General features: G+C 45.6%; 2 pseudogenes; both read right to left on the bottom strand.

The window, feature by feature from the left end:
• Positions 1 to 9,375: 9,375 nt before the first annotated feature.
• LOC123143445 (uncharacterized) lies at positions 9,376 to 32,098 on the bottom strand (annotated as a pseudogene).
• An 11,790-nt stretch (positions 32,099 to 43,888) lies between these two features.
• LOC123143577 (uncharacterized) lies at positions 43,889 to 66,435 on the bottom strand (annotated as a pseudogene).
• Between the last annotated feature and the right edge of the window lie 5,654 nt (positions 66,436 to 72,089).

The raw sequence follows: 72,089 nt of genomic DNA, 5'->3' as shown, positions 1-72,089 counted from the left end.
GTGCCGCAGTCGTCCTCGCCAGGACAGACGGCATCTCCGGTGGTGGATTGGGACCGGTTGTGGGGATTGGGAGCAAGGGTGGAGGACGGGGATGGTCCGGACGTGGTTAAGGTTGGAGGGCGGCAGGAGGAGGAGGAAGGGTTTGGTGAATTTGGTGCAATTTGCGGTGGGGTCGGGCTGTCGGGTTTGACGTGGCGGGCGTGCTCGGGAGCCCCCATATCCGCCCCATTTTTGGGCTGGATATCAGGTGTGTCGATAAGCTCGAGCGTTTGAGGCCCGTTTAAGGAGCCCGTCTGGGTCAAAAAATCGTGACCGAACAGTGACCAGGCGACCCGCTCGGGAGAATGCTGTAGATGCTCTTAGGTCATGTACAATGGTTCTAACTTAAGAGTGCCACATTGGATAAATGCTGAGGTGGAGGAGATAGAAATCATAAGAAAAGAGTTCACTTCTCTTATTTAAAAGATGACCTCTTAGCCCAATATGTCTCAACATGTTTTTAGACATTGCTAATTATTAAAGACAAGGCTAAGAGATAACCTATTAGAGCAACTCCAACGGGCCGACCCAAACGGACGGCGATTTCGTCCGCTTTTTGTCTGTTTGGGTCGGCCGCCCACCCGGCGTCCGCCCTGTTTTTGACATGGGTCGGCAGCGCGCCCAACGCGCCGACCCATATGTGCCGGCATGGCCGGCTGGCCGCCCAATTTTACATTGATTTGCATTCAACATATTGTCAAATGAAAATGTTTAACAAGACAAATAGTCTGGCCGCCCAAATAAATAGTATAGTTTTACAAGCCAAATACAAATAAAAATGTTTCACATAGTTTTGCAAACAAATAAAAGAAGATACATCTATTGGTTGCCAACATGAGCCCACATATGCTCAATCAAATCATTTTGCAGTTGCACGTGAGTTTCCCAATCACGCATGTCTTCATGAAACTGAGTGAACTGCTCAAATGTTGCCGCTACTCCATGCTCAGGCACAACATTCTCACCCTGAAACTGAAAGCCTTGATCGTACAGACATTCCGGGCGCTTGTCTTTTACGATCATTTTGTGCATGATCACACAAGCAGTCATCACCTCCCACAGTTTCTGCGTGCTTCAAGTATTAGCAGGATACCGAACGATGCTCCATCGAGATTGCAAAGCACCAAAGGCACGCTCGACATCCTTCCTAGCACTTTCTTGCTCTTGGGCAAATCTTTTCCTTTTCTCTCCGACAGGGTTGGGTATTGTCTTGACAATAGTGGTCGACTGAGGATAGATACCGTCACCCAGATAGTACCCTTTGTCGTAGTTGTGGCCGTTGACAGTAAAGTTCACCAGTGGGCTGTTGCCTTCGGCAAGCCTAGCAAACACCGGCGAGCGCTGAAGCACGTTGATATCATTGTGTGATCCAGCCATGCCCAAGAAAGAGTGCCAGATCCAGAGATCTTGAGACGCCACGACCTCTAGTATGACAGTGCAAGCCATGACATGTCCCTTATACCGCCCTTGCCAAGCAGAAGGGCAGTTCTTCCACTCCCAGTGCATGTAGTCTATGCTGCCAAGCATCCCGGGAAGCCCCTCCTGGCATTCGTCGCCAACAAACGGGCTATATCTTCAGCCGTCGGCTCTGTTAAGTACTCATGACCAAACACAACAATAACAGCCTTGCAGAACTTATACAGACACTCTAGGCATGTAGACTCACTCATACGGACGTACTAGTCAATGAGATCACCGGGCACTCTGTATGCAAGCATTCGGATGGCTGCAGTGCATTTCTGATAAGAGGAGAAACCGATCTTGCCGACGGCATCCTCTTTGCACTCGAAATAGTCATCAGAGCCGACCACCCCCTCTCTAATACGGTTGAAAAGATGCCTACTCATATGGAAACGGCGGCGGAATTTTTTATGTTTGAACAACGGGTTTGTTGTATCAAAGTAGTCCTTCCAAAGAAGGAAATGCCCGCTCTCTCGGTTGCGATTCAACGCCGGAAGGTGGCCCGGAATGGAGCCACGGAACAACGGCCGCTGGCTGTTGAGGTGGTGATGGACCAACACGGCAGCCAATATCTCTTCCTCATCGTCGGACGACGAATCATCGGAGTCGCAAAGGAAATTGTGGAAAAAGAACTCGTCGGCGGAGTCCATTTTCGTACCTCGGCAAACTGTCGAATAGCTTGCGGGCGTCGAAGAAGGAGACGGCCGGCTAGGGGAGACGCGGCGCCCACAGACCAGCTAGCTGCCCTGCCGGCGTCCGACGAGTGTGACGGCGTCCGACGAGCGTGTTGGTCGGATGTGGCAGGGGCGGCGAGGCGTCTTCTTGGTCGCGGGCGGCTGTGCGGTGGGGGAAGCGGCAGTGGGAAGCAGTTTGCTCCCCGGCTGCTAAACGGCGGCGGCGGGCGGCGTGGGGGAGGGGCGGCGTTGCTGGGCGGATGTGGAGGCGGCGGCAGCTGGAAGAGTCGCCGGCAAAAATGGGCGGCGGCGTCGTCGGGCGGCGTGGGGGAGGGGCGGCGTTGCTGGGCGGATGTGGAGGCGGCGGCAGCTGGAAGAGTCGCCGGCAAAAATGAGCGGCGGCGTCGGCGACGGAGGAGGCGGACGAGGGTTGCTTGTTGGCCGGGGGGTGAGAGGGGAGGCCAATGTGCCACAGACCAGCGGGCCCGGCGACAGGAGTAGGCGAGCGCGCGCGTCCGTCGCGTGTCCGCGTTGACGCAAATCCGGCTCAAAAATGGGCCGGGAATGGGTCGCCCACGGACGAAAAACAGACGCGCATCCTTTGGGTCGGCGCGTTGGGCCGCCTTTTGTGTCCGCGCCAATCCAAACGGACGGCCGCGGACGAAATGAGTCGCCCCATTGGAGTTGCTCTTACTCCATAGACATTCTTTTATTGTCATCTCTAAATTAGATGCTAGACTTATAATAACACTACAGGCCCTTAGAATTACTAGAGCCGTTTCTGTGGGCCGGTGTACCATTATTACCGCCGCACCTCGTGCCAACCTGAGTTCCGGTGGATCAGTACTTGGCATCTTTGCTCACCGTAAAAAGAAAGACGGTACTTTTCGAAAGGAACAAATAGACAGAAGCAAGTGTGGTTGTCTTTCGTGAGTTTTCACAGCGTAGCGAACGTCGCCAGTGACTGTCTCTGCAGTCAACTTGTCAACGGGATCTTTTCCTTGTTTCTTTTTCAACGAGGGCAGTGGTCACTGGTCAGCAGATACTGCCTCGATAAACCCTGCACGAGCACATGCAAAGATGCATGTAGGCCGAGGGCATGAACACGGGCGGCAAAGTAGTACCCTCATGCACAGATACGGCCAAAGCAAGCACTGGACAAGTTGGAAACTTCAAAACATATGTGGTACGTACCAAATTTGCTATGTTCTAACTTATTATTAATCATGACAGACGTAATATACTCCCCCGTTTCTTAATATAAGTTTTTCTAGAGATTTTAATATAAACTACATACGAATGTATATAGACGTATTTTATAATATAGATTCACTTCTTTTACTCCATATATACTCCCTCCGTTTGAAAATATAGCGCGCCCATGTTTTTCGAGGTTCAACTTTGACCATAAATTTAACCAACGAGACCGACTGCGACGGGAGCATAAATTATACCACTGAATTCGTATTCAAAAGAAGTTTTCAATTATATATTTTTTGCTCCCGCCGCAGTCGGTCTTGTTGGTTAAATTTATGGTCACAGTTGAAGCACGGAAACCGATGACGCACTATATTTTGAAACGGAGGGAGTGGTTCATATTAGAATCTTTATGTAAGCAAGGTGCACGAACGCATGCATGTACCCTGGATCCACTATGTTGAAACTAACGACCATGCGGGAACGAGTGCATGTTCACCCAGTAAGAGTTGAGTAGTTGAAACGATGGAGACACGAGTTTTCAGTTAAGACATGGTCAGATTGAGACGATGGACACGCATGCATGCAGTTGTCACGATGCATTATTATCAGCTAGTACATTTTTATCAATGTCGATGTCAACTAGAAGATCACTATCACGTTCACTCAACTCTCACGGAACAACGTCCCCACTGGAATTTCGGAAGAAAAATGGTGGTGACAAGAGTACCCTCCTCCTCCGTGCAGGCACGGCCCGAGGAGCCACCGGACAAGTTGAAAGCGTCACACCTTACACGTATTCCCTTCATTTCTTTTTAGTCTGTATATAAAATTTAGTCAAAATCAAACTTTACAATACTAAAGTTATATGTTGTGAAAATTAATTTGATCATGCATCTAATAATAATAATCTCATAGTGCGAATGTTGATATATCTTTTTCTACAAAGCTAGTCAAATTTTACAAAGTTTGACTTTGATCAAATCTTATATGCAAACTAAAAAGAAACGGAGAGTATACGAACCTTGTTGTTTTCTCATTGATTGCATGCATCACAACAGACGTGACATAACAAAGGTGCAACGCACGGACGCACGCACGTATCATCCGGTGCATCTAGCGGGCCGGCCTAGGCAATCCGCAATCCGATCCGACCGGCACAGGACATGAGGCCGAGCCAAAGCCAATCATCCGGATTCAGATTCGAAATTGCTCCATGGACGACACGATCTGCACGATCTACGGATGACACCTTCCTTCCCAACAGCGCTAGGCAGCAGCTTTATAAAAAACGATTGCCTGAAGCGTGCATGCTCGCTGTGGGTGCTGCCACGTTGGATCGTGCAGGCGTCGGGCACAAATGTGTCGTGTGTATAGCAACGCTGATTCAGATTCTCCCTCCACTCGCAAAAGTTTTCGTCCCGTCTATCAATTCTAGCTGCCTACAGTACCTTTTCACGCTTTGGCTGCTGTGCCTGCTCTCTTCAGACGTCCGCGCACCACCATGATCCATGATCCATCCAAGCCTGCGTCGATCGCCACCCCTCGCACGACCGCCCAAATGATCGCCGCAGGCCGGTGCCCAGGATCACTGCCGTTCTTGCCGGCGCATTATTATTACCGCACACACCTCGTGCCAACCTGACACCAACGCTAATTTCTACAAGACTACTCGCTGTAGAAAAGACATACGATGACACTGGTCGCCAAATACTGGCTTGACAAACCCAGCACAGGCAGGAGCACGTGCAAAGATGCATGCTGGCCGAGGGCAATGCCGCACACGGGCGGTACTGTTCCCTCGTGCACCATGCACGGCCAGAGAAGCCACTGGACAAGTTGGTTGGAGACATCACTTGCACGCACCTTGCATGAACTGAACACCAACTTCATTTTCTTAACCAATGTGCACGTACGTACCCTGGATCCAGTACACCACCTATTCTATGCACAACGGTGATCACTGCACTGCATCCTACGATCGATGTCGATCCCTCCTCCCCTCATTAAACCGGCCTGAGGCTTGCCCTGGCCGTGCACACATGGGCATAAATACGCGCAGGGCAAATAAATGGCGCTGCCCTACTTTGCCCTCGGCCATGGACATGCATGCACCTTGGTCGACGGTCGTCCTTGCCTTGCCTGCATCGGTTGGACGTCCCGTCCCCGGAACCGGGACCGGCACGGCACAGCCTGCCCGCGGACGTGGTCACCACGAGCTGCGCGCCGCCCAGCCTTTCCTTCCACTACGCAGAGCAACACAGCCTGCGATACAATGCAGTGCAGCTCATGGTCACCTACTAATTAATCACGCAGGTTTAGGCCAACTCCACCACACGACCCAAAACGGACGTGCGGTTTGGCCGGATTTTGTCCCTTTGGGGCGGCAATGGGTTCGCCCATGTCCGCGTTTGTCCGATGGGTCGTGGGTGCGCCTAACGCGCGGCCGCACCTCAAAACCTGTCCAGGGTGGACGTGAATAAAAAAATATAAAATTTAAATGAAATGACTAAAAAAGTAAATAAACGCAGTAAAAAAAAACATATATAGGGGTTACGGCCACAAAACGGCCCAGTTTCTCAGTCCACTTAAACGGCCCAGTTTGATAATTAACTTAAAAAAAACGCCTCCCGCGTGCTCCTGCCGCGCCCGTCGGTGCCGTGGCCGTGGCCGTCTTCACTGGCCGCCGGTGTCGTCGTCGTCGCTGACGAGGTCGACGCAGGCCAGCAGCGTCCAGAGGTGGGCCGGCGGTGCGTGGTAGACGGGGGCGGGCTGGACGGCGGGAGGTGCCTGCACCACCTCCTCCCGTGGCGACGCCTCCCGCTCCGGTGACCGCGGCGGCGTCGGGCGCCAGTTCACGCCCACGGCGTCGGCCATCTCGTCTGCCGTGCACGACCAGCCCCACCCCTGGCCCACCAGGGCCGGGTGGAACGCGGCCACCGGCGGCTCCTCCATCACCTCCTCCTTCGCCACCATCTCCAGCTCGGGGATGGCGACCTCGGCGGCGGCGGAGCGGGCCATCATCTCCTCGAGGCCCTCCCACTGGCGCTCATCGTGCGTGAGCATGGAGTCGTCCATGACGCGCGCAACGAGACGGGCCTCCTCCTCCTCCGTCATGCGAGGAGGTGGTGGTGGCGATGGAGATGGCGAAGGCGACGGCGTGGGCGTGACGCCGCGCACCCGCCTATGCCCGCGCTCCTGGGGAGCAGGCGCGGCGCGCTCCCGACGTGGCCGCCGCGGCCCCGTCGACGTGCCGGCGAAGAACGACGCGCGCCTGGTGTCGTGCTCGTCATGAAACCAGGTGTCCTAGAGCCCGGAGTCGGGGGCGTACCTGGGGCCGTAGAAGAGGTCGTCGGGGAGGAGGCGGCGGCGGCGCTCGATCTCCTCGTCGCGCGCACGGCCGCTCGTCGGGACCGGCGGAATCGGGACCCGGTCGGCAGAGAGATGCCAGTTATTGGGGAGATGGGCGTCGCTCCAGGGGAGCGGCGTCCTCGTATCCCAATAACGGCGGCACACCGACGCGCGGATGTAATGCCGGTCGCGCTCGCCAGCGGACGTGGGCGCGATGGAGAACGCGGGCGGTGCGGGGGCCCGGCATGGTGGCGATGGCGACGCGGGCTCCTCCTTCTTCACCGAGCCGCGGCGGCGTCCCGACGAGGAGCCAGCCTCGCAGTCGTGCTTGCCTTTGCGACCGTAGTTCCATAGCCCCATGGCTGCGGGCGGCCGGCCGGCGAGTTCTTGGCTAGGGTTTGGGACTGGCGCTGTCGGGTTTCGAGGAGGCCGCGGGGTGGCGTGGGCCAGTGTGGACGACGACCGGTCCACGTTTCCCACTTAAAGAAGGACGGCGACCTTTCGATGTGCGGATGACAGGTGGGGCCGCCCGCTCGTGCGTATTGATGTGGGTGGGTGGGAGGTAGGTGGCCGCCTGCCACGCGGCCCCGACGCGGACGAGGCGCGCGTCCGTTTGGTGTCCGTCACGACCCAAACCTGACGCAAGTTTGCGCTTGAAATGGGTCGGCCCGGACACAAAATGGACAAGATGGGTCCGGGCCGTCGCGCGCTGGGCCGCTTTGTTTGTCCTTTTTACCCCAAACAGACGGGGCCGAACAGAATGGGGTCGCGCGGTGGAGTTGGCCTTAGACACCATCCAGAAAGAACGTGCCGCTGCTGCATGCAGGAGTTTTTATGCCTGTAGCACATGCAGCGCACAACGGCGATTCAATGAGATGCAGCACATGATGATTAACCAGGCGGGTTCAATTCCTGGGGGAGATACTCCAAGAACTCGGTCGGCATTCAGAAAGAACATGGAGTTTTTGTGGTCTTTGAATGCTCGTGTCTCCTTCTCCTTTAGAAGAAGGAGAAAGGAGATGGATGTTCATGTTTAATACTGGCCATATTAATCACAGACAGCGCAAATGTGCAATGTACAGCAGTAGAGAGTGCAGCACATCGTCAACATTGATGGAGAATGGTTCAGAAGAGAACGTGCTGTTGCTGTTGCTGCTGCATGCAGGAGTTTTTAAGGTCTTTGAGTGTTCATGTTTTTTCCTTTGAGAAGAAGACGAAGGGGAAATGAATGGTGTTGTTTTTTACTGCATGGATTTCACCTGTTTGTTTCATCATCTGAATAACATGAGGTATAGAAGAAGATGCAGGGCCGGGTCAGGGATTCAGGGTGCACACATGGGGCGAGCAGTGCACAGTACAGACAAGACAAGGTGTACGCGTGCAGTGATCCGAGCCGAGATGCCCATGAACACTGCACAGGGATTTGATGTCTGGTGGATCCAAGTGAAGGTGCTTGCTCATCAACATGGCCAGATTGTTAGTATTAACTCAAGGGGGGCAGCACAAGTGTATATATTGATGAATCGCTGTTGAATTAACTCCTGGACATGTTCAACACCTCATCATCAATCCTAGGTACTGGTGTGCATGCGATATTTATGGTCTTGCAAAAGAATTGTTCCTTTGCAGATTTTGGCCAACGCTGCTCAGCAGGGGCCTTGCCCACTACTGAAATTGCCGTGAGCAGATGAGGTTCAGAAGAGTTTCTGAGTTTCAGACTTCTTGTGATTTAGACCTCTGGGACTCTGGGAGGGATCTTGTCAAATTTTAAGATTCTAGATGCATGGTACTATGGACTTTTTGCTCTCGCGATTCAGACCTCTGCGGATATGAAAGAAAAAAGACTGGCGTTGCCAGAAAGCTTGAAGATGAATTAGAAACGGTATCTACAAATAATCGCGTTAGCTACATGTCAGGCGACTGAGTTTTTTTATTTCTGGTCAGTCAAATTTGTGGCCGTTGATTTAAGGTGCTTTGTGAGACGAGGTCGACTGACACTGTTCCTTCGTCAGTCGATTTTTTTGCCTTCTCTGAGTGCACGATGCAGCTTGCATGTCTCCAGTTCATGGGTCTTGCACGCACATGCATATATGAAATGCATCCCAATGTTAGTGTGTATGCATGCTTTTGCTCCTTCTCTCTTCCTCCCCTGCTGTTCTTCTTCACCAAACCGAGCCCTGTTGTTGTTCTCTGTGTGTGTGCGTGTGTAATTCATAAAAATTATTGTTGTGTGATGATGATATTTGTTCAGTCCGAAGACATGCGTCGTTCTTGCTTATTTTGTTGATCAGTGAGAGTTTGTACCCACTAGCGATTACAAGTGTGATCAGATGATGTTAGCTCTGGAGAATGTTTAGAGAATCTAGTGCTACCATATTTTCATTCTATTTCATGTTGTGTTGAGTGCACTGCACTTTCAATCTACTAACCTGTCATGTCTCTTTAATCATGCAAACTTGCTATGCTTTGGTTGCAGCGTGTATCAAGTACCTGGAAATAATTTTAACTTTGCAAATAAAAAATCAGTAATACCATAACCTTGCAAATCCAAATTTAGCACCATCACAACCTTGCAAATCAATATTTAGTAGTAATGAACATTTTAGAAAAAACTGTGCATGGCTCCACTATGGAAGACAAACCAAAATGTACATCAAAGTTCTGTCATGTTATTTATCTTCAAGACCTCAACATGGGATATTGCCGCGGCTGCAAGGGGAAGGTACCCGGTAGTGCCTGAGGGCTAAGGCCACTTGACTCTACAAATCAAAATTCAGTACTAACATAAACTTGCAAATCAGAATCCAGTAATTAACCTTTTTGACAAATAATAAGTCTGCAACTCCGTGGCTCCATTGCAAAGTCAGTGTACATCAGGTTCCCGGATACAACAGCAGTCACCTACTTGTACGAATGAAAGAGCAACATTACAATGACTACCCTGATGACCCAAACAGAGCAAAACAGAATCCATGTTCATATCTAGCTTCACTATCTAATCCATGTAGAGGCCATTGTAATCAGGAGTGGTTCGTCGTTTTCGTGCAGTCGGCGAGCCACTGACAGCTCTCTTCCATGTAGCGGCCATTTGAAAGGGATATGTAGCACCATTGAATTGCTCACGAAATAGAAGTGGAGACATGTCCATCACCTAACTGCGAAGAATGATATAACGATCCGTAAACCATATCGCAGACAATTAATACCATGGCTGACTAAAATATCAACAAGCTTCAGTGAAAACCTTTGAATTAAAAGGAGCAAATACATTTTGCATAAGATAAGGGAACAAAGAAGAGATGATTTTAAGATCACAAAATTGTTATAACTCTGATAAGACACCATTTGAATAATATGGTGATGTGCCTACTTCTTGAAGAGAACATAAAAATTGTTTTGCTATCATTTGGTGGAACAAGCAAGCTGTACGATTTACACATACCAGACTTGAGAACAATATTTTCCTTTGTTCTTGATTATGCAAAAAAACTGAAAAGCCCTTTCATTCACGAGCAACTAAACTCACATCTCAATGAATTGCATGGACATGATAAGGTGTACCTGGCTCAGCCACATCTTTCTCCTCCATGAATGATTGCTAATTTAGTTTTGAGATGGGAAATTGCAGTTCTTGTAGCACTCCCAAACAGACTCCAACCTGCAAATCAAATAATACTTAGCAGTTAATATAACTAAACAGAAAAGACAAATAAAATGCAGTTGTGGGCAGTACAAAGACATACATATCTTTCATCGCTGATTGCTCTAACAAAGCAGTCAAAGCAGCCACCACAAATTTCTCAAGGTAGTAAGCACCGCCAACCTCAAGTTCATCAAGAGTTTGCACCATTTGTTTGCGGGAGCCATCCTTGAAGGAAATATGCCCTAGAGGCAATAATAAAGTTATTATTTATTTCCTTATATCATGATAAATGTTTATTATTCATGCTAGAATTGTATTAACCGGAAACATGATACATGTGTGAATACATAGACAAACAGAGTATCACTAGTATGCCTCTACTTGACTAGCTCGTTAATCAAAGATGGTTATGTTTCCTAGCCATAGACAAAGAGTTGTCATTTGATTAACGGGATCACATCATTAGGAGAATGATGTGATTGACTTGACCCATTCCGTTAGCTTAGCACTTGATCGTTTAGTATGTTGCTATTGCTTTCTTCATGACTTATACATGTTCCTACGACCATGAGATTATGCAACTCCCGTTTACCGGAGGAACACTTTGTGTGCTACCAAACGTCACAACGTAACTGGGTGATTATAAAGGTGCTCTACAGGTGTCTCCGAAGGTACTTGTTGGGTTGGCGTATTTCGAGATTAAGATTTGTCACTCCGATTGTCGGAGAGGTATCTTTGGGCCCACTCGGTAATGCACATCACTTAAGCCTTGCAAGCATTGAAACTAATGAGTTAGTTGCGGGATGATGTATTACGGAACGAGTAAAGAGACTTGCCGGTAACGAGATTGAACTAGGTATTGAGATACCGACGATCGAATCTCGGGCAAGTGACATACCGATGACAAAGGGAACAACGTATGTTGTTATGCGGTTTCACCGATAAAGATCTTCGTAGAATATGTGGGAGCCAATATGAGCATCCATGTTCCGCTATTGTTTATTGACCGGAGACGTGTCTCGGTCATGTCCACATAGTTCTCGAACCCGTAGGGTCCGCACGCTTAAAGTTCGATGACGGTTATATTATGAGTTTATGTGTTTTGATGTACCGAAGGTAGTTCGGATTCCCGGATGTGATCACTGACATGACGAGGAGTCTCGAAATGGTCGAGACATGAAGATATATATATTGGACGACTATATTCGGACACCGGAATGGTTCCGGGGGTTATCGGATATATACTAGAGTACCGGGGAGTTACCGGAACCCCCCAGAGGTTATTGGGCCTCATGGTCCCAAGTGGTGGAAGAGTAGAGGCGGCCAAGGGGCAGCCGCGCGCCCCTCCCCCCAAGTCCGAATTGGACAAGGAGGGGGGGGGCCCTTTCCTTTCCCCCTCTCTCTCCTTCCCTCTCCTCTCCTACTCCAACATGGAAGTGGGGAGTCCTACTCCCGGTGGGAGTAGGATTCCTCATGGGGCGCGGCAAGGGTGGCCGGCCCCTCCCCCTGCTCCACTCCTTTATATACGGGGAGGGAGGCACCCCTAGAAACACAACAATTGATCCCTTGGATCTCTTAGCCGTGTGCGGTGCCCCCTCCACCATAATCCACCTCGGTCATATCGTAGCGGTGCTTATGCGAAGCCCTGCGTCGGTAGAACATCATTATCGTCACCACGCCGTCGTGCTGACGGAACTCTCCCTCAAAGCTCGGCTGGATCGGAGTTTGAGGGACGTCATCGAGTTGAACGTGTGCTGAACTCGGAGGTGCCGTGTGTTCGGTACTTGATCGGTCGGATCGTGAAGACGTACGACTACATCAACCGCGTTGTGCTAATGCTTCCGCTTTCGGTCTACGAGGGTACGTGGACACACTCTCCCCTCTCGTTGCTATGCATCACCATGATCTTGCGTGTGCGTAGGAAAATTTTGAAATTACTACGTTCCACAACAGTGGCATTCGAGCCAGGTTTTATGCGTTGATGTTATATGCACGAGTAGAACACAAGTGAGTTGTGGGCGATGCAAGTCATACTGCTTACCAGCCTGTCATACTTTGGTTCGGCGGTATTGTTGGATGAAGCGGCCCGGACCGACATTACCCGTACGCTTACGCGAGACTGGTTCTACCGACGTGCTTTGCACACAGGTGGCTGACGGGTGTCAGTTTCTCCAACTTTAGTTGAACCGAGTGTGGCTACGCCCGGTCCTTGAGAAGGTTAAAACAACACTAACTTGACGAACTATCGTTGTGGTTTTGATGCGTAGGTAAGAACGGTTCTTGCTCAGCCCGTAGCAGCCACGTAAAACTTGCAACAACAAAGTAGAGGACGTCTAACTTGTTTTTGCAGGGCATGTTGTGATGTGATATGGTCAAGGCATGATGCTATATTTTATTGTATGAGATGATCATGTTTTGTAACCGAGTTATCGGCAACTGGCAGGAGCCATATGGTTGTCGCTTTATTGTATGCAATGCAATCGCCCTGTAATTGCTTTACTTTATCACTAAGCGGTAGCGATAGTCGTAGAAGCAATAGTTGGCGAGACGACAACGATGCTACGATGGAGATCGAGGTGTCGCGCCGGTGACGATGGTGATCATGATGGTGCTTCGGAGATGGAGATCACAAGCACAAGATGATGATGGCCATATCATATCACTTATATTGATTGCATGTGACGTTTATCTTTTATGCATCTTATCTTGCTTTGATTGACGGTAGCATTATAAGATGATCTCTCACTAAATTTCAAGATAAAAGTGTTCTCCTTGAGTATGCACCGTTGCCAAAGTTCGTCGTGCCCAGACACCACGTGATGATCGGGTGTGATAAGCTCTACGTCCATCTACAACGGGTGCAAGCCAGTTTTGCACACGCAGAATACTCAGGTTAAACTTGACGAGCCTAGCATATGCAGATATGGCCTCGGAACACTGAGACCGAAAGGTCGAGCGTGAATCATATAGTAGATATGATCAACATAGTGATGTTCACCATTGAAAACTACTCCATTTCACGTGATGATCGGTTATGGTTTAGTTGATTTGGATCACGTAATCACTTAGATGATTAGAGGGATGTCTATCTAAGTGGGAGTTCTTAAGTAATATGATTAATTGAACTTAACTTTATCATGAACTTAGTACCTGATAGTATTTTGCATGTCTATGTTTGTTGTAGATAGATGCCTCGTGCTGTTGTTCCATTGAATTTTTAATGCGTTCCTTGAGAAAGCAAAGTTGAAAGATGATGGCAGCAATTACACGGACAGGGTCCGTAACTTGAGGATTATCCTCATTGCTGCACAAAAGAATTACGTCCTGGAAGCACCGCTAGGTGCCAAACCTGCTGCAGGAGCAACACCAGATGTTATGAACGTTTGGCAGAGCAAAGCTGATGACTACTCGATAGTTCAGGGTGCCATGCTTTACGGCTTAGAACCGGGACTTCAACGACGTTTTGAACGTCATGGAGCATATGAGATGTTCCAGGAAATATTTCAAGCAAATGCCCGGATTGAGAGATATGAAGTCTCCAATAAGTTCTACAGCTGCAAGATGGAGGAGAATAGTTCTATCAGTGAGCATATACTCAGAATGTCTGGGTATAACAATCACTTGATTCAACTGGGAGTTAAACTTCCGGATGATAGCGTCATGGACAGAATTCTTCAATCACTGCCACCAAGCTACAAGAGCTTCGTGATGAACTATAACATGCAAGGGATGGATAAGACGATTCCCGAGCTCTTCGCAATGCTAAAGGCTGCGGAGGTAGAAATCAAGAAAGAGCATCAAGTGTTGATGGTCAATAAGACCACCAGTTTCAAGAAAAAGGGCAAAGGGAAGAAGAAGGGGAACTTCAAGAAGAATAGCAAACAAGTTGCTGCTCAGGAGAAGAAACCCAAGTCTGGACCTAAGCCTGAGACTGTGTGCTTCTACTGCAAGCAGACTGGTCACTGGAAGCGGAACTGCCCCAAGTATTTGGCGGATAAGAAAGATGGCAAGGTGAACAAAGGTATATGTGATATACATGTTATTGATGTGTACCTTACCAGAGCTCGCAGTAGCACCTGGGTATTTGATACTGGTTCTGTTGCTAATATTTGCAACTCGAAACAGGGACTACGGATTAAGCGAACACTGGCTAAGGACGAGGTGACGATGCGCGTAGGAAATGGTTCCAAAGTCGATGTGATCGCCGTCGGCACGCTACCTCTACATCTACCTTCGGGATTAGTATTAGACCTAAATAATTGTTATTTGGTACCAGCGTTGAGCATGAACATTATATCTGGATCTTGTTTGATGCGAGACGGTTATTCATTTAAATCAGAGAATAATTGTTGTTCTATTTATATGAGTAATATCTTTTATGGTCATGCACCCTTGAAGAGTGGTCTATTTTTGATGAATCTCGATAATAGTGATACACATATTCATAATGTTGAAGCCAAAAGATGTAGAGTTGATAATGATAGTGCAACTTATTTGTGGCACCGCCGTTTGGGTCATATTGGTGTAAAGCGCATGAAGAAACTCCATACTGATGGACTTTTGGAATCACTTGATTATGAATCACTTGGTACTTGCGAACCATGCCTCATGGGCAAGATGACTAAAACGCCATTCTCCGGAACTATGGAGCGAGCAACTGATTTATTGGAGATCATACATACTGATGTATGTGGTCCAATGAATGTTGAGGCTTGCGGTGGGTATTGTTATTTTCTCACCTTCACAGATGATTTAAGCAGATATGGGTATATCTAGTTAATGAAACATAAGTCTGAAACATTTGAAAAGTTCATAGAATTTCAGAGTGAAGTTGAAAATCATCGTAACAAGAAAATAAAGTTTCTACGGTCTGATCGTGGAGGAGAATATTTGAGTTACGAGTCTGGTCTACATTTGAAACAATGCGGAATAGTTTCGCAACTCACGCCACCCGGAACACCACAGCGTAATGGTGTGTCCGAACGTCGTAATCGTACTTTACTAGATATGGTGCGATCTATGATGTCTCTTACTGATTTACCGCTATCATTTTGGGGTTATGCTTTAGAGACGGCCGCATTCACGTTAAATAGGGCACCATCAAAATCCGTTGAGACAACGCCTTATGAACTGTGGTTTGGCAAGAAACCAAAGTTGTCGTTTCTTAAAGTTTGCGGCTGCGATGCTTATGTGAAAAAGCTTCAACCTGGTAAGCTTGAACCCAAGTCAGAGAAATGTGTCTTCATATGATACCCAAAGGAAACTGTTGGGTACACCTTCTATCACAGATCCGAAGGCAAGACATTCGTTGCCAAGAATGGATCCTTTCTGGAGAAGGAGTTTCTCTCGAAAGAAGTGAGTGGGAGGAAAATAGAACTTGATGAGGTAATTGTACTTGCTCCCTTATTGGAAAGTAGTTCATCATAGAAACCGGTTCCTCTGATGTCTATACCAATTAATGAGGAAGTTAATGATGATGATCATGAAACTTCAGATCAAGTTGTTACTGAACCTCGTAGGTCAACCAGAGTAAGATCCGCACCAGAGTGGTATGGTAATCCTGTTCTAGAGGTTATGTTACTGGACCATGACGAACCTACGAACTATGAAGAAGCGATGGTGAGCCCAGATTCCGAAAAATGGCTTGAGGCCATGAAATTTGAGAACAAAGTGTGGACTTTGGTTGACTTGCCCGATGATCGGCAGGCCATCGAGAATAAATGGATCTTCAAGAAGAAGACTGACGCTGACGGTAATGTTACTGCCTATAAAGCTCGACTTGTTGCAAAAGGTTTTCGACAGGTTCAAGGGGTTGACTACGATGAGACTTTCTCACCCGTAGCGATGCCTAAGTCTATCTGAATCATGTTAGCAATTGCCGCATTTTATGATTATGAAATTTGGCAAATGGATGTCAAAACTGCATTCCTGAACGGATTTCTGGATGAAGAGTTGTATATGATGCAACCGGAAGGTTTTGTCGATCCAAAGGGAGCTAACAAAGTGTGCAAACTCCAGCGATCCATTTATGGACTGGTGCAAGCCTCTCGGAATTGGAATAAACATTTTGATAGTGTGATCAAAGTATATGGTTTTATACAGACTTTTGGAGAAGCCTGTATTTACAAGAAAGTGAGTGGGAGCTCTGTAGCATTTCTGATATTATATGTGGATGACATATTATTGATCGGAAATGATATATAATTTCTGGATAGCATAAAGGGATATTTGAATAAGAGTTTTCCAATGAAGGACCTCGGTGAAGCTGCTTATATATTGGGCATCAAGATCTATAGAGATAGATCAAGAAGCTTAATAGGACTTTCACAAAGCACATACCTTGACAAAGTTTTGAAGAAGTTCAAAATGGATCAAGCAAAGAAAGGGTTCTCGCCTATGTTACAAGGTGTGAAGTTGAGTAAGACTCAATGCCCGACCACTGCAGAAGATAGAGAGAAAATGAAAGATGTTCCCTATGCTTCAGCCATAGGCTCTATCATGTATGCAATGCTGTGTACCAGACCTGATGTGTGCCTTGCTATTAGTTTAGCAGGGAGGTACCAAAGTAATCCAGGAGTGGATCACTGGACAGCGGTCAAGAACATCCTGAAATACTTGAGAAGGACTAAGGATATGTTTCTCGTTTATGGAGGTGACAAAGAGCTTGTCGTAAATGGTTACGTCGATGCAAGCTTTGACACTGATCCGGACGATTCTAAATCGCAAACCAGATACGTGTTTATATTAAACGGTGGAGCTGTCAGTTGGTGCAGTTCTAAACAAAGCGTTGTAGCGGGATCTACATGTGAAGCGGAGTACATAGCTGCTTCGGAAGCAGCAAATGAAGGAGTCTGGATGAAGGAGTTCATATCCGATCTAGGTGTCATACCTAGTGCATCGGGTCCAATGAAAATCTTTTGTGACAATACTGGTGCAATTGCTTTGGCAAAGGAATCCAGATTTCACAAGAGAACCAATCACATCAAGAGACGCTTCAACTCCATCCGGGATCAAGTCCAGGTGGGAGACATAGAGATTTGCAAGATACATACGAATCTGAATGTTGCAGACCCGTTGACTAAGCCTCTTCCACGAGCAAAACATGATCAGCACCAAGACTCCATGGGTGTTAGAATCATTACTATTTAATCTAGATTATTGACTCTAGTGCAAGTGGGAGACTGAAGGAAATATGCCCTAGAGGCAATAATAAACGATCATGCTATAACTGTATTAACCGGAAACATGATACATGTGTGAATACATAGACAAACAGAGTATCACTAGTATGCCTCTACTTGACTAGCTCGTTAATCAAAGATGGTTATGTTTCCTAGCCATAGACAAAGAGTTGTCATTTGATTAATGGGATCACATCATTAGGAGAATGATGTGATTGACTTGACCCATTCCGTTAGCTTAGCACTTGATCGTTTAGTATGTTGCTATTGCTTTCTTCATGACTTATACATGTTCCTATGACTATGAGATTATGCAACTCCCGTTTACCGGAGGAACACTTTGTGTGCTACCAAACGTCACAACGTAACTGGGTGATTATAAAGGTGCTCTACAGGTGTCTCCGAAGGTACTTGTTGGGTTGGCGTATTTTGAGATTAGGATTTGTCTCTCCGATTGTCGGAGAGGTATCTTTGGGCCCACTCGGTAATGCACATCACTTAAGCCTTGCAAGCATTGAAACTAATGAGTTAGTTGCGGGATGATGTATTACAGAACGAGTAAAGAGACTTGCCGGTAACGAGATTGAACTAGGTATTGAGATACCGACGATCGAATCTCGGGGAAGTAACATACCGATGACAAAGGGAACAACGTATGTTGTTATGCGGTCAGACCGCATAACAACATATGTTGTTCCCTTTGTCATCGTTATGTTACTTGCCCGAGATTCGATCGTCGTTATCTCAATACCTAGTTCAATCTCGTTACCGGCAAGTCTCTTTACTCGTTCCGTAATACATCATCCCGCAACTAACTCATTAGTTTCAATGCTTGCAAGGCTTATAGTGATGTGCATTACCGAGAGGGCCCAGAGATACCTCTCCGACAATCGGAGTGACAAATCCTAATCTCAAAATACGCCAACCCAACAAATACCTTCGGAGACACCTGTAGAGCACCTTTATAATCACCCAGTTACGTTGTGATGTTTGGTAGCACACAAAGTGTTCCTCCGGTAAACGGGAGTTGCATAATCTCATAGTCATAGGAACATGTATAAGTCATGAAGAAAGCAGTAGCAACATACTAAATGATCGAGTGCTAAGCTAACGGAATGGGTCAAGTCTATCACATCATTCTCCTAATGATGTGATCCCGTTAGTCAAATGACAACTCATGTCTACGGCTAGGAAACATAACCATCTTTGATCAACGAGCTAGTCAAGTAGAGGCATACTAGTGACACTCTGTTTGTCTATGTATTCACGCAAGTATTATGTTTCCGGTTAATACAATTATAGCATGAATAATAAACATTTATCATGATATAAGGAAATAAATAATAACTTTATTATTGCCTCTAGGGCATATTTCCTTCAGTCTCCCACTTGCACTAGAGTCAATAATCTAGATCACATCGCCATGTGATTTAACATCAATAGTTCACATCACCATGTGACTAACACCCATAGTTCACATCGTCATGTGACCAACACCCAAAGGGTTTACTAGAGTCAATAATCTAGTTCACATCGCTATGTGATTAACACCCAAAGAGTACTAAGGTGTGATCATGTTTTGCTTGTGAGATAATTTTAGTCAACGGGTCTGTCACATTCAGATCCGTAAGTATTTTGCAAATTTCTATGTCTACAATGCTCTGCACGGAGCTACTCTAGCTAATTGCTCCCACTTTCAATATGTATCCAGATTGAGACTTAGAGTCATCTGGATCAGTGTCAAAATTTGCATCGACGTAACCCTTTACGACGAACTCTTTTTGTCACCTCCATAATCGAGAAACATATCCTTATTCCACTAAGGATAATTTGCACCGATGTCCAGTGATCTACTCCTAGATCACTATTGTACTCTCTTGCCAAAATCAGTGTAGGGTATACAATAGATCTGGTACACAGCATGGCATACTTTATAGAACCTATGGCCAAGGCATAGGGAATGACTTTCATTCTCTTTCTATCTTCTGCCGTGGTCGGGCTTTGAGTCTTATTCAATTTCACACCTTGTAACACAGGCAAGAACTCTTTCTTTGACTGTTTCATTTTGAACTACTTCAAAATCTTGTCAAGGTATGTACTCATTGAAAAACTTATCAAGCGTCTTGATCTGTCTCTATAGATCTTGATGCTCAATATGTAAGCAGCTTCACCGAGGTCTTTCTTTAAAAAACTCCTTTCAAACACTCCTTTATGCTTTGCAGAATAATGCTACATTATTTTCGATCAACAATATGTCATTCACATATACTTATCAGAAATGCTGTAGTGCTCCCACTCACTTTCTTGTAAATACAGGCTTCACCGCAAGTCTGTATAAAACTATATCCTTTGATCAACTTATCAAAGCGTATATTCCAACTCCGAGATGCTTGCACCAGTCCATAGATGGATCGCTGGAGCTTGCATATTTTGTTAGCACCTTTAGGATTGACAAAAACCTTCTGGTTGCATCATATACAACTATTCTTTAATAAATCCATTAAGGAATGCAGTTTTGTTTATCCATTTGCCAGATGTCATAAAATGCGGAAATTGCTAACATGATTCGGACAGATTTAAGCATCGCTGCGAGTGAGAAAATCTCATCGTAGTCAACACCTTGAACTTTGTCAAAAACCTTTTTTCGACAAGTCTAGCTTTGTAGATAGTAACACTACTATCAGCGTCCGTCTTCCTCTTAAAGATCCATTTATTTTCTATGGCTTGCCGATCATCGGGCAAGTCAACCAAAGTCCACACTTTGTTCTCATACATGGATCCCATCTCAGATTTCATGGCCTCAAGCCATTTTGCGGAATCTGGGCTCACCATCGCTTCCTCATAGTTCATAGGTTCGTCATGGTCAAGTAACATGACCTCCAGAACAGGATTACCATACCACTCTGGTGCGGATCTCACTCTGGTTGACCTACGAGGTTCGGTAGTAACTTGATCTGAAGCTTCATGATCATCATCATTAACTTCCTCACTAATTGGTGTAAGCATCACTGGAACTGATTTCAGTGATGAAATACTTTCCAATTCGGGAGAAGGTACAGTTACCTCATCAGGTTCTACTTTCCTCCCACTCACTTCTTTTGAGAGAAACTCCTTCTCTAGAAAGGATCCATTCTTAGCAACGAATATCTTGCCTTCGGATCTGTGATAGAAGGTGTACCCAACAGTAACTTTTGGGTATCCTATGAAGACGCACTTTTCCGATTTGGGTTTGAGCTTATCAGGATGAAACTTTTCACATAAGCATCGCAACCCCAAACTTTAAGAAACGACAACTTTGGTTTCTTGCCAAACCACAGTTCATACGGTGTCGTCTCAAACGGATTTAGATGGTGCCCCCTTTTTTTACGTGAATGCAGCTGTCTCTAATGCATAACCCCAAAACTGTAGTGGTAAATCGGTAAGAAACATCATATATTGCACTATATCCAATAAAGTACGGTTATGACGTTCGGACACACCATTAAGCTGTGGTGTTCCAGGTGGCACGAATTTGTGAAACTATTCCACATTGTTTTAATTGAAGACCAAACTCGTAACTCAAATATTTGTCTCCGCGATCAGATCGTAGAAACCTTATTTTCTTGTCACGATGATTTTCCACTTCACTCTGAAATTCTTTGAACTTTTCAAATGTTTCAGACTTATGTTTCATCAAGTAGATATACCCATATCTGCTCAAATCATCTGTGAAGGTCAGAAAATAACGATACCCGCCGCGAGCCTCAACACTCATCGGATCGCATACATCAGTATGTATTATTTCCGAATAAGTCAGTTGCTCGCTCCATTGTTCCGGAGAACGGAGTCTTAGTCATCTTGCCCATAAGGCATGGTTCGCAAGCATCAAGTGATTCCAAAAGCCCAACAGCATGGAGTTTCTTCATGCGCTTTACACCAATATGACCTAAACGGCAGTGCCACAAATAAGTTGCACTATCATTATTAACTTTGCATCTTTTGGCTTCAATATTATGAATATGTGTATCACTATGATCGAGATCCAACGAACCATTTTCATTGGGTGTGTAACCATATAAGGTTTTATTCATGTAAACAGAACAACAATTATTCTCTAACTTAAATGAATAACTGTATTGCAATAAACATGATCAAATCATATTCATGCTCAATGCAAACACAAAATAACACTTATTTAGGTTCAACACTAATCCCGAAAGTATAGGGAGTGTGTGGTGATGATCATATCAATATTGGAACCACTTCCAATACACATCGTCACTTCATCCTTAACTAGTTTCTGTTCATTATAAAACTCCCGTTTCGAGTTACTATTCTTTAGCAACTGAACCAGTATCAAATACCGAGGGGTTGCTACGAACAGTAGTAAAATACACATCAATAATCTGTATATCAAATATACCTTTGTTCACTTTTGCCATCCTTCTTATCCACCAAATATTTGGGGCAGTTCCGCTTCCAGTGACCAGTCTCTTTGCAGTAGAAGCACTTAGTCTCAGGCTTAGGTCCAGACTTGGGCTTCTTCACTTGAGCAGCAACTTGCTTGCCGTTCTTCTTGAAGTTCCCCTTCTATCCCTTTGCCCTTTTCTTGAAACTAGTGGTCTTGTTAACCATCAACACATGATGCTCTTTCTTGATTTCTACCTTCGTCGATTTCAGCATCGCGAAGAGCTTGGGAATTACTTTCGTCATCCCTTGCATACTATAGTTCATCACGAAGTTCTACTAACTTGGTGATGGTGACTAGAGAATTCTGTCAATCACTATTTTATCTGGAAGATTAACTCCCACTTGATTCAAGCGATTGTAGTACCCAGACAATCTGAGCACATGCTCACTGCTTGAGCTATTCTCCTCCATCTTTTAGCTATAGAACTTGTTGGAGACTTCATATCTCTCAACTCGGGTATTTGCTTGAAATATTAACTTCAACTCCTGGAACATCTCATATGGTCCATGACGTTCAAAACGTCTTTGAAGTCCCGATTCTAAGCCGTTAAGCATGGTGCACTAAACTATCAAGTAGTCATCATATTGAGCTAGCCAAACGTTCATAACGTCTGCATCTGCTCCTGCAATAGGTCTGTCACCTAGCGGTGCATCAAGGACATAATTCTTCTCTGCAGCAATGAGGATAATCCTCAGATCACGGATCCAATCCGCATCTTTGCTACTAACATCTTTCAACATAATTTTTCTCTAGGAACATATCAAAAATAAACACAGGGAAGCAACAACGTGAGCTATTGATCTACAACATAATTTGCAAAATACTATCAGGACTAAGTTCATGATAAATTTAAGTTCAATTAATCATATTATTTAAGAACTCCCACTTAGATAGACATCCCTCTAATCCTCTAAGTGATCACGTGATCCATATCAACTAAACCATGTCCGATCATCACGTGAGATGGAGTAGTTTCAACGGTGAACATCACTATGTTGATCATATCCACTATATGATTCACGCTCGACCTTTCGGTCTCTGTGTTCCGAGGGCATATCTATTATATGCTAGGCTCGTCAAGCTTAACCTGAGTATTCCGCGTGTGCAACTGTTTTGCACCCGTTGTATTTGAACATAGAGCCTATCACACCCGATCATCACGTGGTGTCTCAGCACGAAGAACTTTCGCAACGGTGCATACTCAGGGAGAACACTTACACTTTGATAATTTAGTGAGGGATCATCTTATAATGCTACCGTCAATCAAAGCAAGATAAGATGCATAAAAGATAAACATCACATGCAATCAATATAAGTGATATGATATGGCCATCATCATCTTGTGCTTGTGATCTCCATCTCCGAAGCACCGTCATGATCACCATCGTCACCTGCGCGACACCTTGATCTCCATCGTAGCATCGTTGTCGTCTCGCCAATCTTATGCTTCTACGACTATCGCTACCGCTTAGTGATAAAGTAAAGCATTACAGGGCAATTGCATTGCATACAATAAAGCGACAACCATATGGCTCCTGCCAGTTGCCGATAACTCGGTTACAAAACATGATCATCTCATACAATAAAATTGAGCATCATGTCTTGACCATATCACATCACAACATGCCCTGCAAAAACAAGTTAGACGTCCTCTACTTTGTTGTTGCAAGTTTTACGTAGCTGCTACGGGCTTAGCAAGAACCGTTCTCACCTACGCATCAAAACCACAACGATAGTTTGTCAAGTTGGTGCTGTTTTAACCTTCGCAAGGACCGGGCGTAGCCACACTCGGTTCAACTAAAGTTGGAGAAACTGACACACCGCCAGCCACCTTTGTGCATAGCACGTCGGAAGAACCAGTCTCGCGTAAGCGTACGCGTAATGTCGGTCCGGGCCGCTTCATCCAACAATACCGCCGAACCAAAGTATGACATGCTGGTAAGCAGTATGACTTATATCGCCCCAACTCACTTGTGTTCTACTCGTGCATATAACATCAACGCATAAAACCAGGCTCGGATGCCACTGTTGGGGAACGTAGTAATTTCAAAAAATTTCCTACGTACACGCAAGATCATGGTGATGCATAGCAACGAGAGGGGAGAGTGTTGTCCAGGTACCCTCGTAGACCGAAAGCGGAAGCATTAGCACAACGCGGTTGATGTAGTCGTACGTCTTCACGATCCGACCGATCAAGTACCGAACGCACAACACCTCCGAGTTCAGCACACGTTCAGCCCGATGACGTCCCTCGAACTCCGATCCAGCCGAGTGTTGAGGGAGAGTTTCGTCAGCACGACGGCGTGGTGACGATGATGATGTTCTACCGATGCAGGGCTGCGCCTAAGCACCGCTACAGTATTATCGAGGTGGACTATGGTGAAGGGGGGCACCGCACACGGCTAAAAGATCAAACGATCAGTTGTTGTCTCTCTGGGGTGCCCCCTGCCCTCGTATATAAAGGAGCAAGGGGGAGGCGGCCGGCCAAGGAGGACGGCGCGCCAAGGGGGGAGTCCTACTCCCACCGGGAGTAGGACTCCTCCTTTCCTTGTTGGAGTAGGAGAGAAGGAAAGAGGGGGAGAGGGAGAAGGAAAAGGGGGCTGCACCCCTTGTCCAATTCGGACCAGAGGGGGGGGGGGGTGCGCGCCTCCTTCCTTTTGGCCTCTCTCCTCTATTCCCGTATGGCCCAATAAGGCCCAAGACTTCTCCCGGCGAATTCCCGTAACTCTCCGGTACTCCGATAAATACCCGAATCACTCGGAACCTTTCCGAAGTCCGAATATAGTCGTCCAATATATCGATCTTTACGTCTCGGCCATTTCGAGACTCCTCGTCATGTCCCCGATCTCATCCGGGACTCCGAACTACCTTCGGTACATCAAAACACATAAACTAATAATATAACCGTCATCGAACTTTAAGCGTGCGGACCCTACGGGTTCGAGAACTATGTAGACATGACCGAGACACGTGTCCGGTCAATAACCAATAGCGGAACCTGGATGCTCATATTGGCTCCCACATATTCTACAAAGATCTTTATCGGTCAGACCGCATAACAACATATGTTGTTCCCTTTGTCATCGGTATGTTACTTGCCCGAGATTCGATCCTCGGTATCTCAATACCTAGTTCAATCTCGTTACCGGCAAGTCCCTTTACTCGTTCCGTAATACATCATCCCGCAACTAACTCATTAGTTACAATGCTTGCAAGGCTTATAGTGATGTGCATTACCGAGAGGGCCCAGAGATACCTCTCCGACAATCGGAGTGACAAATCCTAATCTCGAAATACGCCAACCCAACAAGTACCTTCGGAGACACCTGTAGAGCACCTTTATAATCACCCAGTTACGTTGTGACGTTTGGTAGCACACAAAGTGTTCCTCCGGTAAACGGGAGTTGCATAATCTCATAGTCATAGGAACATGTATAAGTCATGAAGAAAGCAGTAGCAACATACTAAACGATCGAGTGCTAAGCTAACGGAATGGGTCAAGTCAATCACATCATTCTCCTAATGATGTGATCCCGTTAATCAAATGAAACTCATGTCTATGGCTAGGAAACATAACCATCTTTGATCAACGAGCTAGTCAAGTAGAGGCATACTAGTGACACTCTGTTTGTCTATGTATTCACGCAAGTATTATGTTTCCGGTTAATACAATTCTAGCATGAATAATAAACATTTATCATGATATAAGGAAATAAATAATAACTTTATTATTGCCTCTAGGGCATATTTCCTTCAGTCTCCCACTTGCACTAGAGTCAATAATCTAGATCACATCGCCATGTGATTTAACATCAATAGTTCACATCACCATGTGATTAACACCCATAGTTCACATCGTCATGTGACCAACACCCAAAGGGTTTACTAGAGTCAATAATCTAGTTCACATCGCTATGTGATTAACACCCAAAGAGTACTAAGGTGTGATCATGTTTTGCTTGTGAGATAATTTTAGTCAACGGGTCTGTCACATTCAGATCCGTAAGTATTTTGCAAATTTCTATGTCTACAATGCTCTGCACGGAGCTACTCTAGCTAATTGCTCCCACTTTCAATATGTATCCAGATTGAGACTTAGAGTCATCTGGATCAGTGTCAAAATTTGCATCGACGTAACCCTTTACGACGAACTCTTTTTGTCACCTCCATAATCGAGAAACATATCCTTATTCCACTAAGGATAATTTTGACCGATGTCCAGTGATCTACTCCTAGATCACTATTGTACTCCCTTGCCAAAATCAGTGTAGGGTATACAATAGATCTGGTACACAGATGGCATACTTTATAGAACCTATGGCCAAGGCATAGGGAATGACTTTCATTCTCTTTCTATCTTCTGCCGTGGTCGGGCTTTGAGTCTTACTCAATTTCACACCTTGTAACACAGGCAAGAACTCTTTCTTTGACCGTTCTATTTTGAACTACTTCAAAATCTTGTCAAGGTATGTACTCATTGAAAAACTTATCAAGCGTCTTGATCTGTCTCTATAGATCTTGATGCTCAATATGTAAGCAGCTTCACCGAGGTCTTTCTTTGAAAAAACTCCTTTCAAACACTCCTTTATGCTTTGCAGAATAATGCTACATTATTTCCGATCAACAATATGTCATTCACATATACTTATCAGAAATGATGTAGTGCTCCCACTCACTTTCTTGTAAATACAGGCTTCACCGCAAGTCTGTATAAAACTATATCCTTTGATCAACTTATCAAAGCGTATATTCCAACTCTGAGATGCTTGCACCAGTCCATAGATGGATGCGCGCCCCTCCCCCCCAAGTCCGAATTGGACAAGGAGGGGGGGGGGGCGGCGTCCCCCCTTTCCTTTCCCCCTCTCTCTCCTTCCCTTTCCTCTCCTACTCCAACATGGAAGGGGGGAGTCCTACTCCCGGTGGGAGTAGGATTCCTCATGGGGCGCGCCAAGGGTGGCCGAACCCCTCCCCCTCCTCCACTCCTTTATATACGGGGAGGGAGGCACCCCCTAGAGACACAAGAATTGATCCCTTGGATCTCATAGCCGTGTGCGGTGGCCCCCTCCATCATAATCCACCTCGGTCATATCGTAGCGGTGCTTAGGCGAAGCCCTGCGTCGGTAGAACATCATCATCGTCACCACGCCGTCGTGCTGACAGAACTCTCCCTCAAAGCTCGGCTGGATCGGAGTTCGAGGGACGTCATCGAGTTGAACGTGTGCTGAACTCGGAGGTACCGTGCGTTCGGTACTTGATCGGTCGGATCGTGAAGACGTACGACTACATCAACCGCGTTGTGCTAACGCTTCCGCTTTCGGTCTACGAGGGTACGTGGACACACTCTCCCCTCTCGTTGCTATGCATCACCTTGATCTTGCGTGTGCGTAGGAAATTTTTGAAATTACTACGTTCCCCAACAATCCTCACACTGATAATCGAAGGACTTCGTAGTACCATCTACTGCAAGATGCCTTAACAACTCAATCAAGAAATGCAATTCTGCTTCATAATAGTTAGCATCCTTGTCTCTGTAACGAAAGACATCAAGGATGATCTGATTAAGAACCAACTCCATGTCCTCTAACCATGCCAATCCATGTGTCTTCTTCAAGATTTTCTTAAATAAGGGACTCATATCTTTTTCATCGAACGATCTCCATGCATCAAAGATGCCTACCAGCAAGTTCAACCTAGCCCTTGAAGGCTTGAAAAAAGGATAGTGCAGTATTAGTTCCCGCAGATCCTTCGTCATGACTGGGTCTGACCACCATTTAGCATATTGTCCCATTCCACTCAAGAATATATGAAAAGGTGTTAGGTAAGGCACGTAAATTTGACGATAGATGAATTTCTTCAGCACTTTTGTTGCAATGCTATCAAAATCTTTCTCCATTGCCGTGTCCATCTCAGGCGATATTCGAGGTAGTATCTCAAATAATTTGGGACTCTTTGTGATGACTACCTTGCCGTCATAGACATCCATATCTTCTATGCCAAAATCACCTTCCCATGAGTACCCAGCTATGTGCTTGCTAATCACATATTCAGTAAGTCCCTGGATCAAGGCGCATTTATCACGCAAAGGTATCATAATTTGCTCCCCAACATGACCATAGACATCCATATTTCTAAGCAAATCAGCGCCAAGAGACTCCTTCAACTCTTCATACCTGAAAACATATATACAATGGTATCTAATTAAACACTAGGATAAAAAAACTGATTTGTATACAACAACAACAACAACAACAAAGCCTTTAGACCCTGCAAAAAAACAACAAAGCCTTTAGTCTCAAAAAAGTTGGTGTAGGCTAGAGGCGAAACCCATAATATTTCGTGACCAACTCATGATTTAGGCACATGGATAACAAGCTTCCATGCACCCCTTGAATAAATAGTAAAACAAAAGAGAAGGGGTTGAGGCCATTACTTGTTGGGCATTTCAAGAAATCTTAGGTCAAGTTGCTGCATTAAATTCCTTGTGGATTCTGTCACCACCATGTTCAAACTCGTTACAAGTTTCAGCATATAATTCCTGGCAATTTCTGTTAACTTCACCCTCGGCCTGTTTTACAATGTTCAGTACAACGGTATTAAAATCTTGCACACAACTATTGCTTTACTTAATTGCATACAAGATAATTTTGTCAAAATTATACCTTTCATCACCATTGCAGACTCCCATTGCAAGGTCCTTTGATTGACTCAAGAGATGCGAGTAGAGGATGTACATCTCCCTTGATCCACAACCTCTCACAAGCATGCCCCACAATTGAAAACGGTAATATGGCGCCTTTTCTCCAGATAGTGTGAACCTATCAAAATAATATTATCTCGATTAGAACCCGTTGAGTAACATGAGGGAAAAAACATAGAAAGGCGAGATAAACATACTGATCAAGAAACTCCCAAAACATAGGTAGTAGCGTGGCATTTTTCTTGTCCGCTTGCTGCTCTCTCCTTTTATCCCCGTTGTGGTTCCTCTGCTCATCCCATTGGACCAATTCATCTATGGGTGGAGGAATCAAATCCCCGACAAGATTGGGCATCATTGGCAGAAGGTTCATACCGCCAAGTCTAGGTTCCTCACTCGTGACATTGGCAGAAGAAGATTGGGCTTCATGAGTTGAACACTGCAAACAGAACATTGATGTTTATTGAAACAAAACAAACATGGCAACAAGCACAGAATAACTAATAAAGTCTTAGTCTCCCACCCTCTCATATAAAAGAATGTAGGCCTCGCAACCAAGAACTTCCTGCAAACTTGCTTCTCTGATTATCTTATCGCTTGCATAAAACCAAGACTTGTCATTGCTTAGATGTTCCTGACCATTCATCTTGCTAGCCCTTACATACACAATATAATGACCTCCTTTCCGATCTCCAATGTGTTGAGCAACACCAACTAGACGGTAGGTGTTATTGTCATTCTCGTCAAATCTGAAAATTACAGGAAATAGTGATGACCAAAGCAGTCGTAGAGCTGTACAGAACTATCGCCCGCTCATACATCACAAATACTGGGATGCCAAATTCGAAAATATCCACACCCAGTTCAGCCTAAATAATTGTCTGGAACTACATAAGGATGATTAGTAGCTAGGTAGTGGTTGAAGATCTTCTTTGGTTAGGGAGGGAGCTGGGAACGTATAGAGTTAGTTAATTAATGGTTCATTTTCAAAACTAGGAAGAGAAAGTATGCATGCCTTTGTTTGTCGCCGACGAGGGACAAAAGAATACTAAGTCAAAAATTATAGTTCATTTTCATGTCATGGATCCTAGCTAATCTATCTGCTCCCGCTTTTTCATGCGTATGGACCTAATTAAACTAAGCTAACTTCAATTATACCAGTTTCTATTTTTTAATTTGGACAAACGATTGGTTTTTATTGATTATAGTTTTAACTTTGAGTTATATTTATTAATTAGTTAATGATTCATGCTTGCAAATAGCTGGAGTAGTTCCTAACACTGCGCTATGACTGTGGTTGATGCATGGATCTATATTCAGTCAGTCAAGGAATGTTTTTTTCCTACAATAGTCGGTCAAACAATTTTTCAGATTCAGGTAAAATGATTTCTTATCCATCCGAACAAGACTATTAAAAATGGGTAGTGCCTTAATTACTGATGCAATCACATGCATGTGTTAATCTTGCATCTGAAAGGGGATCAAAACTGAAGGGGTTGATGGATGAATGAGTGGGCGCGGCAAATCAATGGGAGACCAAACCACTTCTATAACATAGAATTCAAAAGGCATTAGAAAACAATACCTTTTGTCCATGTATGGCTGCATATCAAGAATCTCCTTGAAGCGCACATGTCCTTCCAATTTAACATACCCAACAATATTAGGAGCACTTTGTTGCCTCATCAAACTAACCACCATTACATCTGGAGCTCTGGTTATAAGCAGTCTTTTCCTTGCAGCTCTGGAAACTTTTGTTGTTTCCTGTTTCTGGTTATTTTGGTTATCGTCACCACCTGACTCCACGACAGGTTTTGTTTCAGATGTGTTTGTATTAGCTGTATCAGTGCAAGACCGACAGAACCAATCAGGTATCAACTCTTTCTCAGTGTACAAAGAGAAGCAATGCTCAATTGATACAGGATCATCACCACCATGCACCTCAGCATCAGCTTTATTGCTGCTTCTGGAAGCTACAGCATGGTGCTTCCTATGTGGAATTGGCAGTCGGAATAGAAGGGTCCTTTCACGTTTATCGGAACCGTGTACATATTCTGTGCTGCATATAGCACTAGACTCCTCGCCTGCAAAGATAGAATTAACAATTGTGACCTTCTTTGAAGCATCCATTGAAGGTTGACGTGCTTCATCTTCGTGCTTCATCTTCCTCTTCATCTAAACCATGAAGAAAATGTTGGATGAGTTCTTCGGCATCCTCCATTCTGCCGGTATTGAATTGGGGCCACCTTGAGCAGACATATGTAAACAATTTTCTTTGGTCAAGGAAGTCTTTTGCATTGCTTGAAGCACTTGTGTCGACAAAGAGCTCCGTGAAAAGTGCAGCAATTGGCCCTGTGCAAACGTTTCTTCCCATCATTATGCTGCGCAGTGGGTCAAGGGCCAATAAGCACTGCAGCATGGCATTGAAAAAACAGGTGTTGCCGGCATTCGGCAGCCCCCTGATGACATTACATTTGGCGACGTCCTCCTTGGCTATCTCCTCGGACTGGCATATGGAAACAGGCTCCTTGGTTATGTCCTCCGAGTGAGGAGATGATGGACTGCTGGATCCCTTGTCCTCCGCCTCCACCAGTTTCATCTGCGGTGTCACCACTTCCTTCTTGTCCAAACCATCATCATCCTCCGAGTGAGGAGATGACGAACTGCTGGATCCCTTGCCCTCCACCTCCACCGGTTCTATCTGCTGCGGTGTCACACCTCCTTCTTGTCCAAACCATCATCATCCTTCGGATCAAGTGTGTTGGTGTTTGGCCCTAACTCAGTTGAAGCTTCTGCTGATTTCGCTGGGCCTTTGTTTTGTGATGGACGATACTTAAAAACCTTGAGAGGAACCTCCTGGTTACACTCACAACAGTAGAGTACATCCGTATTATCGGAGTTGGCAAACCACCGATGCTCAGGTTTCTCCTTGTGATGTGCTCTAACATGGCCCTCTGGCTCGAATCCCGCACCACCAGAAAAAAAGCTACCGCACTCCAAGCAAACCCAGGAAGCGCTGCTGTTTGGTTTTGCAGGCTCCTTGGCAGCAGCGCGTCTTACTGACATGTTCTTCTTCCTCTCCGTCTTCTCCTGACCACCATAGCGGGCAGACACACCCCTGACCGCATCCATAAGCACACACGTCAAACAAAGATCACAATATTTGGTCCGCAGCCGGTTTTGATTCAACTCAAACATATGCTCACGATCGTAGTGCTGAGTGCACTTAAGCTCCTGCATTGGGTCACTAGGAAGGAACATAGAGGATACACGGTGAGCTTGACCTGGATCGATCGGTCACTAATGGCGCCGCATTGCATCCAGGTTAATTAGGGGGAAAAGCTACCTCGGTCTGGCCAGCGATTTCTGCCGAGACGACCGGGCCTTGGACTTGGACTTGGGCCCCATGGCGCCGCCGAAGCCGGACGAGTGGGTTCGGCGACGCCGGAGGGGCAGGGCGGGTACGGCGGCACGCGGATGCAGCTTCCTGTGAACGCGAAACGAAGGGGAGGGAGGGCTTATCAGGGGCAGCGGCAAATCAGGGGCACAGGGGTCGTGCAATAGAGCTACGCTACGCCCGGTCCATGCGTCGGTGCGCAGCGGAGCGCTCGATGCAATGGCACGTTTCGCGCCGGCGCGCAGTGGGCCGGGTGCATACGTTCAACAGGGTGCATCGCGCATAGGGGTAGAAGCGTACTTGTCATTTGGACTCGTCAAGCCGCCAATGCCCATGGCCTTGTAGTACTCCTTTAATTACTACTAGGAGTCTATTTTTTTTTCTTTTCTTGAATGTAATGTAATGTGCTACCTCCGTACTGGTTTATTGGTTGTCTTTATAATTTGTGTCAAAGTTTGTCGAAAAATCTACCACTAATAAAATGTTGATGCATGTCAACAAAAAGTATACCGCTGGATTCGTATTTGAGCATAGTTTTCAATTATATAATTTTTTGTGACATGCATGAATATTTTGTTATTTAAATCTATGATCAAAATTTGGCACGGAATACAACGGAGACTAATAAACCAAGACGGAGATAGTAATGTTGAAGATATTCCTGGGAGTATATGACAAGTGATTTGGACTTGTGCCCATACAGCAACAACAACAACGTGCCCATACGTCCCGAGCTAGGGTTAGCACTAGTAGTAGTAGTAGTAGTAGTAGTAGTAGTAGTAGGATTTGTGCATGAGTAGGATCATGCGCTACCAAGCCGTGCTATTTATTGCCGGGAGGGGGGAGAAGGGACGCGGGCGCCCTCCTTAATGACGAGGTTGCCGCCGCGGGTGCACCGACGGAGCGACGTCTCCTGCGGCTCGGGTTTGATCGGGAGGAGCGGGCACCCGAGGACGACGAGGACGGCGTGTCCATGCGCCTCAGCGTCCAGGAGCTTCCGCGGAAGCGAGAGAAGGTGGGCGCCAGGTACACTAGCGGCGGCTCATTGACGCCCTCGATAGGCGCGAGCACGGCGGACAGAGTCCGCCCCGGCGCGCTCTACCATTGTCGGCGACCCTCCGCGTTCTACCCCCCCGGCGCTGGGGCGCCGTAGGTGGACGCCAGCTGCTCGGCGCGGCACCGCTGGAAGTAGGCGGTCCAGAGCGTGTCGTTGTCTACCACGTACCGTGGCTGCTGGCGCGCTTGCTCCGGCATGTTCGCCCGGATCGTCGTGATCTCTGCAGCGCGTTCCGTGCCGAAGGGCACTGGAGGCACGGGGATGCCGCCGGCGCTCAGCCGCCATGTGCCGGGCACACGCACCAGGTAGTTGGCCCCTGCAGCAGGTGCGCCTCCCAGTCATGCAGCCAGCGGTGGCTGAAGCCGTTGGCCGCCGCTCCGTCGCCTGGGAACCACTCTGCCATGGCGAGTGCTTGAGGACGGCGAAGGAGAGAGAGGGATGGTCGGCGCTGGAGGCAGGCGAGAGAGAGAGAGATGGATGTGGCGAGTGTGCGACGAGTGGCGATGAAGACAGACTTTTATAGCGGCGAGGGGGCGGCAGCAGTGTGGACGCGCCGCCCGTGTTCAATGAAAGGCTGACCGGCGGCAGCCTTGACATTGATTCGCGCGGGAGCAGAGGCGAGGCGATGAGGACGACGAAGCCTAGTCGCTGACTTGGTGGGTCCACAAGGGTCGGGCGTGGGAAGTTTTGGCACCATTTTCATTTCCCTCGGCGGCCCCAGTCGACCCCCAGCGTGTTGGGTTCGGTTTGGGTCCGCCGCCGCCAAATTCGGCCTAAACCGGTGAATTTTGGACTCCTGGAAATGCGACTGGACTTTTTTTTGGCACCGACGATAAAAAAAAGTGCCATGCGGGGCTGGGGTGGGGGGTGGTGGCAGTGGAGATGTTGTTACGAATCTTGAGCACCACTCCGCCGGGGCTATCCGATGAGCTACCACAAGGGTACTTGCAAGCTAGTTTTTTTTGCGGGGTACTTGCAAGCTAGCTTTTTTTTTGCGGGGTACTTGCAAGCTAGCTAGTAGTACCTTGCTTATGGTTTAGAACGACTTTAGCAATGTCATCATATTGGCCCAATCGACCTAATTAAGAACTGCTAATATGGTGATTTTGGACCTAAGAACATCATAGAAAGACGCAGGAATTAACTAATTATATTCCCTTAAACATCCTATTTTGCATATTTATCAATTGAAATTACCAATGATCTGGTAAGGAAAAGAAAGGTCCCACTTATATGTAGTTTGCCATTGTGGAAAAAACAGAAATGAGCCGTTCAGGGATTTTTCGACCGGGTCCTTGTACCGAGAGATCTTTCGTCTGCGCCTCCTTGCAGCTTAAGTGGGCTATGGAAGGCTAGAATCCCATCAAAAAGAAAAATAAAATCTTTCTTTGGCAAGTGGCGAGGAATAGGATCTCAAGTGAGAAAACGCAACGTGCTGGGTGATGACAAGGGCGTATGGTGTGGCGATGATGAGACATGCGATCATATCATTTTGCGATGCGTCGTCGCTAGATTCGCGTGGAGTGTGCTTCGGGCGACTACGGGTTGTACGTGGAATCCGGAATCTTTCTTGGATGTGTTCCGTTTGATCAAAGCCTCGAGTGACCAGGATCATAGGCTTTGCTTGCGTGGGGTTTGCGGCCCTTGCGTGGTCTCTTTGAAGAACCCGTAACAAAGCAATTATCAAGGGTATATTTTTTCGACATCCGGCTGATGTGATGTACAAATTGGTGATCCTTTTACAGCTATGGAAGCTTCTGGCAAGCAAGTGTGGAGCAACTCGTAGCCAGCCTTCGCACAAGGTGCTCTGAGCTACGACACGCGGGAAGGAGGGACACCACCGGTTGGGGAACCGCCCGCCTTGCCGCCCACGTCTAGGAGGATGGCTTTGCGCATTGTGTCGTGTCAACTGGTCCTGATGGACCTTGCATCGCTCTTTGTTTCGTTATGTTCTGCTTTCGTTTATCTTTAGCACTTTGTGGACTTGTCTGTTAGGGCTTCAGTTTAAGTCCGGGCATGTACCTCGGCTCTAAAAAAACTCATATATATAGTTCCATATAGTAGCATGTTTTTTTTTTCCTTTTTAGTGGAAGCAGTACGTAAGATGTTAGTAGCAGTATTATTTGATTTATTTATTTTGATAATCAAGTAGTTATAATAGATTGAAATAGGCCAAGGGTCGCATTTCTTTTGTACCACACCGAGAGGCTGGTCTTTTCTTTTTCCTAAGACTAGCACATATGCCCGTGCGTTGCAACGGGAGAAATGTTTTTTCGAGAAACAACGAGATAAATAAATTATGTGTTCACCAAAAACAGTATCAACGATATCCACAATGGTGGGGCGACAGAGCGAGGAGCTGTGGTCTTTTCGCGAGTCATGTTTGTCCCGCGAGATCTTGATAGTGGTGACATTAGTCGGCATGGCGGCGACGAGCCAACTTGTGTTTTTTTCCTTCAGGTTCACCTCCGTGTTAGGGCAGTAGTTGTCTCCTCATTTGGTAGCTGCGCGGCGACCCTCAGGGCACAGTAGCTTCGATCAGTCTCTCCAACGATAACGTAACCGGATGGATTATGCATAAATCTCGCTTTATTAGCATAATCCATGCATAACCAGACAATACCTTCTTTATCAGGGTTTATTTTTTTTTTCAACGCTCACGTGCCCACAGTTCTTCAAAATTAGAGCCAAACCAACATATTCTCTTTCATTGACACGTACCCACAATATATTTCAATTATAGCAAACAAACATATTCTTTTTTATCGTCAAATAGCGTGTGGGACGCCTAACAGTTCACATCTGGGCCGGCCCTTTGAGACACACCAAAACGACCTATGTTTGTAAGGTCTAATATAAATTTAAAAAATGACGAGTTGGAGGATCAAACTCGCGACCTCAAAAAGTCATCCAGGGGCAGATAACCCACCAATAAATATTTAAAAATATGTTGCAGCGTCAGATTAAAAAAAAAATTATGTTCTTTTTTCTGATATTTTCCGAAAATAAATTAATATTATGAATGCCAAATATTTTTGAAAACATGAACAATTTTAAAAAATGCGAACCATGTTTAAAAATGTCGTTCATTTTTTTGAAAAATATGAACATCATTTGAAACAGGTAGACTTTTCTTTAAAATTCTTAAACATTTTTTGACAACATGAACCTTTTGAACATTTGTTGAATGTGTGAACATGTTTTGAACATTTGTTGAATGTGTGAACATGTTTTGAACATTCAGATTAAGTTCAGAAAATGTGTTTTTTTAACCACGAACGTTATTTTGAATTTGCAAATATTTCACGAAAACAATTTATAAAATCTGTAATATTTTTATATGCAACTTATTTTGAAAATCTTAATTTGTAATACACAAACATTTTATCAAAAAGTGGAAACATTTTTTAAATTTGGAACACATTTTGGAACTGGATTTTTTTTTAAATTTTGAACACATTTTTTAAACAAGAATGTTCTATAAATCTGCAATATTTTTTAAAATGCAACTTATTTTGAAAATTTTGATTTTTTTATTGTGATTCACAAACATTTTTCAAAAACGGGAACATTTTAATTTTGAAAACATTTTGGAATGGGAACAAAACTAATTAAAGTTTTGAACATTTTACAAGATAGGAAAAAAATTATATTCTGAATTTTTGTCTAAATATGGCAAAATTGAAATTTTGGACGATTTTTTTTCAGATTTTAATTTCCGAGAAAAGGGAAAATAATGTAAAATTGGTAGGGAAAAAGAATCATGAAAGAAAAAGAGAAAGGAATAGGCAAAAACAGAAACAGAACACATAGAAAAAGAAAATGGGCCGGCCCAGGCTTCGGCGTCCTGTGCGAAGCTCCAACTATTTGACGCTTCGTGCGGCAAATAGGCTTTCGCAGCTGTCTGGGCACATAAATATTTGGGCTGGCTTCGCCGGGCCACAACGCATGCGGCCCATGTACGAAAATTATTTTATCTTTTCTAGCAGACGGATGCACAAAAATTTAGTACCACCTCGGATAGAAAAAAAACTTTACGTTGGTGAACGGATGAAAAAATTAGAGAAACGCACTTTGCTTTATTAGTAGGTATAGATAAGATGAAGAGGTGGTCTTTGGTTGCAGGCCTGAAGCGATCGGAAATCTTTTGCTTCCTGCTAGTACTCGATTGATAGTACTTTCCACAGAGGTTCTTCGACAAAGGTGGATATTATTGACTTAAAATGAAAAGCATCAAGTGGATAAAAACACAATGAGCACACACCCGACCTCCGCATATAGCTAGAATGCACACAGCCACTACGAACACATGCACACACACAAAACGCCGGCAAATAGCAAAGTCATATATCACCGAAGCTAGCTATGCCTAAGCGAGAAAAAAAGAAAAAAATCCAATGCGATCAAACCTGCGGTTGACAAACTACAACTATGACCGTATCCGGACCAACCATCTCATGACACCACAAAGACAATAGACAATAAGGTTCCTCAACAGCAACGCCTTCAAGAAGGGAGCATCGCTCAAACGATGTCGTCACTGGATCCAACCACCAAAGGCCAGATTCTAGGTTTTCACCCTGAAAAACCATTCCGAGCATATCCGAGCAATGCCTCCAACAAGGTAGCAAACAAAAAATACCGCCATTGCCAGGTTAACCAACTCGGGCCAGACCTAGGTTTTCACCCCGGTGCTCATCAATGTTGTGTTGTCGCCGCCATTTTTCCACAATCTCAGTAGGTACATGCATTTGGCTGCCGCTGCTGCACCACCATATCCTCTGCCTCTGCATCAAGCCGTCGTTCGTAGATTGCATCTCACCACTGAAGGAAGCCACCGGATCTGCAGAAAGAAATCCTCACAAGATCTTTCGATGGCCACCAAAATCCGCCACAAAGCCGTCACCGCATGCCGGGAGAGGTCACCGTACGGATTAACAATGACGTTGATCCCTCACCAGGCAGACGCTCGCACGCCTCAAGGCGCCACCAGCAGCGCGGGCAACCATGTGCAAGCCGAGCAGATGCCAAACGAAGCCGGACCCTAGTCCCCGTGGCTGGCTGGATCAAGATCCAGTCCAAGGCCGAGACAACATGGCCACCCATCCCCTCACCGAGGACGGCTGATGCCCCAGCAAGATCAGCGATGGGAAGGATCGTATGTGGCTGCCTTCCATCAGATCTACAGAGGGACACCTTGGCTGAAGCCGGAAAGATCACAGGCAAATGACAATGTGGAACAAAACAACTGGTGTGCAAGATGTCGCAGGAGATGCAGGCCAGGAGATCCCGCCCAAGGAGCACCGGGCGCTGCGCCGAGGAGCCACGCCGCCGCCGTCAGCCGGGCAGGCTTCGCGCGCCGGCATCCTCTGGCGGCGGCGTGAGTGGTGGTTGGGATAGAGGAACGCGGCCCTCGGTTTTGCGGGTCGCCCCCGAGTCGCCTGGGCGTGGCGACCGAGCGACAACGGGCAGATGGCCGGGCAAGCAGAGGGCAACCGCCGGGTGTCGCTGCAGCTGCACGCGAGGGCAAACGCCGGGCTACTCGTCGAGGTAGCGTGACAGCTGCAAGTTCCCCCGGAACTCGTCGAGAATGTATGTACACATGACTAGGCGTTGGGGTTGCCTTACAGGCTACTCGCCGAGAATACAGGACTAGCCTTGGGTAGGGCTAGCTAGGCTGGGTCATAGCACCATCACCAGCAACGTGACCGTAGCATCTGATGTATCGTGCATGTACCGGCTCCCAACAAAACTGCATTGGATTTCAACTGCTATAAGGCGACGTGTGTAATATTGCATGCACGAAAATAAAGAGCGCGTAGCGTACCTTCGGTTTGGCAAAAGACAACACCCGTTGACTCATGAAACAGTTTGAATTCAATCCTTGAATTTCGTCTAGTCTCCCTTGTACCTATACGTGCATGCAGTGATCGATTCAAATTTCATGCTGTAGAAGGCAGAATCTGCCATCGTTACAATTCAATGGCTCTCCTTTCTCTCCCTGAAACAAACATCCCTCTCCCTCAAAAAAGAAAAAGAAAAAGAAACAAACACACCTCCACGCCTGTAGAATTGGCGCCAAACTCCTCATGTCTGTCTTCCTCGTTTTTCCTGATATATACATGACCATTCATTTACGGAATCAGAGATTCTAACATGATCCATAGCAAGTACTACTTCTTTTGTTCTTGACAAGATAAGCACAATGCATGGAACAACCACTTATCCGAAAGTCACCAATGGCATGGCTGCCAAGTTCCTCCTAATTCTGAAACTTTTCGAATAGAAATTATACTCCATGGACAAAGACCGACAAAATAAGTGACCACTAAGACGACCATGACTGAAATTAAACTCAACCCACATGCATGTACCACAACTGGCTATTGACGAACCATATTGCCAAGAAGAATTAACAGATCATCAAACAACCATACATTGTAGCTTCTGTGATAGGAGAATGAAGAAAGGAGAAAGAAGTTCTAAGTAATAGCTGGCAGGACGTTTCTTGGTTTGGATCCATGAGCTGCAACTTGTGGACTTTGGCCGGGCAGGCGGGCAGGGAGGTCCACCTGTCGTGCTGACTCCGTCCTCCCGCAACCAAAAGATCATGGGGGCACCGGTTGTGTGTCAGAGGAGACTGCGGCGACTTCGGCAGTCCGGAGTGCTCTTCCCCTCATCCAGCGGCCACCCTCCTCTTTGTTGAGGCCGCCCGAAGGAGCCTCCATCTTGTCGTCGTCATGCTCTTGGAGTATGCCATCGCCCTCCTGCTAGAGGAGCTCGCTGTTGACGTATAATGTGCTGCCTAGTCTCTTCCATCAGATCGGTCTTTTGGTTGCATTGGCTAGAGCATGCACTTCTACATGGTATCAGAGCCAAGAGGTCTTGAGTTCAAGACACGGCTGGCGCAATTATATTGCAGCCCACTTTCGGTCCACGTTTAGGCCTGAGAGAGCCACACATGAGAGGGAGTGTTGACATATAATGTGCTGCCTAGTCTCTTCGATCAGATCGGTCTTTTGGTTGCATTGGCTAGAGCATGCACTTCTACACTCGCCGTCCTTCTCCCCGGATCTGGCCGCGAGCCTCTGTCCTTGACCAGCGGGAGAGGCAGCGACACGCGAGCATGGCCTTGGACGGCAGTCTATATTTTTTTTTCGGTGAGCCTTTTTTTTTGAAGAATGGAAGTATAATTAAGGGGAAGAAAGGAGAGCAGTTGGATTGCAATGGACGGCCGATCGTACATGCTACAGTAACCACTTAACTGCAGAGGAGCCAACTCTTCTGTGTTTCAAATTCTAGATTTGTCCCAAGTATGATTCTAATGGTGAATCTAATGGTGAATCTAATGGTGAATCTAAAAATATAAATCTTATAATCTTGAACTATAGAGTGAATTTCAATTTTTATCCATAGTCTAACATTTGTTGTTGCCACTTTCTCTCTCACGCCGGACGAAGGTGGAAGAAGGAGCACATTTTTTTCCCGGCGAAGAACGCCCCGGCGCCCAAACGCCTCCTTTATATTCAGCACACAGGCTACATCACGGCTGGGAGCTACACCCAGGACGAAGTGATTACATGGCTTTTTATACCCACGGCGCCTAGCAACTGCTTCCTGCGGCACTCACGGCCACCACGCACGCACTCAACGGCCAGCCACACCAGCCACGAACCATGCACAGACGCACGACCCGGCCACTACTCCATCGTAGTGCTTATCCTCTAATACCGAGCCCAACTAGGTAACAAACTTGGACTCACCAAGCCAACTAATTCCGTGATCCACGCTCCTGCATGCAGCTAACAGTTTATGCATGTCAAGATTACTACTAACATGCAGTCCTCCTCACAGTTGCTGGTACCAGAAGTAGAACCAATGCTTGAAAGTTTTATCTTTTTTTTTGCAGCAATCCAACCTTCAGATATCGGGGAGCTTCCGGTGTCTGAGCCCGGTCTGACGTTATTGTGCATCTCAAAATACTTGATGTAACCTTGGAGAAAACCGATGGTCCGAACATACAACGGATAAGCCCTGAGTGGATCGGGCGACAGTGGCGAAGGTAGTGGGATGTAGCAAAGACTTTGGTTGCTGTCAACGAGGAGAAGGTCACAGATGAGAATGCCCCGCCTGAGGTCGACCCAACCCACTGAACCAAGCTCCCCTCCAATGGTGATCCCCTTGTTCGGAGAGTGGAACTCAAAATCCTTGGGAGAATCAAGATGCATCAACTTGATGCTCCATGCCTTTGTCTTGGAGTTGTTGAGGTGGAGATTAAAGTGCCCATCGGTGTACTCCCGATCAATGAAGGCCCTGCGGAGCACGGCGATGAAGAACATCTCTTGGTCGTGGCAGTGCAGTAAGGCAACCTCTTGGTCGTGGATCCTGAAGTAGGGGGAGAGTGGACGAGCTTGACCGACGGTGGCGTCTTCTTGGTGCCGGCCTGGTAGACGAAGTAGCGGATGTTCTCGGTGTACATGTGCTGGCGCACGGGGCAGATGGTGATGCTGAGCAGGACGAGGCCATCCTCCGTATAGGAGATCTTGGGCATGTCAGCGAATGCATCGGGCTTCAGATCTGGGCAATGGACGGTGAAGCAGGAGACGCGCGGCGGGGCAGCCGGCCAGAAGGTGACCAGGATGCGCTTGCCCTTCTTCTTGGTCCTGCTCCTGCGGCCACTCACGGTGGTGGCGTTGGTGCGGTCGCTGAGGTAGCCGAACGAGTCGATGAGGATGGTCTCCGGGAGAGGAGAATCCGGATCCTCGGGGTGGATAGGCGGAGGGATCTGGAGTAGCCGGAGTTGGTGGTCATCCATCACCATGGCAACCGAGGAGGTCGATCGATGCGGATTTGTTTTGCTCGTGCAGGCCGAAGCAGGAAGGCGTCTTACCTTGATTGACTCCGCATTGCATGCGTTGATCAAAAGGCGTCGTACCTTGATTGACTCCGCATGCATGCGTTGAGCCCGCTGCTTGCACGCGTCGCTCGCCTTTTTTTATACTACATACAAATGAAAACGCGATTATGAAGCAGACCGTAGAACACGTGAAGACCGGAGAGGCCGGGTGGCGCGTTTACGAAAACAAATCCTTTTCTTTTCTTCTCTATTATATAGCCCCCTTAAAAGAAAAATGAAACAAAGCCCGCAGCATGTACAGTGGGAGCGAGATCGACTTCCACCGCGCAGAGTTGTAGACAGTGCAGCACATCGTCAACATTGATGGAGCGTGGTTCAGAACAGAACGTGCTGTTGCTATTGCTGCTGCATGCAGGAGTTTTTAAGGTCTTTGAGTGTTCATGTTTCTTCCTTTAAGAAGAAGACGAAGGGGAAATGAATGGTGTTGTTTTTTACTGCGTGGATTTCACCTGTTTGTTTCATCATCTGAATAACATGAGGTATAGAAGAAGATGCAGGGCCGGGTCAGGGATTCAGGGTGCACACATGGGGCGAGCAGTGCACAGTACAGACAAGACAAGGTGTACGCGTGCAGTGATCCGAGCCGAGATGCCCATGAACACTGCACAGGGATTTGATGTCTGGTGGATCCAAGTGAAGGTGCTTGCTCATCAACATGGCCAGATTGTTAGTATTAACTCAAGGGGGGCAGCACAAGTGTATATATTGATGAATCGCTGTTGAATTAACTCCTGGACATGTTCAACACCTCATCATCAATCCTAGGTACTGGTGTGCATGCGATATTTATGGTCTTGCAAAAGAATTGTTCCTTTGCAGATTTTGGCCAACGCTGCTCAGCAGGGGCCTTGCCCACTACTGAAATTGCCGTGAGCAGATGAGTCAGAAGGTTCTGAGTTCACTTTGATTAGACCTCTGGGACTCTGGGAGGGATCTTGTCAAATTTTAAGATTCTAGATGCATGGTACTATGGACTTTTTGCTCTCGCGATTCAGACCTCTGTGGATATGAAAGAAAAAAGACTGGCGTTGCCAGAAAGCTTGAAGATGAATTAGAAACGGTATCTACAAATAATGGCGTTAGCTACATGTCAGGCGACTGAGTTTTTTTATTTCTGGTCAGTCAAATTTGTGGTCGTTGATTTAAGGTGCTTTGTGAGACGAGGTCGACTGACTCTGTTCCTTCGTCAGTCGATTTTTTGCCTTCTCTGAGTGCACGATGCAGCTTGCATGTCTCCAGTTCATGGGTCTTGCACGCACATGCATATATGAAATGCATCCCAATGTTAGTGTGTATGCATGCTTTTGCTCCTTCTCTCTTCCTCCCCTGCTGTTCTTCTTCACCAAACCGAGCCCTGTTGTTGTTCTCTTTGTGTGTGCGTGTGTAATTCACAAAAATTATTGTTGTGTGATGATGATATTTGTTCAGTCCGAAGACATGCGTCGTTCTTGCTTATTTTGTTGATCAGTGAGAGTTTGTACCCACTAGCGATTACAAGTGTGATCAGATGATGTTAGCTCTGGAGAACGTTTAGAGAATCTAGTGCTACCATATTTTCATTCTATTTCATGTTGTTGAGTGCACTGCACTTTCAATCTACTAACCTGTCATGTCTCTTTAATCATGCAAACTTGCTATGCTTTGGTTGCAGCGTGTATCAAGTACCTGGAAATAATTTTAACTTTGCAAATAAAAAATCAGTAATACCATAACCTCGCAAATCAAATTTAGCACCATCACAACCTTGCAAATCAATATTTAGTAGTAATGAACATTTTAGAAAAAACTGTGCATGGCCCCACTATGGAAGACAAACCAAAATGTACATCAAAGTTCTGTCATGTTATTTATCTTCAAGACCTCAACATGGGATATTGCCGCGGCTGCAAGGGGAAGGTACCCGGCAGTGCCTGAGGGCTAAGGCCACTTGACTCTACAAATCAAAATTCAGTACTAACATAAACTTGCAAATCAGAATCCAGTAATTAACCTTTTTGACAAATAATAAGTCTGCAACTCCATGGCTTCATTGCAAAGTCAGTGTACATCAGGTTCGCAGATACAACAGCAGTCACCTACTCGTACGAATGAAAGAGCAACATTACAATGACTACCCTGATGACCCAAACAGAGCAAAACAGAATCCATGTTCATATCTAGCTTCACTATCTAATCCATGTAGAGGCCATTGTAATCAGGAGTGGTTCGTCGTTTTCGTGCAGTCGGCGAGCCACTGACAGCTCTCTTCCATGTAGCGGCCATTTGAAAGGGATATGTAGCACCATTGAATTGCTCACGAAATAGAAGTGGAGACATGCCCATCACCTAACTCCGAAGAATGATATAACGATCCGTAAACCATATCGCAGACAATTAATACCATGGCTGACTAAAATATCAACAAGCTTCAGTGAAAACCTTTGAATTAAAAGGAGCAAATACATTTTGCATAAGATAAGGGAACAAAGAAGAGATGATTTTAAGATCACAAAATTGTTATAACTCTGATAAGACACCATTTGAATAATATGGTGATGTGCCTACTTCTTGAAGAGAACATAAAAATTGCTTTGCTATCATTTGGTGGAACAAGAAAGCTGTACGATTTACACATACCAGACTTGAGAACAATATTTTCCTTTGTTCTTGATTATGCAACAAAACTGAAAAGCTCTTTCATTCACGAGCAACTAAACTCACATCTCAATGAATTGCATGGACATGATAAGGTGTACCTGGCTCAGCCACATCTTTCTCCTCCATGAATGATTGCTAATTTAATTTTGAGATGGGAAATTGCAGTTCTTGTAGCACTCCCAAACAGACTCCAACCTGCAGATCAAATAATACTTAGCAGTTAATATAACTAAACAGAAAAGACAAATAAAATGCAGTTGTGGGCAGTACAAAGACATACATATCTTTCATCGCTGATTGCTCTAACAAAGCAGTCAAAGCAGCCACCACAAATTTCTCAAGGTAGTAAGCACCGCCAACCTCAAGTTCATCAAGAGTTTGCACCATTTGTTTGCGGGAGCCATCCTTGAAGGAAATATGCCCTAGAGGCAATAATAAAGTTATTATTTATTTCCTTATATCATGATAAATGTTTATTATTCATGCTAGAATTGTATTAACCGGAAACATGATACATGTGTGAAAAAACAGAGTATCACTAGTATGCCTCTACTTGACTAGCTCGTTAATCAAAGATGGTTATGTTTCCTAGCCATAGACAAGGAGTTGTCATTTGATTAACGGGATCACATCATTAGGAGAATGATGTGATTGACTTGACCATTCCGTTAGCTTAGCACTTGATCGTTTAGTATGTTGCTATTGCTTTCTTCATGACTTATACATGTTCCTATGACTATGAGATTATGCAACTCCCGTTTACCGGAGGAACACTTTGTGTGCTACCAAACGTCACAACGTAACTGGGTGATTATAAAAGTGCTCTACAGGTGTCTCCGAAGGTACTTGTTGGGTTGGCGTATTTCAAGATTAGGATTTGTCACTCCGATTGTCGGAGAGGTATCTCTGGGCCCACTCGGTAATGCACATCACTTAAGCCTTGCAAGCATTGCAACTAATGAGTTAGTTGCGGGATGATGTATTACGGAACGAGTAAAGAGACTTGCCGGTAACGAGATTGAACTAGGTATTGAGATACCGACGATCGAATCTCGAGCAAGTAACATACCGATGACAAAGGGAACAACGTATGTTGTTATGTGGTTTGACCGATAAAGATCTTCATAGAATATGTGGGAGCCAATATGAGCATCCAGGTTCCGCTATTGGTTATTGACCGGAGACGTGTCTCGGTCATGTCGACATAGTTCTCGAACCCGTAGGGTCCGCACGCTTAAAGTTCGATGACGGTTATATTATGAGTTTATGTGTTTTGATGTACCGAAGGTAGTTCGGAGTCCCGGATGTGATCACGGACATGACGAGGAGTCTCGAAATGGTCGAGACATGAAGATTGATATATTGGACGACTATATTCGGACACCGGAATGGTTCCGGGGGTTATCGGATATATACCAGAGTACCGGGGGTTACCGGAACCCCCCGGAGGTTATTGGGCCTCATGGGCCCAAGTGGTGGAAGAGTAGAGGCGGCCAAGGGGCAGCCGCGCGCCCCTCCCCCCAAGTCCGAATTGGACAAGGAGGGGGGGGGCCCTTTCCTTTCCCCCTCTCTCTCCTTCCCTCTCCTCTCCTACTCCAACATGGAAGTGGGGAGTCCTACTCCCGGTGGGAGTAGGATTCCTCATGGGGCGCGGCAAGGGTGGCCGGCCCCTCCCCCTGCTCCACTCCTTTATATACGGGGAGGGAGGCACCCCTAGAAACACAACAATTGATCCCTTGGATCTCTTAGCCGTGTGCGGTGCCCCCTCCACCATAATCCACCTCGGTCATATCGTAGCGGTGCTTATGCGAAGCCCTGCGTCGGTAGAACATCATTATCGTCACCACGCCGTCGTGCTGACGGAACTCTCCCTCAAAGCTCGGCTGGATCGGAGTTTGAGGGACGTCATCGAGTTGAACGTGTGCTGAACTCGGAGGTGCCGTGTGTTCGGTACTTGATCGGTCGGATCGTGAAGACGTACGACTACATCAACCGCGTTGTGCTAATGCTTCCGCTTTCGGTCTACGAGGGTACGTGGACACACTCTCCCCTCTCGTTGCTATGCATCACCATGATCTTGCGTGTGCGTAGGAAAATTTTGAAATTACTACGTTCCACAACAGTGGCATTCGAGCCAGGTTTTATGCGTTGATGTTATATGCACGAGTAGAACACAAGTGAGTTGTGGGCGATACAAGTCATACTTCTTACCAACATGTCATACTTTGGTTTGGCGGTATTGTTGGATGAAGCGGCCCGGACCGACATTACGCGTACGCTTACGCGAGACTGGTTCTACCGACATGCTTTGCACACAGGTGGCTGACGGGTGTCAGTTTCTCCAACTTTAGTTGAACCGAGTGTGGCTATGCCCGGTCCTTGAGAAGGTTAAAACAACACTAACTTGACGAACTATCGTTGTGGTTTTGATGCGTAGGTAAGAACGGTTCTTGCTCAGCCCGTAGCAGCCACGTAAAACTTGCAACAACAAAGTAGAGGACGTCTAACTTGTTTTTGCAGGGCATGTTGTGATGTGATATGGTCAAGGCATGATGCTATATTTTATTGTATGAGATGATCATGTTTTGTAACCGAGTTATCGGCAACTGGCAGGAGCCATATGGTTGTCGCTTTATTGTATGCAATGCAATCACCCTGTAATTGCTTTACTTTATCACTAAGCGGTAGCGATAGTCGTAGAAGCAATAGTTGGCGAGACGACAACGATGCTACGATGGAGATCAAGGTGTCGCGCCGGTGACGATGGTGATCATGATGGTGCTTCGGAGATGGAGATCACAAGCACAAGATGATGATGGCCATATCATATCACTTATATTGATTGCATGTGACGTTTATCTTTTATGCATCTTATCTTGCTTTGATTGACGGTAGCATTATAAGATGATCTCTCACTAAATTTCAAGATAAAAGTGTTCTCCTTGAGTATGCACCGTTGCCAAAGTTCGTCGTGCCCAGACACCACGTGATGATCGGGTGTGATAAGCTCTACGTCCATCTACAACGGGTGCAAGCCAGTTTTGCACACGCAGAATACTCAGGTTAAACTTGACGAGCCTAGCATATGCAGATATGGCCTCAGAACACTGAGACCGAAAGGTCGAGCGTGAATCATATAGTAGATATGATCAACATAGTGATGTTCACCATTGAAAACTACTCCATTTCACGTGATGATCGGTTATGGTTTAGTTGATTTGGATCACGTAATCACTTAGATGATTAGAGGGATGTCTATCTAAGTGGGAGTTCTTAAGTAATATGATTAATTGAACTTAAATTTATCATGAACTTAGTACCTGATAGTATTTTGCATGTGTATGTTTGTTGTAGATAGATGGCTCGTGCTGTTGTTCCGTTGAATTTTTAATGCGTTCCTTGAGAAAGCAAAGTTGAAAGATGATGGTAGCAATTACACGGACTGGGTCCCTAACTTGAGGATTATCCTCACTACTGCACAGAAGAATTAGGTCCTGGAAGCACCGCTAGGTGCCAAACCTGCTACAGGAGCAACACCAGATGTTATGAACGTCTGGCAGAGCAAAGCTGATGACTACTCGATAGTTCAGTGTAACATGCTTTACGGCTTTGAACCGGGACTTCAACGACATTTTGAACGTCATGGAGCATATGAGATGTTCCAGGAGTTGAAGTTAATATTTCAAGCAAATGCCCGGATTGAGAGATATGAAGTCTCCAATAATTTCTACAGCTGCAAGATGGAGGAGAATAGTTCTGTCAGTGAGCATATACTCAGAATGTCTGGGTATAACAATCACTTGATTCAACTGGGAGTTAAACTTCCGGATGATAGCGTCATTGACAGAATTCTTCAATCACTGCCACCAAGCTACAAGAGCTTCGTGATGAACTATAACATGCAAGGGATGGATAAGACGATTCCCGAGCTCTTTGCAATGCTAAAGGCTGCGGAGGTAGAAATCAAGAAAGAGCATCAAGTGTTGATGGTCAATAAGACCACCAGTTTCAAGAAAAAGGGCAAAGGGAAGAAGAAGGGGAACTTCAAGAAGAACAGCAAACAAGTTGCTGCTCAGGAGAAGAAACCCAAGTCTGGACCTAAGCCTGAGACTGAGTGCTTCTACTGCAAGCAGACTGGTCACTGGAAGCGGAACTGCCCCAAGTATTTGGCGGATAAGAAGGATGGCAAGGTGAACAAAGGTATATGTGATATACATGTTATTGATGTGTACCTTACCAGAGCTCGCAGCAGCACCTGGGTATTTGATACTGGTTCTGTTGCTAATATTTGCAACTCGAAACAGGGACTACGGATTAAGCGGAACACTGGCTAAGGACGAGGTGACGATGCGCGTGGGAAACGGTTCCAAAGTTGATGTGATCGCCGTCGGCACGCTACCTCTACATCTACCTTCGGGATTAGTATTAGACCTAAATAATTGTTATTTGGTACCAGCGTTGAGCATGAACATTATATCTGGATCTTGTTTGATGCGAGACGGTTATTCATTTAAATCAGAGAATAATGGTTGTTCTATTTATATGAGTAATATCTTTTATGGTCATGCACCCTTGAAGAGTGGTCTATTTTTGATGAATCTCGATAGTAGTGATACACATATTCATAATGTTGAAGCCAAAAGATGTAGAGTTGATAATGATAGTGCAACTTATTTGTGGCACTGCCGTTTGGGTCATATTGGTGTAAAGCGCATGAAGAAACTCCATACTGATGGACTTTTGGAATCACTTGATTATGAATCACTTGGTACTTGCGAACCATGCCTCATGGGCAAGATGACTAAAACGCCATTCTCCGGAACTATGGAGCGAGCAACTGATTTATTGGAGATCATACATACTGATGTATGTGGTCCAATGAATGTTGAGGCTCGCGGCGGGTATCGTTATTTTCTCACCTTCACAGATGATTTAAGCAGATATGGGTATATCTAGTTAATGAAACATAAGTCTGAAACATTTGAAAAGTTCAAAGAATCTCAGAGTGAAGTTGAAAATCATCGTAACAAGAAAATAAAGTTTCTACGATCTGATCGTGGAGGAGAATATTTGAGTTACGAGTTTGGTCTACATTTGAAACAATGCGGAATAGTTTCGCAACTCACGCCACCCGGAACACCACAGCGTAATGGTGTGTCCGAACGTCGTAATCGTACTTTACTAGATATGGTGCGATCTATGATGTCTCTTACTGATTTGCCGCTATCATTTTGGGGTTATGCTTTAGAGACGGCCGCATTCACGTTAAATAGGGCACCATCAAAATCCGTTGAGACAACGCCTTATGAACTGTGGTTTGGCAAGAAACCAAAGTTGTCGTTTCTTAAAGTTTGGGGCTGCGATGCTTATGTGAAAAAGCTTCAACCTGATAAGCTCGAACCCAAGTCAGAGAAATGTGTCTTCATATGATACCCAAAGGAAACTGTTGGGTACACCTTCTATCACAGATCCGAAGGCAAGACATTCGTTGCCAAGAATGGATCCTTTCTGGAGAAGGAGTTTCTCTCGAAAGAAGTGAGTGGGAGGAAAGTAGAACTTGATGAGGTAATTGTACTTGCTCCCTTATTGGAAAGTAGTTCATCACAGAAACCGGTTCCTGTGACGTCTATACCAATTAATGAGGAAGCTAATGATGTGATCATGAAACTTCAGATCAAGTTGTTACTGAACCTCGTAGGTCAACCAGAGTAAGATCCGCACCAGAGTGGTATGGTAATCCTGTTCTGGAGGTTATGTTACTGGACCATGACGAACCTACGAACTATGAAGAAGCGATGGTGAGCCCAGATTCCGAAAAAATGGCTTGAGGCCATGAAATCTGAGATGGGATCCATGTATGAGAACAAAGTGTGGACTTTGGTTGACTTGCCCGATGATCGGCAGGCCATCGAGAATAAATGGATCTTCAAGAAGAAGACTGACGCTGACGGTAATGTTACTGTCTATAAAGCTCGACTTGTTGCAAAAGGTTTTCGACAAGTTCGAGTGGTTGACTACGATGAGACTTTCTCACCCGTAGCGATGCTTAAGTCTGTCTGAATCATGTTAGCAATTGCCGCATTTTATGATTATGAAATTTGGCAAATGGATGTCAAAACTGCATTCCTGGACGGATTTCTGGAAGAAGAGTTGTATATGATGCAACCGGAAGGTTTTGTCGATCCAAAGGGAGCTAACAAAGTGTGCAAACTCCAGCGATCCATTTATGGACTGGTGCAAGCCTCTCGGAGTTGGAATAAATGTTTTGATAGTGTGATCAAAGCATATGGTTTTATACAGACTTTTGGAGAAGCCTGTATTTACAAGAAAGTGAGTGGGAGCTCTGTAGCATTTCTGATATTATATGTGGATGACATATTATTGATCGGAAATGATATAATTCTGGATAGCATAAGGATTTGAATAAGAGTTTTTCAATGAAGGACCCGGTGAAGCTGCTTATATATTGGGCATCAAGATCTATAGAGATAGATCAAGACGCTTAATAGGACTTTCACAAAGCACATACCTTGACAAAGTTTTGAAGAAGTTCAAAATGGATCAAGCAAAGAAAGGGTTCTTGCCTGTGTTACAAGGTGTGAAGTTGAGTAAGACTCAATGCCCGACCACTGCAGAAGATAGAGAGAAAATGAAAGATGTTCCCTATGCTTCAGCCATAGGCTCTATCATGTATGCAATGCTGTGTACCAGACCTGATGTGTGCCTTGCTATTAGTTTAGCAGGGAGGTACCAAAGTAATCCAGGAGTGGATCACTGGACAGCGGTCAAGAACATCCTGAAATACTTGAGAAGGACTAAGGATATGTTTCTCGTTTATGGAGGTGACAAAGAGCTCATCGTAAATGGTTACGTCGATGCAAGCTTTGACACTCATCCGGACGATTCTAAATCGCAAACCAGATACGTGTTTATATTAAACGGTGGAGCTGTCAGTTGGTGCAGTTCTAAACAAAGCGTTGTAGCGGGATCTACATGTGAAGCGGAGTACATAGCTGCTTCGGAAGCAGCAAATGAAGGAGTCTGGATGAAGGAGTTCATATCCGATCTAGGTGTCATACCTAGTGCATCGGGTCCAATGAAAATCTTTTGTGACAATACTGGTGCAATTGCTTTGGCAAAGGAATCCAGATTTCACAAGAGAACCAATCACATCAAGAGACGCTTCAACTCCATCCGGGATCAAGTCCAGGTGGGAGACATAGAGATTTGCAAGATACATACGAATCTGAATGTTGCAGACCCGTTGACTAAGCCTCTTCCACGAGCAAAACATGATCAGCACCAAGACTCCATGGGTGTTAGAATCATTACTATTTAATCTAGATTATTGACTCTAGTGCAAGTGGGAGACTGAAGGAAATATGCCCTAGAGGCAATAATAAACGATTCATGCTATAACTGTATTAACCGGAAACATGATACATGTGTGAATACATAGACAAACAGAGTATCACTAGTATGCCTCTACTTGACTAGCTCGTTAATCAAAGATGGTTATGTTTCCTAGCCATAGACAAAGAGTTGTCATTTGATTAATGGGATCACATCATTAGGAGAATGATGTGATTGACTTGACCCATTCCGTTAGCTTAGCACTTGATCGTTTAGTATGTTGCTATTGCTTTCTTCATGACTTATACATGTTCCTATGACTATGAGATTATGCAACTCCCGTTTACCGGAGGAACACTTTGTGTGCTACCAAACGTCACAACGTAACTGGGTGATTTATGAAGTGTCTCGAGTTTGTTGTTAGCAGTATTTGAGATAGGATTGTCTCTCCATGTCGGAGAGGTACTTGGCCACTCGGTAATCAATCACTTAAGCTTGCAAGCATTGAAACTAATGAGTTAGTTGCGGATGATGATTCAGAACGGTAAAGAGACTTGCCGATACGTGAATAGGTATTGAGATACCGAGATGAATCTGGGAGTAACATACGATGAAAGGAAAACAGTAGCGGTCAACCGCATAACAACATATTTTTCCCTTGTCATCGTATGTACTTGCAGAGATCGATCGTCGTTATCTCAATACAGTTCAACTCGTTACGGCACTCTTACTGGTCCGTAATACAGTCATCCGCACTAACTCATTAGTTCATGCTTCAGCTTATAGTGAGTGCATTAGAAGGCCCAGAGATACTCTCGACAATCGAGTGACAATCTATCTCATACGCAACCAAAATATCGGAGACACTCTGTAACACTTTATAACACCATTTTGGATGTTGGTAGCACACAAAGTGTTCCTCGGTAAACGGGAGTGCATAATCTCATAGTCATAGGAACATTATAAGTCATGAAGGCATAAACATACTAATGATCGAGTGCTAACAAGGAGGTCAGTCTAGTCACATATTCTCCTAAGATGTATCCGTAGTCATGACAACTCAGTCTACGCTAGGACATACATTTTGATCAACCAGTCAGTAGAGGCTACATACACTCTTTTTCTTAGCACGCAGTATTAGTTCCGTTAATACAATTAAGAAATAATAAACATTTATCATGATATAAGGAAATAAATAATAACTTTATTATTGCCTCTAGGGCATATTTCTTCAGTCTCCACTTGCACTAGAGTCAATAATCTAGATCACATCGCCATGTGATTTAACATCAATAGTTCACATCACCATGTGATTAACACCCATGGTTCACATCGTCATGTGACCAACACCCAAAGGGTTTACTAGAGTCAATAATCTAGTTCACATCGCTATGTGATTAACACCCAAAGAGTACTAAGGTGTGATCATGTTTTGCTTGTGAGATAATTTTAGTCAACGGGTCTGTCACATTCAGATCCGTAAGTATTTTGCAAATTTCTATGTCTACAATGCTCTGCACGGAACTACTCTAGCTAATTGCTCCCACTTTCAATATGTATCCAGATTGAAACTTAGAGTCATCTGGATCAGTGTCAAAATTTGCATCGACGTAACCCTTTACGACGAACTCTTTTTGTCACCTCCATAATCGAGAAACATATCCTTATTCCACTAAGGATAATTTGACCGATGTCCAGTGATCTACTCCTAGATCACTATTGTACTCCCTTGCCAAAATCAGTGTAGGGTATACAATAGATCTGGTACACAGCATGGCATACTTTATAGAACCTATGGCCAAGGCATAGGGAATGACTTTCATTCTCTTTCTATCTTCTGCCGTGGTCGGGCTTTGAGTCTTACTCAATTTCACACCTTGTAACACAGGTAAGAACTCTTTCTTTGACTGTTCCATTTTGAACTACTTCAAAATCTTGTCAAGGTATGTACTCATTGAAAAACTTATCAAGCGTCTTGATCTGTCTCTATAGATCTTGATGCTCAATATGTAAGCAGCTTCACCGAGGTCTTTCTTTAAAAAAAACTCCTTTCAAACACTCCTTTATGCTTTGCAGAATAATGCTACATTATTTCCGATCAACAATATGTCATTCACATATACTTATCAGAAATGCTGTAGTGCTCCCACTCACTTTCTTGTAAATACAGGCTTCACCGCAAGTCTGTATAAAACTATATCCTTTGATCAACTTATCAAAGCGTATATTCCAACTCCGAGATGCTTGCACCAGTCCATAGATGGATCGCTGGAGCTTGCATATTTTGTTAGCACCTTTTGGATTGACAAAAACATTCTGGTTGCATCATATACAACTCTTCTTTAATAAATCCATTAAGGAATGCAGTTTTGTTTATCCATTTGCCAGATTTCATAAAATGCGGCAATTGCTAACATGATTCGGACAGATTTAAGCATCGCTGCGAGTGAGAAAATCTCATCGTAGTCAACACCTTGAACTTTGTCAAAAACCTTTTTTCGACAAGTCTAGCTTTGTAGATAGTAACACTACTATCAGCGTCCGTCTTCCTCTTGAAGATCCATTTATTTTCTATGGCTTGCCGATCATCGGGCAAGTCAACCAAAGTCCACACTTTGTTCTCATACATGGATCCCATCTCAGATTTCATGGCCTCAAGCCATTTTGCGGAATCTGGGCTCACCATCGCTTCCTCATAGTTCATAGGTTCGTCATGGTCAAGTAACATGACCTCCAGAACAGGATTACCGTACCACTCTGGTGCAGATCTCACTCTGGTTGACCTACGAGGTTCGGTAGTAACTTGATCCGAAGCTTCATGATCATCATCATTAACTTCCTCACTAATTGGTGTAAGCATCACTGGAACTGATTTCAGTGATGAACTACTTTCCAATTCGGGAGAAGGTACAGTTACCTCATCAAGTTCTACTTTCCTCCCACTCACTTCTTTTGAGAGAAACTCCTTCTCTAGAAAGGATCCATTCTTAGCAACGAATATCTTGCCTTCGGATCTGTGATAGAAGGTGTACCCAACAGTAACTTTTGGGTATCCTATGAAGACGCACTTTTCCGATTTGGGTTTGAGCTTATCAGGATGAAACTTTTCACATAAGCATCGCAACCCCAAACTTTAAGAAACGACAACTTTGGTTTCTTGCCAAACCAAAGTTCATACGGTGTCGTCTCAAACGGATTTAGATGGTGCCCCCTTTTTTTACGTGAATGCTGTTAATGCAACCCCAAAACTGTAGTGGTAAATCGGTAAGAAACATCATAGATTGCACTATATCCAATAAAGTACGGTTATGACGTTCGGACACACCATTAAGCTGTGGTGTTCCAGGTGGCACGAATTTGTGAAACTATTCCACATTGTTTTAATTGAAGACCAAACTCGTAACTCAAATATTTGTCTCCGCGATCAGATCGTAGAAACCTTATTTTCTTGTCACGATGATTTTCCACTTCACTCTGAAATTCTTTGAACTTTTCAAATGTTTCAGACTTATGTTTCATCAAGTAGATATACCCATATCTGCTCAAATCATCTGTGAAGGTCAGAAAATAACGATACCCGCCGCGAGCCTCAACACTCATCGGATCGCATACATCAGTATGTATTATTTCCGAATAAGTCAGTTGCTCGCTCCATTGTTCCGGAGAACGGAGTCTTAGTCATCTTGCCCATAAGGCATGGTTCGCAAGCATCAAGTGATTCCAAAAGCCCAACAGCATGGAGTTTCTTCATGCGCTTTACACCAATATGACCTAAACGGCAGTGCCACAAATAAGTTGCACTATCATTATTAACTTTGCATCTTTTGGCTTCAATATTATGAATATGTGTATCACTATGATCGAGATCCAACGAACCATTTTCATTGGGTGTGTAACCATATAAGGTTTTATTCATGTAAACAGAACAACAATTATTCTCTAACTTAAATGAATAACTGTATTGCAATAAACATGATCAAATCATATTCATGCTCAATGCAAACACAAAATAACACTTATTTAGGTTCAACACTAATCCCGAAAGTATAGGGAGTGTGCGGTGATGATCATATCAATCTTGGAACCACTTCCAATACACATCGTCACTTCATCCTTAACTAGTTTCTGTTCATTATAAAACTCCCGTTTCGAGTTACTACTCTTTAGCAACTGAACCAGTATCAAATACCGAGGGGTTGCTACGAACAGTAGTAAAATACACATCAATAATCTGTATATCAAATATACCTTTGTTCACTTTTGCCATCCTTCTTATCCACCAAATACTTGGGGCAGTTCCGCTTCCAGTGACCAGTCTCTTTGCAGTAGAAGCACTTAGTCTCAGGCTTAGGTCCAGACTTGGGCTTCTTCACTTGAGCAGCAACTTGCTTGCCGTTCTTCTTGAAGTTCCCCTTCTATCCCTTTGCCCTTTTCTTGAAACTAGTGGTCTTGTTAACCATCAACACATGATGCTCTTTCTTGATTTCTACCTTCGTCGATTTCAGCATTGCGAAGAGCTTGGGAATTACTTTCGTCATCCCTTGCATACTATAGTTCATCACGAAGTTCTACTAACTTGGTGATGGTGACTAGAGAATTCTGTCAATCACTATTTTATCTGGAAGATTAACTCCCACTTGATTCAAGCGATTGTAGTACCCAGACAATCTGAGCACATGCTCACTGCTTGAGCTATTCTCCTCCATCTTTTAGCTATAGAACTTGTTGGAGACTTCATATCTCTCAACTCGGGTATTTGCTTGAAATATTAACTTCAACTCCTGGAACATCTCATATGGTCCATGACGTTCAAAACGTCTTTGAAGTCCCGATTCTAAGCCGTTAAGCATGGTGCACTAAACTATCAAGTAGTCATCATATTGAGCTAGCCAAACGTTCATAACGTCTGCATCTGCTCCTGCAATAGGTCTGTCACCTAGCGGTGCATCAAGGACATAATTCTTCTGTGCAGCAATGAGGATAATCCTCAGATCACGGATCCAATCCGCATCTTTGCTACTAACATCTTTCAACATAATTTTTCTCTAGGAACATATCAAAAATAAACACAGGGAAGCAACAACGTGAGCTATTGATCTACAACATAATTTGCAAAATACTATCAGGACTAAGTTCATGATAAATTTAAGTTCAATTAATCATATTATTTAAGAACTCCCACTTAGATAGACATCCCTCTAATCCTCTAAGTGATCACGTGATCCATATCAACTAAACCATGTCCGATCATCACGTGAGATGGAGTAGTTTCAACGGTGAACATCACTATGTTGATCATATCCACTATATGATTCACGCTCGACCTTTCGGTCTCTGTGTTCCGAGGGCATATCTATTATATGCTAGGCTCGTCAAGCTTAACCTGAGTATTCCGCGTGTGCAACTGTTTTGCACCCGTTGTATTTGAACGTAGAGCCTATCACACCCGATCATCACGTGGTGTCTCAGCACGAAGAACTTTCGCAACGGTGCATACTCAGGGAGAACACTTATACTTTGATAATTTAGTGAGGGATCATCTTATAATGCTACCGTCAATCAAAGCAAGATAAGATGCATAAAAGATAAACATCACATGCAATCAATATAAGTGATATGATATGGCCATCATCATCTTGTGCTTGTGATCTCCATCTCCGAAGCACCGTCATGATCACCATCGTCACCGGCGCGACACCTTGATCTCCATCGTAGCATCGTTGTCGTCTCGCCAATCTTATGCTTCTACGACTATCGCTACCGCTTAGTGATAAAGTAAAGCATTACAGGGCGATTGCATTGCATACAATAAAGCGACAACCATATGGCTCCTGCCAGTTGCCGATAACTCGGTTACAAAACATGATCATCTCATACAATAAAATTGAGCATCATGTCTTGACCATATCACATCACAACATGCCCTGCAAAAACAAGTTAGACGTCCTCTACTTTGTTGTTGCAAGTTTTACGTGGCTGCTACGGGCTTAGCAAGAACCGTTCTCACCTACGCATCAAAACCACAACGATAGTTTGTCAAGTTGGTGCTGCTTTAACCTTCGCAAGGACCGGGCGTAGCCACACTCGGTTCAACTAAAGTTGGAGAAACTGACACCCGCCAGCCACCTCTGTGCAAAGCACGTCGGAAGAACCAGTCTCGCGTAAGCGTACGCGTAATGTCGGTCCGGGCCGCTTCATCCAACAATACCGCCGAACCAAAGTATGACATGCTGGTAAGCAGTATGACTTATATCGCCCCAACTCACTTGTGTTCTACTCGTGCATATAACATCAACGCATAAAACCAGGCTCGGATGCCACTGTTGGGGAACGTAGTAATTTCAAAAAATTTCCTACGTACACGCAAGATCATGGTGATGCATAGCAACGAGAGGGGAGAGTGTTGTCCAGGTACCCTCGTAGACCGAAAGCGGAAGCATTAGCACAACGCGGTTGATGTAGTCGTACGTCTTCACGATCCGACCGATCAAGTACCGAACGCACAACACCTCCGAGTTCAGCACACGTTCAGCCCGATGACGTCCCTCGAACTCCGATCCAGCCGAGTGTTGAGGGAGAGTTTCGTCAGCACGACGGCGTGGTGACGATGATGATGTTCTACCGATGCAGGGCTGCGCCTAAGCACCGCTACAGTATTATCGAGGTGGACTATGGTGAAGGGGGGCACCGCACACGGCTAAAAGATCAAACGATCAGTTGTTGTCTCTCTGGGGTGCCCCCTGCCCTCGTATATAAAGGAGCAAGGGGGAGGCGGCCGGCCAAGGAGGACGGCGCGCCAAGGGGGGAGTCCTACTCCCACCGGGAGTAGGACTCCTCCTTTCCTTGTTGGAGTAGGAGAGAAGGAAAGAGGGGGAGAGGGAGAAGGAAAAGGGGGCTGCACCCCTTGTCCAATTCGGACCAGAGGGGGGGGGGGTGCGCGCCTCCTTCCTTTTGGCCTCTCTCCTCTATTCCCGTATGGCCCAATAAGGCCCAATACTTCTCCCCGGCGAATTCCCGTAACTCTCCGGTACTCCGATAAATACCCGAATCACTCGGAACCTTTCCGAAGTCCGAATATAGTCGTCCAATATATCGATCTTTACGTCTCGGCCATTTCGAGACTCCTCGTCATGTCCCCGATCTCATCCGGGACTCCGAACTACCTTCGGTACATCAAAACACATAAACTCATAATATAACCGTCATCGAACTTTAAGCGTGCGGACCCTACGGGTTCGAGAACTATGTAGACATGACCGAGACACGTCTCCGGTCAATAACCAATAGCGGAACCTGGATGCTCATATTGGCTCCCACATATTCTACGAAGATCTTTATCGGTCAGACCGCATAACAACATATGTTGTTCCCTTTGTCATCGGTATGTTACTTGCCCGAGATTCGATCGTCGGTATCTCAATACCTAGTTCAATCTCGTTACCGGCAAGTCCCTTTACTCGTTCCGTAATACATCATCCCGCAACTAACTCATTAGTTACAATGCTTGCAAGGCTTATAGTGATGTGCATTACCGAGAGGGCCCAGAGATACCTCTCCGACAATCGGAGTGACAAATCCTAATCTCGAAATACGCCAACCCAACAAGTACCTTCGGAGACACCTGTAGAGCACCTTTATAATCACCCAGTTACGTTGTGACGTTTGGTAGCACACAAAGTGTTCCTCCGGTAAACGGGAGTTGCATAATCTCATAGTCATAGGAACATGTATAAGTCATGAAGAAAGCAATAGCAACATACTAAACGATCGAGTGCTAAGCTAACGGAATGGGTCAAGTCAATCACATCATTCTCCTAATGATGTGATCCCGTTAATCAAATGACAACTCATGTCTATGGCTAGGAAACATAACCATCTTTGATCAACGAGCTAGTCAAGTAGAGGCATACTAGTGACACTCTGTTTGTCTATGTATTCACGCAAGTATTATGTTTCCGGTTAATACAATTCTAGCATGAATAATAAACATTTATCATGATATAAGGAAATAAATAATAACTTTATTATTGCCTCTAGGGCATATTTCCTTCAGTCTCCCACTTGCACTAGAGTCAATAATCTAGATCACATCGCCATGTGATTTAACATCAATAGTTCACATCACCATGTGATTAACACCCATAGTTCACATCGTCATGTGACCAACACCCAAAGGGTTTACTAGAGTCAATAATCTAGTTCACATCGCTATGTGATTAACACCCAAAGAGTACTAAGGTGTGATCATGTTTTGCTTGTGAGATAATTTTAGTCAACGGGTCTGTCACATTCAGATCCGTAAGTATTTTGCAAATTTCTATGTCTACAATGCTCTGCACGGAGCTACTCTAGCTAATTGCTCCCACTTTCAATATGTATCCAGATTGAGACTTAGAGTCATCTGGATCAGTGTCAAAATTTGCATCGACGTAACCCTTTACGACGAACTCTTTTTGTCACCTCCATAATCGAGAAACATATCCTTATTCCACTAAGGATAATTTTGACCGATGTCCAGTGATCTACTCCTAGATCACTATTGTACTCCCTTGCCAAAATCAGTGTAGGGTATACAATAGATCTGGTACACAGCATGGCATACTTTATAGAACCTATGGCCAAGGCATAGGGAATGACTTTCATTCTTTTTCTATCTTCTGCCGTTGTCGGGCTTTGAGTCTTACTCAATTTCACACCTTGTAACACAGGCAAGAACTCTTTCTTTGACTGTTCCATTTTGAACCACTTCAAAATCTTGTCAAGGTATGTACTCATTGAAAAACTTATCAAGCTTCTTGATCTGTCTCTATAGATCTTGATGCTCAATATGTAAGCAGCTTCACCGAGGTCTTTCTTTAAAAAAAACTCCTTTCAAACTCTCCTTTATGCTTTGCAGAATAATGCTACATTATTTCCGATCAACAATATGTCATTCACATATACTTATCAGAAATGCTGTAGTGCTCCCACTCACTTTCTTGTAAATACAGGCTTCACCGCAAGTCTGTATAAAACTATATCCTTTGATCAACTTATCAAAGCGTATATTCCAACTCCGAGATGCTTGCACCAGTCCATAGATGGATGCGCGCCCCTCCCCCCAAGTCCGAATTGGACAAGGAGGGGGGGTGGCGTCCCCCCTTTCCTTTCCCCCTCTCTCTCCTTCCCTCTCCTCTCCTAATCCAACATGGAAGGGGGGAGTCCTACTCCCGGTGGGAGTAGGATTCCTCATGGGGCGCGCCAAGGGTGGCCAAACCCCTCCCCCTCCTCCACTCCTTTATATACGGGGAGGGAGGCACCCCCTAGAGACACAAGAATTGATCCCTTGGATCTCATAGCCGTGTGCGGTGCCCCCCTCCACCATAATCCACCTCGGTCATATCGTAGCGGTCCTTAGGCGAAGCCCTGCGTCGGTAGAACATCATCATCATCACCACGCCGTCGTGCTGACAGAACTCTCCCTCAAAGCTCGGCTGGATCGGAGTTCGAGGGACGTCATCGAGTTGAACGTGTGCTGAACTCGGAGGTACCGTGCGTTCGGTACTTGATCGGTCGGATCGTGAAGACGTACGACTACATCAACCGCGTTGTGCTAACGCTTCCGCTTTCGGTCTACGAGGGTACGTGGACACACTCTCCCCTCTCGTTGCTATGCATCACCATGATCTTGCGTGTGCGTAGGAAATTTTTGAAATTACTACGTTCCCCAACAATCCTCACACTGATAATCGAAGGACTTCGCAGTACCATCTACTGCAAGATGCCTTAACAACTCAATCAAGAAATGCAATTCTGCTTCATAATAGTTAGCATCCTTGTCTCTGTAACGAAAGACATCAAGGATGATCTGATTAAGAACCGACTCCATGTCCTCTAACCATGCCAATCCATGTGTCTTCTTCAAGATTTTCTTAAATAAGGGACTCATATCTTTTTCATCGAACGATCTCCATGCATCAAAGATGCCTACCAGCAAGTTCAACCTAGCCCTTGAAGGCTTAAAAAAAGGATAGTGCAGTATTAGTTCCCGCAGATCCTTCGTCATGACTGGGTCTGACCACCATTTAGCATATTGTCCCATTCCACTCAAGAATATATGAAAAGGTGTTAGGTAAGGCACGTAAATTTGACGATAGATGAATTTCTTCAGCACTTTTGTTGCAATGCTATCAAAATCTTTCTCCATCGCCGTATCCATCTCAGGCGATATTCGAGGTAGTATCTCAAATAATTTGGGACTCTTTGTGATGACTACCTTGCCGTCATAGACATCCATATCTTCTATGCCAAAATCGCCTTCCCATGAGTACCCAGCTCTGTGCTTGCTAATCACATATTCAGTAAGTCCCTGGATCAAGGCGCATTTATCACGCAAAGGTATCATAATTTGCTCCCCAACATGACCATAGACATCCATATTTCTAAGCAAATCAGCGCCAAGAGACTCCTTCAACTCTTCATACCTGAAAACATATATACAACGGTATCTAATTAAACACTAGGATAAAAAAACTGATTTGTATACAACAACAACAACAACAACAACAAAGCCTTTAGACCCTGCAAAAAAAACAACAAAGCCTTTAGTCTCAAAAAAGTTGGGGTAGGCTAGAGGTGAAACCCATAATATTTCGTGACCAACTCATGATTCAGGCACATGGATAACAAGCTTCCATGCACCCCTTGAATAAATAGTAAAACAAAAGAGAAGGGGTTGAGGCCATTACTTGTTGGGCATTTCAAGAAATCTTAGGTCAAGTTGCTGCATTAAATTCCTTGTGGATTCTGTCACCACCATGTGCAAACTTGTTACAAGTTTCAGCATATAATTCCTGGCAATTTATGTTAACTTCACCCTCAGCCTGTTTTACAATGTTCAGTACAACGCTATTAAAATCTTGCACACAACTATTGCTTTATTTAATTGCATACAAGATAATTTTTTCAAAATTATACCTTTCGTCACCATTGCATACTCCCATTGCAAGGTCCTTTGATTGACTCAAGAGATGCGAGTAGAGGATGTACATCTCCCTTGATCCATAACCTCTCATAAGCATGCCCCACAATTGAAAACGGTAATATGGCGCCTTTTCTCCAGATAGAGTGAACCTATCAAAATAATATTATCTCGATTAGAACCCGTTGAGTAACATGAGGGAAAAACATAGAAAGGCGAGATAAACATACTGATCAAGAAACTCCCAAAACATAGGTAGCAGTGTGGCATTTTTCTTGTCCGCTTGCTGCTCTCTGCTTTTATCCCCGTTGTGGTTCCTCTGCTCATCCCATTGTACCAATTCATCTATGGGTGGAGGAATCAAATCCCTGACAAGATTGGGCATCATTGGCAGAAGGTTCATACCGCCAAGTCTAGGTTCCTCACTCGTGACATTAGCAGAAGAAGATTGGGCTTCATGAGTTGAACACTTCAAACAGAACATTGATGTTTATTGAAACAAAACACACATGGCAACAAGCACAGAATAACTAATAAAGTCTTAGTCTCCCACCCTCTCATATAAAAGAATGTAGGCCTCGCAACCAAGAACTTCCTGCAAACTTGCTTCTCTGATTATCTTATCGCTTGCATAAAACCAAGACTTGTCATTGCTTAGATGTTCCTGACCATTCATCTTGCTAGCCCTTACATACACAATATAATGACCTCCTTTCCGATCTCCAATGTGTTGAGCAACACCAACTAGACGGTAGGTGTTATTGTCATTCTCGTCAAATCTGAAAATTACAGGAAATAGTGATGACCAAAGCAGTCGTAGAGCTGTACAGAACTATCGCCCACTCATACATCACAAATACTGGGATGCCAAATTCGAAAATATCCACACCCAGTTCAGCCTAAATAATTGTCTGGAACTACATAAGGATGATTAGTAGCTAGGTAGTGGTTGAAGATCTTCTTTGGTTAGGGAGGGAGCTGGGAATGTATAGAGTTAGTTAATTAATGGTTCATTTTCAAAACTAGGAAGAGAAAGTATGCATGCCTTTGTTTGTCGCCGACGAGGGACAAAATAATACTAAGTCAAAAATTATAGTTCATTTTCATGTCATGGATCCTAGCTAATCTATCTGCTCCCGCTTTTTCATGCATATGGACCTAATTAAACTAAGCTAACTTCAATTATACCAGTTTCTATTTTTTAATTTGGACAAACGATTGGTTTTTATTGATTATAGTTTTAACTTTGAGTTATATTTATTAATTAGTTGGAGTAGTTCCTAACACTGCGCTATGACTGTGGTTGATGCATGGATCTATATTCAGTCAGTCAAGGAATGTTTTTTCCTACAATAGTCGGTCAAACAATTTTTCAGATTCAGGTAAAATGATTTCTTATCCATCCGAACAAGACTATTAAAAATGGGTAGTGCCTTAATTACTGATGCAATCACATGCATGTGTTAATCTTGCATCTGAAAGGGGATCAAAACTGAAGGGGTTGATGGATGAATGAGTGGGCGCGGCAAATCAATGGGAGACCAAACCACTTCTATAACATAGAATTCAAAAGGCATTAGAAAACAGTACCTTTTGTCCATGTATGGCTGCATATCAAGAATCTCCTTGAAGCGCACATGTCCTTCCAATTTAACATACCCAACAATATTAGGAGCACTTTGTTGCCTCATCAAACTAACCACCATTACATCTGGAGCTATGGTTATAAGCAGTCTTTTCCTTGCAGCTCTGGAAACTTTTGTTGTTTCCTATTTCTGGTTATTTTGGTTATCGTCACCACCTGACTCCACGACAGGTTTTGTTTCAGATGTGTTTGTATTAGCTGTATCAGTGCAAGACCGACAGAACCAATCAGGTATCAACTCTTTCTCAGTGTACAAAGAGAAGCAATGCTCAATTGATACAAGATCATCACCACCATGCACCTCAGCATCAGCTTTATTGCTGCTTCTGGAAGCTACAGCATGGTGCTTCCTATGTGGAATTGGCAGTCGGAATAGAAGGGTCCTTTCACGTTTATCGGAACCGTGTACATATTCTGTGCTGGATATAGCACTAGACTCCTCGCCCGCAAAGATAGAATTAACAATTGTGACCTTCTTTGAAGCATCCATTGAAGGTTGACGTGCTTCATCTTCGTGCTTCATCTTCCTCTTCATCTAAACCATGAAGAAAATGTTGGATGAGTTCTTCGGCATCCTCCATTCTGCCGGTATTGAATTGGGGCCACCTTGAGCAGACATATGTAAACAGTTTTCTTTGGTCAAGGAAGTCTTTTGCATTGCTTGAAGCACTTGTGTCGACAAAGAGCTCCTTGAAAAGTGCAGCAATTGGCCCTGTGCAAACGTTTCTTCCCATCATTATGTTGCGCGGTGGGTCAAGGGCCAATAAGCACTGCAGCATGGCATTGAAAAAAACAGGTGTTGCCGGCATTCGGCAGCCCCCTGATGACATTACATTTGGCGACGTCCTCCTTGGCTATCTCCTCTGACTGGCATATGGAAACAGGCTCCTTGGTTATGTCCTCCGAGTGAGGGGATGATGGATTGCTGGATCCCTTGTCCTCCGCCTCCACCAGTTTCATCTGCGGTGTCACCACTTCCTTCTTGTCCAAACCATCATCATCCTCCGAGTGAGGAGATGACGAACTGCTGGATCCCTTGCCCTCCACCTCCACCGGTTCTATCTGTTGCGGTGTCACCACCTCCTTCTTGTCCAAACCATCATCATCCTTCGGATCAAGTGTCTTGGTGTTTGGCCCTAACTCAGTTGAAGCTTCTGCTGATTTCGCTATGCCTTTGTTTTGTGATGGACGATACTTAAAAACCTTGAGAGGAACCTCCTGGTTACACTCACAACACTAGAGTACATCCGTATTATCGGAGTTGGCAAACCACCGATGCTCAGGTTTCTCCTTGTGATTTGCTCTAACATGGCCCTCTGGCTCGAATCCTGCACCACCACAAAAAAATCTACCGCACTCCAAGCAAACCCAGGAAGCGCTGCTGTTTGGTTTTGCAGGCTCCTTGGCAGCAGCGCGTCTTACTGACATGTTCTTCTTCCTCTCCGTCTTCTCCTGACCACCATAGCGGGCTGACACATCCCTGACCGCATCCATAAGCACACACATCAAACAAAGCTCGCAATATTTGGTCCGCAGCCGCTTTTGATTCAACTCAAACATATGCTCACGATCGTAGTGCTGAGTGCACTTAAGCTCCTGCATTGGGTCACTAGGAAGGAACATAGAGGATACACGGTGAGCTTGGCCTGGATCGATCGGTCACTAATGGCGCCATATTGCATCCAAAAAGGAAAGGTTAATTAGGGGGAAAAGCTACCTCGGTCTGGCCAGCGATTTCTGCCGAGACAACCGGGCCTTGGACTTGGACTTGGGCCCCATGGCGCCGCCGAAGCCGGACGAGCGGGTTCGGCGACGCCGAAGGGGCAGGGCGGGTACGGCGGCACGCGGATGCAGCTTCCTGTGAACGCGAAACGAAGGGGAGGGAGGGCTTATCAGGGGCAGCGGCAAATCAGGGGCACAGGGGTCATGCAATAGAGCTACGCTACGCCCGGTCCATGTGCCGGTGCGCAGCGGAGCGCTCGATGCAATGGCACGTTTCGCGCCGGTGCGCAGTGGGCCGGGTGCATACGTTCAACAGGGTGCATCGCGCATAGGGGTCGAAGCGTACTTGTCATTTGGACTCGTCAAGCCGCCAATGCCCATGGCCTTGTAGTACTCCTTTAATTACTACTAGGAGTCTATTTTTTTTCTTTTCTTGAATGTAATGTAATGTGCTACCTCCGTACTGGTTTATTGGCTGTCTTTATAATTTGTGTCAAAGTTTGTCGAAAAATCTACCACTAATAAAATGTTGATGCATGTCAACAAAAAGTATACCGTTGGATTCGTATTTGAGCATAGTTTTCAATTATATAATTTTTTGTGACATGCATGAATATTTTGTTATTTAAATCTATGATCAAAATTTGGCACGGAATACAACGGAGACTAATAAACCAAGACGGAGATAGTAATGTTGAAGATATTCCTAGGAGTATATGACAGGTGATTTGGACTTGTGCCCATACAGCAACAACAACAACGTGCCCATACGTCCCGAGCTAGGGTTAGCACTAGAAGTAGTAGTAGTAGTAGTTGTAGTAGTAGTAGTAGTAGGATTTGTGCATGAGTAGGATCATGCGCTACCAAGCCGTGCTATTTATTGCCGGGAGGGGGGAGAAGGGACGCGGGCGCCCTCCTTAATGACGAGGTTGCCGCCGCGGGTGCACCGACGGAGCGACGTCTCCTGCGGCTCGGGTTTGATCGGGAGGAGCGGCGCCGACCTGGAGGAGCGGGCGCCCGAGGACGACGAGGACAGCGTGTCCATGCGCCTCGGCGTCCAGGAGCTTCCGCGGAAGCGAGAGAAGGTGGGCGCCAGGTACACTAGCGGCGGCTCATTGACGCCCTCGATAGGCGCGAGCACGGCGGACAGAGTCCGCCCCGGCGCGCCCTACCATTGTCGGCGACCCTCCGCGTTCTACCCCCCCGGCGCTGGGGCGCCGTAGGTGGACGCCAGCTGCTCGGCGCGGCACCGCTCGAAGTAGGCGGTCCAGAGGCGATGAGGACGACGAAGCCTAGTCGCTGACTTGGCGGGTCCACAAGGGTCGGGCGTGGGAAGTTTTGGCACCATTTTCCTTTCCCCCGGCGGCCCCAGTCGACCCCCAGCGTGTTGGGTTCGGTTTGGGTCCGCCGCCGCCAAATTCGGCCTAAACCGGTGAATTTTGGACTCCTGGAAATGCGACTGGACTTTTTTTTGGCACCGACGATAAAAAAAAGTGCCATGCGCGGGGGGGGGGGGGGGGGGGGGGGGGGGGTGGCAGTGGAGATGTTGTTACGAATCTTGAGCACCACTCCGCCGGGCCTATCCGATGAGCTACCACAAGGGTACTTGCAAGCTAGTTTTTTTTGCGGGGTACTTGCAAGCTAGCTTTTTTTTTGCGGGGTACTTGCAAGCTAGCTAGTAGTGCCTTGCTTATGGTTTAGAACGACTTTAGCAATGTCATCATATTGGCCCAATCGACCTAATTAAGAACTGCTAATATGGTGATTTTGGACCTAAGAACATCATATAAAGACGCAGGAATTAACTAATTATATTACCTTAAACATCCTATTTTGCATATTTATCAATTGAAATTACCAATGATCTGGTAAGGAAAAGAAAGGTCCCACTTATATGTAGTTTGCCATTGTGGAAAAAACAGAAATGAGCCGTTCAGGGATTTTTCGACCGGGTCCTTGTACCGAGAGATCTTTCGTCTGCGCCTCCTTGCAGCTTAAGTGGGCTATGGAAGGCTAGAATCCCATCAAAAAGAAAAATAAAATCTTTCTTTGGCAAGTGGCGAGGAATAGGATCTCAAGTGAGAAAACACAACGTGCTGGGTGATGACAAGGGCGTATGGTGTGGCGATGATGAGACATGCGATCATATCATTTTGCGATGCGTCGTCGCTAGATTCGCGTGGAGTGTGCTTCGGGCGACTACGGGTTGTACGTTGAATCCGGGATCTTCCTTGGATGTGTTCCGTTTGATCAAAGCCTCGAGTGACCAGGATCATAGGCTTTGCTTGCGTGGGGTTTGCGGCCCTTGCGTGGTCTCTTTGAAGAACCCGTAACAAAGCAATTATCGAGGGTATATTTTTTGACATCCGGCTGATGTGATGTACAAATTGGTGATCCTTTTACAGCTATGGAAGCTTCTGGTAAGCAAGTGTGGAGCAACTCGTAGCCAGGAGATCCCGCCCAAGGAGCACCGGGCGCTGCGCCGAGGAGCCCCGCCGCCGCCGTCAGCCCGGCAGGCTTTGCGCGCCGGCATCCTCTGGCGGCGGCGTAAGTGGTGGTTGGGATAGAGGAACGCGGCCCTCGGTTTTGCGGGTCGCCCCCGAGTCGCCTGGGCATGGCGACCGAGCGACAACGGGCAGATGGCCGGGCAAGCAGAGGGCAACCGCCGGGTGTCGCTGCAGCTGCACGCGAGGGCAAACGCCGGGCTACTCGTCGAGGTAGCGTGACAGCTGCAAGTTCCCCCGGAACTCGTCGAGAATGTATGTACACATGACTAGGCGTTGGGGTTGCCTTACAGGCTACTCGCCGAGAATACAGGACTAGCCTTGGGTAGGGCTAGCTAGGCTGGGTCATAGCACCATCACCAGCAACGTGACCGTAGCATCTGATGTATCGTGCATGTACCGGCTCCCAACAAAACTGCATTGGATTTCAACTGCTATAAGGCGACGTGTGTAATATTGCATGTACGAAAATAAAGAGCGCGTAGCGTACCTTCGGTTTGGCAAAAGACAACACCCGTTGACTCATGAAACAGTTTGAATTCAATTCTTGAATTTCGTCTAGTCTCCCTTGTACCTATACGTGCATGCAGTGATCGATTCAAATTTCATGCTGTAGAAGGCAGAATCTGCCATCGTTGCAATTCAATGGCTCTCCTTTCTCTCCCTGAAACAAACATCCCTCTCCCTCAAAAAAGAAAAATAAAAAAGAAACAAACACACCTCCACGCCTGTAGAATTGGCGCCAAACTCCTCATGTCTGTCTTCCTCGTTTTTCCTGATATATACATGACCATTCATTTACGGAATCAGAGATTCTAACATGATCCATAGCAAGTACTACTTCTTTTGTTCTTGACAAGATAAGCACAATGCATGGAACAACCACTTATCCGAAAGTCACCAATGGCATGGCTGCCAAGTTCCTCCTAATTCTGAAACTTTTCGAATAGAAATTATACTCCATGGACAAAGACCGAAAAAACAAGTGACCACTAAGACGACCATGACTGAAATTAAACTCAACCCACATGCATGTACCACAACTGGCTATTGACGAACCATATTGCCAAGAAGAATTAACAGATCATCAAACAACCATACATTGTAGCTTCTGTGATAGGAGAATGAAGAAAGGAGAAAGAAGTTCTAAGTAATAGCCGGCTGGACGTTTCTTGGTTTGGATCCATGAGCTGCAACTTGTGGACTTTGGCCGGGCAGGCGGGCAGGGAGGTCCACCTGTCGTGCTGACTCCGTCCTCCTGCAACCAAAAGATCATGGGGGCACCGGTTGTGTCGTCAGAGGAGACTGCGGCGACTTCGGCAGTCCGGAGTGCTCTTCCCCTCATCCAGCGGCCACCCTCCTCTTTGTTGAGGCCGCCCGAAGGAGCCTCCATCTTGTCGTCGTCGTCATGCTCTTGGAGTATGCCATCGCCCTCCTGCTAGAGGAGCTCGCTGTTGACGTATAATGTGCTGCCTAGTCTCTTCCATCAGATCGGTCTTTTGGTTGCATTGGCTAGAGCATGCACTTCTACATGGTATCAGAGCCAAGAGGTCTTGAGTTCAAGACACGGCTGGCGCAATTATATTGCAGCCCACTTTCGGTCCACGTTTAGGCCTGAGGGAGCCACACATGAGAGGGAGTGTTGACATATAATGTGCTGCCTAGTCTCTTCGATCAGATCGGTCTTTTGGTTGCATTGGCTAGAGCATGCACTTCTACACTCGCCGTGCTTCTCCCCGGATCTGGCCGCGAGCCTCTGTCCTTGACCAGCGGGAGAGGCAGCGGCACGCGAGCATGGGCTTGGACGGCAGTCTATATTTTTTTTCGGTGAGCCTTTTTTTTTGAAGAATGGAAGTATAATTAAGGGGAAGAAAGGAGAGCAGTTGGATTGCAATGGACGGCCGATCGTACATGCTACAGTACCCATACAGTAACCACTTAACTGCAGAGGAGCCAACTCTTCTGTGTTTCAAATTCTAGATTTGTCCCAAGTCAAACATTTTTATCTTTGGCCATCAATTCCTATAAATTTGTACAGTATAATGACGAGCATGATTCTAATGGTGAATCTAAAAATATAAATGTTATAATCTTGAACTATAGAGTGAATTTCAATTTTTATCCATAGTCTAACATTTGTTGTTGCCACTTTCTCTCTCACGCCGGACGAAGGTGGAAGAAGGAGCACATTTTTTTCCCGGCGACGAACGCCCCGGCGCCCAAACGCCTCCTTTATATTCAGCACACAGGCTACATCACGGCTGGGAGCTACACCCAGGACGAAGTGATTACATGGCTTTTTATACCCACGGCGCCTAGCAACTGCTTCCTGCGGCACTCACGGCCACCACGCACGCACTCAACGGCCAGCCACACCAGCCACGAACCATGCACAGACGCACGACCCGGCCACTACTCCATCGTAGTGCTTATCCTCTAATACCGAGCCCAACTAGGTAACAAACTTGGACTCACCAAGCCAACTAATTCCGTGATCCACGCTCCTGCATGCAGCTAACAGTTTATGCATGTCAAGATTACTACTAACATGCAGTCCTCCTCACAGTTGCTGGTACCAGAAGTAGAACCAATGCTTGAAAGTTTTATCTTTTTTGTTGCAGCAATCCAACCTTCAGATATCGGGGAGCTTCCGGTGTCTGAGCCCGGTCTGACGTTATTGTGCATCTCAAAATACTTGATGTAACCTTGGAGAACAACGATGGTCCGAACATACAACGGATAAGCCCTGAGTGGATCGGGCGACAGTGGCGAAGGTAGTGGGATGTAGCGAAGACTTTGGTTGCTGTCAACGAGGAGAAGGTCACAGATGAGAATGCCCCGCCTGAGGTCGACCCAACCCACTGAACCAAGCTCCCCTCCAATGGTGATCCCCTTGTTCGGAGAGTGGAACTCAAAATCCTTGGGCGAATCAAGATGCATCAACTTGATGCTCCATGCCTTTGTCTTGGAGTTGTTGAGGTGGAGATTAAAGTGCCCATCGGTGTACTCCCGATCAATGAAGGCCCTGCGGAGCACGGCGATGAAGAACATCTCTTGGTCGTGGCAGTGCAGTAAGGCAACCTCTTGGTCGTGGATCCTGAAGTAGGGGGAGAGTGGACGAGCTTGACCGACGGTGGCGTCTTCTTGGTGCCGGCCTGGTAGACGAAGTAGCGGATGTTCTCGGTGTACATGTGCTGGCGCACGGGG

The sequence above is a fragment of the Triticum aestivum genome, chromosome 6D (genome assembly GCF_018294505.1).
Source record: "Triticum aestivum cultivar Chinese Spring chromosome 6D, IWGSC CS RefSeq v2.1, whole genome shotgun sequence".
NCBI classification, from domain to species: domain Eukaryota; kingdom Viridiplantae; phylum Streptophyta; class Magnoliopsida; order Poales; family Poaceae; genus Triticum; species Triticum aestivum.
This window is presented reverse-complemented; position numbering and strand designations above follow the sequence as displayed.